Consider the following 72089-nt stretch of genomic DNA (forward strand, 5'->3'; position numbering starts at 1 on the left):
ATATTCAACAAAGTAACTGAGAAATTAATTCAACTGTAACTGTAAAATATTTTACTAAGTAAAATTGTTTTTGCGGTCAGGTTTCCCGCAGGCTTTTCCAAATCTGGACCGGGTTGCCATGTTGTCGATTTGATATAATGCACCAATGCAGGCATTCTAAGTAGACAATTTCACGGTTGACTGCATCCAATTTTTTAACGGGTGAATACCTTGCTGTTGTATAAAAGCTCAGTAGTTTTAGGAATTATATTAGTTTACGGTAATTAGATAACGGGCAGTGATCCTTCTGACCGAAACGTTATGTTAATCAAAATAAATAAAAACAATGGAAGTTCGAAATTCTTTTATTTTCATAAAACAATTTTATAACAATTTAAGCGAGACTGTCTTCCTAAAAACACCTTCCGCTTTACTAAAAAGTTCATGTTTTCAGAACACTTATAGTAGGTATCCCAGAAATAACAACATAGAGGCCCAAAATGTAACCTGTGCTGTAACTAACACATGTCATTTCATTTTTATACAGACCGGACCACCGTAGTAGTAACATAGGCAGAACCGGACGAGTTAGCGTATACCCGTCCGCCGGATAAAAAGCAGGCGAAAAAATGCGATAAAATAAAAATAGGTAGATATGTCGTGATAAGAATGTTACAGAATTTGTATTTATTTGTGTTTTAATAGCCAAAACGAATACATAGATTCTCGCTACAGCTCTCGTGTCAAATTTATTTTTTAAATAAAATAACGGATGTTTAAGAAGTTCGTGAGAAAATTCAAATTGTAAATTGTAAAACGGTATTTCCAAAATAGGTCTTATCGGGATATACAAACAATTTTTCCACAAACTTTTGTAAACAGGCCAATTCCATCTTTACCTACTATATCAAGAGTTATTAATAATTTTGAAACACACGGGTGGCGTGTCCCCAGAAAAACCCAAAACAGCATGATGTGTTGATTAATGCAGAACAGGAGTTAAAGCAAGTGTTTGGGTGGTTTTGTTGGGTGGTTTTGTAGGGAAGCCTATGATTGGTCCATTTTTTATATAGGGTAATATAACTGTTCCAAAGTATTTGGACTTGTTACAGCAGCAGATTGTCCCTATAATTTGTGAGTTATTGGGAGAAAGATTCCACAATGTCTGGTTTCAACAAGATGGTTGCCCTGCCCACAATGCCCATATTGTTCAAGAATATTTTTGAACAATACTTTTCCTTTTCCCTCTTTTTTGTTTAATTAGTGGACATGGAACTATTTTTTGGCCCGCTAGATCACCAGATCTTTCTCCCAATGATTTCTTTTTGTGGGGTTATGTAAAATCCAAAGTGTATGGTCATAATAGGGCTAATAATCTGGATGAGCTTCAAGTAAAAATACGAGAGGCTTTTCAAACTATTAACCCTAATATGTTAGCCAATGTCAGACGGGGATTTTACGACCGCCTAGGCTTCTGTCTAGCACAAGAAGGTGGTCTTTTTGAACACTTGTTATAACTTTTTTTTTATTTAGAGTAATATTTTAGTTTTTTTCGGGTTTAGAAAATTTATTTATTTTTAATTTTGGCTTGTAAACACACTCAAATAATAAATATTTAAGTATTTTTATTTTAAATGTTACCTTAAGTGAAGGTAAACACTTGCACTCCTCGCGTCGTATCCCTAGTGTCACGACCGACCCGTCCAAGCACAACTGCAACAGCGTACTGCCTGACCAGCCGACTAGCTGGCAGTGAATCTCTAGTACGAAGGCAAATCGGGTAAACGTAAATTCGTCCGGTAACTTGCTATGTTACTAGTAGCCTGGTCTTCTCTGTATATACACGGTTAGCTTTAAATAAGTGCAACTATTTTCAGGGCTGGTAGATCCCGATAAAAGAATCATTTTCTATTTATCGTTTTTCAAAAAAAAAATCAATTTAAGAAAATCTTTAAAAACATTATTTTTAAAAAAACTTGAGAGCCACCGATTTTTTTTGTTGTATTTGCATCCCTTTTAGTGCCAACCATAAAGTAATGCCGTAACCATGGTAATATCAGAATATATTCATATTAAAATATTATACTGTGGGAAAATTTGTGGTGAACCAAGAAGTTTCCCAAATATACAGGAAAATTTAAAAGAAAATGCACGATTTTTAACATTTTTTTGCAAAATAAATCTCATAGACGTGTTCCTGGGGTCGAAATATACCACTCTTAAAATACTTGTACTTATTTAAGACTCACCCTGTATATAATTAAAAGCATAGGAATAATATTTGTCTCTATCCAGTAGAATATTGCACTAAATGGTAAATTTTAGAATTAAATTTGAAGAACTTGTTAAAGTTAGTTACTATTATCAGTAATCTTGTATAATTCAAATTGATTTCTATTACCCTCCTCCCTCCCGTTTATTTACTACTAATAAATATATTTATACACTATATAAGAATTAAGCCTTAATCAAATAGCAGTATCAGAGTAAGCATCTGTAAAATTACATAAAAACGGGTATTATTTGATAAGACTATGATGAAAATGATACGTAATATAGACTAGACTACATTTTTTATTTGATAATTATTAATTAGAGTACTAGATAAAGTGCAGGGTGTCCCAAATTTGAGGTTTATCATTGGGATCTCGGAAACTAGAAGAAATACGAGTTCGGTAAATAGAGGCAAAATTGTAAAATTCGATGCTGATTATAACGCCATTTTGAAAGTTTAAAAAATCCTAGTACTTCAGAAGATTTTTGAAACAAAAAAGAATATTTGCGATTTTATTTTTTTATTTTAATAGAAATAGCATTTATATTGAACTTCTTTGCCGGTCTCTTATCGTTTTTCAGAAAAATCCAAAAATGTAACAAAATGTAATTTTTAAAAATTTCTCATATTTGTAAGGTTTTCACGTACATATTTTGTTAAATATTCAGGTTTTAGCCATTTCTGCTGCTTTTTTAACTGGGCTTTTTAAAGGCAATCAAAACGAAAAAAAAACAACCCAAGAGTGAAACTAACGCAATCAAAACAAAAAAAAACAACCCAAGAATGAAAACAACGCAACAAAAACGAATAAACAACAACCAACGAGTGAAATCAACGCAAGTGTGTTTTGATTACGGCAGTTATAACTAGACATTAACCTAATCCCACCATTTATTTTATTAAAAATTCCTAATGTAAAACAATCAAAGTACAAGACATGGCAACGTTGCAAATTTTTAGATTTATATAATTATTATATTTGTCTCCTCATTTCATAGGAGAGAGAAAGATGCATATATATGAAATGTCAAACTTCCATCTTGTCTCAATTTTCTTTGTTTATTTTGTTATGAAAAGTGTTTTTCAGTAAAATTTTGGATATTTTTCTATGCCCAATCAAGTGTAGCTTTTGGATAAAGTATAATACAGGGTCGTCCGAACTGTGTTTCGGAGACTTCGGCAGCATATTCAACAAATAAAAATATGTAAAAAAGTTCGTATAAATATATGTCCTAAAATGCTTAGTTCCGGAGATACAGGGTGTAGAAGTTTCATTTTTATTACGATTTTTTCCAAATAATTTCTGAAGTAACGTCAATATTTGGATGAAAATTGGTGTCTGGGAGTTTTTTGACATGAGAAATTTGATTTTGATCCTATTTGTAGGGGGCGCCACCTACATGTGTTTTAATTGTTTTGAAGAGTAATAACTTTTCGTCCGTACTGTATAGAACTTCTGAGTAAAAAACTGTATATTTTCGTCATTTTTTACGTAAAAAATGTTTCTTGGTAAAAATCCTAAGAGCAACCGTTCTCAAGATATTTTAAATAGAAATAGTCAATACATATCGTTATTGACAAAAATAAAAAGGTTGAGTAGATAGTTATTTGACTAAAATAATAAATTTGAAAACTTTTTAAGTTAATCATAATTTTTTCTTTGAAAAAATGATGATAAAACAGTTTCTGTTGAACTTTTGGCACAAAAACATTTCAAATTTATGATTTCAGTGTAATAACTATTTAGTGAACATGTTTAATTTATGTCAATGATGACAGGTATTGATAATTTCGATTCCAAATATCTCGAGAACCATTACTCGTAGCGGTTTTTACCAAGAGAGCTTTTTTACGTGGAAAATGTCGTAAATGTATATTTTTTACTCAGTAGTTTTATACAGGTACGGACGAAAAGTTATTACTCTTCTAATCAGTTAAAAAATATGTAGGTGGCGTCCTCTACAAGTAGGAGTCATATTAATATCAAAATCAAATTTCTCGTGTGAAAAAACTCCCAGATATCAATTTTCATCCAAATGTTGGCCTTATTTCAGAAATTTGGAAAAAATCGAAATAAAAATGATACTTATACATCCTGTATCTCCGAAATTAAGCATTTTAGGACATATATTTATAGGAACTTTTTTACTTATTTTAATCTGCAGAATATGCTACCGAAGTTTCCGGAATACAGTTCGGACCACCCTGTATATAAAAAAATATAAAATTACTACTTTATACGGCCTAAATTAAGAAAAATTCATTGTTAAAAGATTTCCAGATTTTCGATTAATTACTCAAAATAAATTTCACATTATTATTGCCTATATCTAAGCGCTTTTAGACGCTCAGCGTATATGACGTTAATTTTCGCTGAGCGCGCACTTAATTAACGATTTTGTTATTCTCGTCTGACGCGCTTAGCGTCTTCACTGATTGCGCTGAGCGCTTTGAGAACGGTTGCCTTAAAGTATCGTTTTGCTTGTCGAACTGTCAGCTCTTAGTGAAAATTACTACTTTTTCTATAAATTCCTCAATAAGTAATTGATAATTGACGACTTGGCAGCTATATAAAGCTATAAAGAGAAAGATAACGCACAAAATCACAATTTTTTCGATTTTCACTGACAGTTCGACAAGCAAAACGATCCTTTAAGGCAACCGTTTTCAAAGCGCTCAGCGCAATCCGTAAAGACGCTAAGCGTATCAGACGAGAATACCGAAATCGTTAATTAAGTGCGCGCCCAGCGAAAATTAACGTCATATACGCTGAGCGTCTAAAAGCGCTTAGCGTTTTCAAAGTTACAGAATACGGGTCCTGGTATGTTTCCTAAATTTACCCCACAGAATCTGCATTCGCCGTTGTTTCTTCCCAAGTAGCATCTATCTGACTTCGAACTAAATCTGACCTGAAGCGATGTCAGACTTTGTGCAAATTTAGGTCGGGTGCTGGTGATACGACCGGTGACTTCGCTTTCCTATTAAAAGCGACGTCGTTGGATCCGAGTCGGTAAATCCAACGATCTGTCGACGTACAAAATAACAACGTACCATTTTTATTAATTTCCCAACGTCGTTCCCACGTTGGCTTGCACGACGTACATATACTTGAACTAGCCCGACGTTTACCCGTTGTCCGAATAGGATACGTCTCACTGATAATCCCTAAAGTAACGTCCAATTATATTTTGTTGTATTTTATGTTCATATTTATAACCTGATTTACGTATCTCTATTTACGTCCGTAAATACAACCCATTAAGTAGTATTTGCGACCTAATGAACATCATGAATATAACCTAATAAAAAGTTTTTACAAAAGTAAACATACTTAATTTACGCCTAAAAAAACACTAAAAAGGCATTTAGACATTTATCTACATTTTACAGAAAGAGGTCGAGGCTTTTGCAAAATAATAATAGTAGTAGTGATGTCTGCCTCCGCCCATAAATGCTTTTTATCCGGAAGAGATGCTGCATTACACTGGTGCATCTTAATTTCATTTTTTAGCTTAGGAAATCAGCAGACCCCATCCTCCTCCCACATGTGAGGTTCGGCTTAAAAAAGTGGCTGCCCATTTTTTTTAAGGAGAAAACAAAAAACTAATATATAGTTGCACAAATCCACAAATCACTGATACGCAAAGTGAGGTTACGTGGCGTACGTTGGAATTATATACGTCATAATACGATTACCGGTCGTCCGGTTTCAGTCGTGTGAGACGACTAATGTTGGAGACCCGGTCGGAATTGGTATATTGGTACTTCATATTAAGTCGGACACAGAAATCCGCCATTCTTAACAAGTATCCGATTCACAGATCCGATTGTCAGCCATTTTAAAATCGTTTTTTGTTTTTAAAATTTATATTCACATTTCGATTTCTAGTAGAATAATATTGATAAGGTTGTGTTTGGGGTGAACCACAGTACAGTTTTATGATTAAACGAGCTAGAAAATTGAAAAAAAAATTTGCGAGTTACTTTTTTATAGATATTTTTATTTCATAAATCTACTACTACTAATTTTGAAGGCGCTCGTTGTTTTCCGGAGTATTTTAATCAGATATATAAAAAAGTGACTTCCGTTGACAAAACTGATGTCTGGATTAATGATTCAGAATTATTATAATATGAAATTAGATAGGCACTTAAGTTATATTCGAGGAGTGATTATGAATTCATTTGTAATTAGGTAGTTTGGTTAGGTTTTTATGTATTCTTGGTAGCGAATATGAAACCAAACGTAACGTAAGTGCTTAGCGACGAATTTTAAGTAACTAAAATCCAACTTAATATGACGTTGGTAATTGGTAGGATTACATTCCCTCTTAAGTCAGATACCGACGTCGAGGCGACCCGAATCTGTATTCCCCATTTAGGTGCAAATAAGGGTCGTCAGGCGGTCGAACCGACGTTGGTACCCGACGTCGGGTTTATTGAACGCGACGTATACCCGACGTTAGATAACGTCCAAATGCTACTTGGGTTAGCTTCGATCTACTGAGGTATCCATTGTGGAGACAGTGTCCTGTGAAAATCGCGGGATAATCCGATTGTTGTTTTTACTTAAATCAAGGAAAATCTTTGATTATTTTCTGTCGTAAGTCTTGAGAGTGTCTTAGACAGTTGGAAGATTTATCAGACTTCCATCCATAACCTGGAAGCTCCAAGGTCTCTTCTTTTCTAGCTAGATCGTTTGCTTTTTTATTACCTTTTATCCGTTGGTGGACTGGCATCCATAGTATGAGGCCTTTATTTTGTTTGCCTAATTTATTCAGCTTATCTCTACTTGAATACCGGATAAGATGGCTATTCCTTGTTTCCGATAGTTTCTATGTAAGATAAGTTGTACGCATCTTTGTATACCGTAGATTTCTTTCTGAAGGATGCTGGAGTAGGTGCCCATTGGTTCGGAGTATTTAGTTTTCGGCCCAAATAAAATACTCCTATCCCTGTTCCTGATTTGGTTTTGGAAACATCAGTATACCACGTTAACATAACTGCCGAGCGAACGTTTCTATCTTCCAATTCTTTTTATTGCCCAATACTACAGTGAGGTGTTTTTCAAAGTGGTACATTCTTCGTACGTCATCCACTGGGAGTTGGAGGAGTGGTTAGGAAAATTTTAATGTAATTTTCTTCATTTTAACTACTTATCTATAATCGTCTAAAGTTTGCTTGATCATATAATTTTTTTTTCGATTTATTATATTTTCTCTGTTATCTGTCTAATTGGAATTATCGTAATCATAACGTAGGGAACGAAATCACTTATCTGATTTTCTCTAAATAAATCTTTAGTTGTTTATTGTATTTGGAGATCGTTTGACTTTCTGTAATTCGTTAGTTTTTGTAAAGGCAAAATCTGTAAGTAAGTGATAAATAAATATACAAATATATGTATGTACATTTTTGTACATATATCTCTCGATCTCCTCTTTTATCATTGAACCCTGAATTACAAGCTTTGCAGAAATGTTTAAAGAATATATTGAATATTGAATTATTCTATTAGTGTGACTCTATTGAATACATAACCAGCAGTACGTCAGAAAGTAACATTATAGCATAGGTAATATTATTCTATATTATTTGTGATTATAATACTTATTTATTTTCCTCCGAAAGTCATATATAGTAGTCTAAAACATGCGATAACTATTTGTTTATTGTGTTCTTAATAGAAATACTTGAGATATAGTCCTCCTTCAGATTGTGGTATTCCTATGTTAATTATGATATACATATATTGATTGGGATAAAAAAAAAGTTCTCAAGTTTTTTGAATTAAATTTAGAAAATCATCTTGGTGGAGCGTATAATGGAATGTAAAAAATGTCAAAGCTTTTGGTTTGGCCGGATCATTTCTTAAAAAAGCTCTGTAATATGGCTGTTATGTTGGTAATATTTCCGTAGTATGGCAACATACCATTTCATGAAATAGGTATAGATAGATAGATATATAATAAATTGATAGTTTTTTAGAGTTAATAAATTAGCGAACCAACCTAAAAATCGAATCATAACCATAAAATTTACTTTAGAAGTAGAGAAGATAATCGTTTGCCATTTTTTAATGGTTGATTGTCAAGATCTCAAAATAAACTTGCAAAGAAAATTTATCACTAATAGTAATACATATCTATTGTTCTATTGTACATCCAAATGATTCATCTATCTAGTCTATAACTGTAGAAAAGATATTAGTTACAGTTATAGTTTATATCTAAGGTTTATAGTATAGTCTGTTAAACGAATAACTTTGAATTTGACAGTTCCCGCGGGCTTTTCTAGGGTTAACTTTATTAGGTTAGCAACTTACGGCCATGCTGACGCAATGCCGTCTCTAATAGAACAGCCTCGGACCGAGATTTATGACGTCACGCTAGTTAGATACTACGGATTAATAAATATGTTGTAGAATATTAAAACACTAAAACTGTCTACTATGATTGAAATTGACTATGGCTGAAATCGTACTCCATAGTCAATGTAGATAGTTTTAGTGTTAAGAATAATAATTTTAAAAAATTTGTGGTCATCTTTTGACAAGTTTGTATTAGTTTATTAATTGCAGTAAACGTTATGTAGTGTGTGGTGTGAATATTTTATATGTAATTTTCTGGATTATATTCGACACTATTTTTTCATATGACACAACACTGATGAAGGCTATAGTCTTAGCCGAAACGTTTTTTTAAACCAAATAAATGAAAAACCAAATGAAAACTTAATCAGCACTTTTCCCGAACCTAAATCCCAAGAAAATCTAAAATTTTAGAATAATTTTACATATAAAATGACAGTGATCTTTATTTCATAGCCATCGCTGACGCCTTTTTTTCTATGATATTTTATTATTTGCAAATATAATTTTTCGAACATTGATACTTGCACAATATACATAGAAATTTTGTGAATGCAAATGTTAATACATCACATTTAGTAGATATTAAATGTTTTTTGTTAAATTAGATCGATTTTCAAACTCCAAAATTTAAAATATATTTTACATTTTACCCATTAATTTATGTACCTATTCATTATTTGTATATTGTAAAACATTTGCTGCATTTGTATAGTTCATAGTTTATTTGCCAAAGTATTTATTACTATAAATAGACGTAGACATAATATATATAGAGATATATTGTATTTATTAACTGCATATTATGTATATTTCATGTATACTTTCAAACTATATCATTTTTAAAATACAAACCAAAAATACGAGGAATAATTACGTTTTCTATGTATTCTACAACATATTTATTAATGCGTAGTATCTAACTAGCGTGACGTCATAAATCTCGCTTCTGGGCTGATCTATTAGAGACGGCATTGGTCTGATATTTAGAAGCTGATGACATTTTACTTTTGACAAACATGACATTTCGTGTTGATTTTTGCAAGAAGAGGAAGAACTGTCACTTGTTTTATTATTTTCCTTTTCTATTTCACCAAAGTAAAAAGAGTTACCTATCTGATTCGTTCAGGCACTCAATTTAAAGAATATCAGTTACTTTTTTGACAGAGGGATTTTATATTTGCCATGTTGATAAAAAATAACGGTCAAAATTCAAAGTTATTCATTTTATAGACTATATGACAGGACAAAAACAATATGTTCAAACAATAATATAATTTATTAAATGAGATAGGAAACGCACATAAGAAACACTAACAAACATTATTACACGGCATCTTTATTCACAAAAAAGAATGAGAACAATGCACAATATACCAACCGGGTGCGTCTCAAAAGTGGCTTATCCCTAACCCTAACTGTTTTATTTTTTCAATTAAAAAAACGAGATTTGGTATGTTAGTATATGACATAAATTAGGATTGATTGACGTATTCAATTGTTTTCGGTCACTTCCTGTTTCACCGGAAATTACTACAACTTTTGATTTTTAAATGGCACCCTCTGTATTTTTTTACATTATTCAAAAGAAAATAACATTCTGAATAGAATGATGTATCATATGTCAACTTTTGACATTTTCGCATATGGTGTATTTGAAATTATAACTTGCGGTTCGTAACGAAAATTTGACTCGAAATACCAAGTGTGTGGTATCAAATTATTAGTAAAAAAATGCCTTTTCCAAGTATGCTAATGAGCCACCCTCCTTCTATTTGAAAAAATTTGAGATATGATTAATAATACGATTTGAGCATTTTCTAACTGGCCAAGACAAGACACTAAAAACATTAGACGATCAAATCTATTTTTAATCAAGGAACCTTGGAAAAATAGATTTGATCCTCTAATTTTATTCGTGTCTTGTCCTGGCCGGTTAAAAGATACCCAAATCGTATTTTTAATCATATTTCGATCTTTTCAAATGGACCACGAGGGTGGGCTCATTAGAATATTTGGAAAAAGCATTTTTTTTACGAATAATTTGGTACCACACACTTGGTACTTTGAGTCAAATTGTCGTTATGAATCGCATGTTGTAAGTTCAAATAAACCATGATTTGAAAAATGTCAAAAGTTGACATATGATATGTCATTCTATTCAGAGTGTCATTTTTATATTCGAATATAAGTCAATTTATTTCATTTCGATATAAATTACCGTTCTTCTTGGAGCTTTCCCGGCGTATGAGAGGCGCACCTGTATTTGTTCCATGTACACTTTAGCTATTTAAAATAGTTTTTTTTTTTTTTTTTTTTTTTTTTTTTTTTTTTTTTTTATTTTTATAGTTAAATTATGTGAAACCTTTAAAAATATTATCAAGTTTTCTTTCATCGTAACAGCGAATGTAATTTGTTGTCGCACGTAGGATTTTTATACTAATCTCTTATATGAGTCAATATGTAGTTGGAACTGTACTAAAGTTTTAGTACATATCAATATTTTTGGGATAAATTTGCGATAAATATAATCATAATAAATATAAGTTAAATTCAGGAAATGATAAATACAAATTAGTGACAACTCCATAAAACACTGAATTGCAAATAAAACGTAAACCTAAACCAATTGTATAATTAAAATAAATGTAGATAGACAACATGTATCTACAGTAGTCGCGTTCGGAGTATTGATAAATCTTTTATTATGGTTTGGTTTGAGCAAACATTTGTCTTTTTACCTTTATAACACTGATTTAATTAGTTGTGTTTGGTTTGATTTGATTTTTTTAAATCTTTTTATACGGAACTTGTAGAAAACATTACAATATTTTTCAAATTATTCAGCATAAATGGAATTGACATTCAGTTCAGACAGAGGCACTGCTCACACGGATTGGGCTCACAGCTTACTCCAAAAATCGAACGGTATATCGCCAATAAAGTGCATTGTCTCTGGGGAATAGGACAGAAACAGGAATTGAAAGATGGGAATTTCATATTTGGGGACCTCTATGATGTTTCCCCAAAAAAAAAAAAAAATGAGATCGTACTGGATAAGTAGAGTACCATTGTCGAGTTGATGAAAATGTATCGAGGAATGTTACAACATTTTTTCAGGATGGACTAACTTGGTATACAGACTGGTATATATACTGCTGACTTGGTATGTATACTGCTGACTTGGTATATATACTGCTGACGGAATAAGAGGCTGGAGTGTCTGAGGAAAGACCAAGAATCTTTCGGTAAATACTCAACCGAATTCCAGGCAGAAATTTTTGCTATTCTACAATGCGCGAGGGAAAACAATCGAAGAGCTTAAGCGGGGTTTACATTAGTCAAGTTACTTGAATCAAGTTAACTTGAGTCAAGTCAACTTGAATCAATTTTGGTGTTTACACTATATGAACGATTTTTGCAAACTTGAATTCAAGTGGAGGGATTGTTTTGGTTGTCTGCAGTGAAAATGGCCGTCACTCCTGATGATATAGCTGATGCTCTCCGTCAAGTCGTTGCACTGGTAGTACCATTTGTAAGCGATGTTACAGTAAATGCATTAGAGAAAAAATGAAAGAAAGAAGAGGAATGAGGTTATGGGTACGGAGTTGGATTAGTCGTAGATTAATTCTTGGAGCCTCAAACAGCTTACTCAGAGAATTAGCTGTAGAGGACGTGGATTCATACAGAAACCACCTAAGAATGACACCACAAAGGTTTGATGAACTTTTGACTTTGGTTGAAAAGAAGATTAAAAAAAAGGAACAATGTTCCAGGCTAGCAATACCGGCAAAAACTAAACTTGAAATAACCTTAAGGTATTTAGCTACTGGTGACAGTTTCGCTTCTTTGCAGTATCTATACAGAGTGCCAAAATGTTCAATCAGCAAATTCCTACCTGAAGTTTTGGCAGCGGTTTACGAAGTACTCGAAGAAATATATTAAGGTAGCAAAAAACACTTATATTTTATAATTATGTTTACTGTTACAAGTAGGATGTCAATTAATTTTTAAAATAATTTCATAATTAACAGATTGTTCTTGTCAACAACAATTTCTTGAAAGACCAGAAAATTGTCGGAATCATTTTGTTCTTTGTCGGTTTCTAGTAAGAAACTGGTTTGCAAAGCAGGAGAAAGTAAGTCGTTTGAATTGTCTTGGTAATGAATATCTTCCACATCAGTTCTGTCAGATCCAGATACAGAGGTAGCTATGGTTGGTGATAGTGAAGAATATCTGTGAATTTGCATGTTTCGATTCAATGATTTGATTCTTGCAGCTATAAGAATGTCTTGGATAGCTTTTTGAGCATTAAGAGAATCAATTGGGTTTAATTGCCCCAATTGTGCTGAAACGTACTCTCCAAAATGAGACAGTTCATCACTAGTGTGTCTCACAGAACCATTTTTGCCAGCTGGTTTAACGTTTTGTGATATTGCATGTAGTTTATCAACTATGTGTTCAACAGCAAGTATTTCGGTATTTTTTGGCTTTTTGGAGCGTGGAGGCTGCATTCCAGGTGTTTTTGGAGATTTAGTTGGTTTGGTTGTGGTTGAACAATTGGAGAACTTGGAGAATCCACATCCTCTATATCGTCAGTCTCAGATGCGTCAGTCAGTGTAGGCAGAATTTGGATTTCCTTATCCTGAAATGAACAGAAAACTGTACAAATAAATAGAAATATTATGAAAAATTGTGGAATACATTTTTTTTTCAGGTGCCAAGTACAAAGGAAGAGTGGGAATTGGTGCAACGCAAATTTGAAGTGCAGTGGAACTTTCCCAATTGCATAGGAGCCATTGATGGGAAACATGTCCAAATAAAGTGCCCTGCTGAGAGCGGTTCGAATTACTACAATTTACAAGGGTAATTCAGCATCATACTGTTCGCATTAGTTGATGCCGAATACAATTTCTTATACATAGATGTCGGTGCTAATGGAAAGTCAAATGAATGGATGGAGTTTTTTCAAGCATCAACATTGAACATTGCAATGGAACGTAACACACCTAAATTATACCCCAACAGATGCGTTATTGTTGCGAGATGATGCGTTTCCTCTAAGAAAGGACATACTGAAACCTTTCAGCAAACGCAACTTAACAATTTCAGAAAGAATATTCAATTATCGACTTTCTAGAGCTCGTAGAGTTTCGGAAAATGCTTTCGGCATTTTAGTTGCTAGATTTAGAGCATTCGAACGGCCTATTGCATTGATTCCTGAAACTGTAGATTTGGTTGTCAAAACTTGTTGTGCACTTCACAACTGGCTACGCAAATCATCAGGGAAATATTACCTTCATCCTTCATCTGTAGATGTGGAAGACATGGCAACATGCACAATCATACCAGGCACATGGCGCACCACTCTCAATACATCATGTCTGCTGAGGACATCGAAACTGACTTCGACAAATGCTTACAAACGTGAGCTCAAATCGTTTAGAGAGCAGTATGAAAAATTCTTCTCTTCAAAAAGGGTACTACCGTGGCAACTGAAAGTGGAATTGGTGCGTGAAATTCAACCATCGAACAGCTTTACTTTGTAACTAAATATGGGTAATAATACAGTTTAACCTGCGTAAATGCAATGTTTTTACAATTGTAATATATGTTAGCCTTTCCTGTATATTGTATGCTGAAGGTACTCAGTTAAAATACTATTACTGCAATATATTTGTATGTAAATATGTAACTTATATGTATATGAAAGCCATTTTATTAATAAATTTAATGTGTAGACATAAAGAAATGTTGTTTTTACTTACCAGATGTTGAAGTAGAAGTCTGCTGGACGAACAACAATTAAAACTTTGCTGTTGCTGCATGGAACCAACTAAGTTTAGGTTCGTAGAGTTCATCAGCAGCTGAACCTGATTTTTTGGATTTCGCAATTTTTATGCATTCTTGACTGACAATGGTTTTGATTACTTTTTATTTTGGCTTAACCACATCCAAGGTGATGTCGGGAAAATTGGTTTTCAATTTGTCTACCAAACCTTTAAATCCGGCATCTCTTAAATTCTTATTTTTATATTCACTCAAACCCGAGTTCCACAGTACAGGATAGTTTTCATACACCTCCAGGAATTCAATAATTTGACTACGCGTTGTCGCCCGCACTTAACATTATTGAACTCAATTTTTAAATAAAGATGCTTTTAACATACAACAACAACAACAAAACAACACCACTCAATGTGACACTAGATTTTTAGGTTAATCCTTGAAGCAAGTGAGCTTGAATGTGTGTTTACACTGGTCAAGAGACCTTCCTACTTGTTTCAAGTGCAGGCCAAGCCTTGAACTCCCAAAAATCAACATGTGTTCACTTTTACTTGACACTTGAATCTAGGGGTCAAGCACTACTTGAATGAGGAAAAAATCACTTGCAGAAGTGTTTACACGGTTCAAGTGACGTTCAAGTTACTTGATTCAAGTAAACTTGAATCAAGTAACTTGACCAATGTAAACCCCGCTTTACTCAAGAAAGCTCATCAATATATGCTTAGACAATTAGGCGATATTTAAAACACTCATGAAGGCACAGGTATCGTCGAGACTCATCTGGCAATGCCAGGATGAATTTGGAAATCTGCTAGAAACGAACAGAATTAAATTATTCTGGTGCCTGATCAGAGTGATATCCAAGGCAGACTTGAATTAGGCAGAAGGCTAGGATTAACGGAAATCCTATCTTGGTCCATAGCCAGTACTGGGAATACCTAAATGTATAAGCCGTAGGGCAGTAAACTCTGGATCAGAGAAAAACAGCTCGTCCACTGGAAAAAGGTTAGGAGCACAGGCATAGCAAACGACATCCAACAACCCAATTCTAAAACCACAAAGGAACTGTTAATGCTCAGCAAAGTGCTTCAAGTGCTTCAAAGGCTTTCAAGTACTATTTGAATAAGGTCAATCTGTCTTAAGGAAGTCTTTGCTGTAGAGTTTCCAAAGATCTCGAAATATATCTCTCTATGTAGGTGCAAAAAAATTGATTGCAGAAAATAAAATATTAGCTGTTGATTAAAGATGGATATAATTACACTCTACGATATTTATTTGCCGATTGTCTGACTTTCTGAATAGACTTTTGTACCAAAGCATTGAATTAAAATATACAGAGGGTTCCAAATTCCACGGTTACTATTTGGATCTCGGTAGCCAAGAGATATATGATTTGAGCATCATATTTCTTTTGGTCAATATGGCCAAGTTGCGATATTTTTGATATAAGTAAAAATGAAGTTTCCAGAAATCTAAATATAATAAGTATCCGAATATTTTCAAAAAACTCGGAAAAAATCCGAAATATTGTAAAATGATTTATTTTTTTTCTGTTAACTTTAATTAAAGCGTATGAAATAATAGTCATTATACAGTATAAATGTTCATTGACATTTTCTATCTTAAATAGGTATGTTAATTGATATTTAATATGTATATGTCAAGTTCCAAATCATTTTTTTATCAATGACATTTCTCTGATCTGTGCTTTGTATTGTTTCTTTGAACATTGTACACTTTTTGTTATTTCCTGCTCACATACAAAATACTGCTAACCATGTAAAAAATGTGTAAAATATATAACAGGCTGTTTCGTAAATAAGGTATAAACATTTCAAGAGTTTTCAAGAACTTATTGATATAAATATAGAATATGCTCAAAAAGGGGTTATTTTGAGTTACAGGATATTAGAATTTTGGAAAAGAATTGTTCAAGGAGAAATTTAAACCTGTCAATTTTCACGAAGTAAGTATATACAGGGTCAATCTTAAATAAATAAATAAATTTATATTTTTTCAAAAACGATTCAATACACACATGGCCAAATTATTGCATATATCGTTTAAAAATAACGGAAAGAAATTAAAGAATATTTTATACATAGCTTTGATAATCTGTAATAAACATTTTTTTTTGTTAAAATGATTCGAAAACAATGTTTTCGTTCAGACCCAATATTATTACAAATTTCTTGCACATTTCGATTCGTGGTCTCTTGGGTTTCAGAAGAATTTGACCATTGTTTTGGCCAAAATGCCTAGAGAAACCATTATTTACAGTTTTAATAGTCAGAATGTACCCTGTCTCAACCAGGGCTATAGCCGGCAGTGTGCAATAAGCTGAAATTTATCAGGAGATATAACCAAAAGCGATGTTTGGGGTAAATATTAAAAAATTCAGACAAAAAGAGGTTACAGACGGGCCTGGAAGAGGTAGAAAGAAAGTTACTACTGCTGTGCAAGGCCGTCAAATATCCCTAATTGCTCGACGCAATCCCCTGCTTTCCTAGTAAACCATTAGAAAAAATGAGTTAGCCCGCTTGAAGGAGTAAATTTTTCAAGAAAGATCATAGCGAGAAGGCTCTATGACAGAGGATTATATTTAATGGAGGCCTCTAAGTGTTCCGAAGCTTAATTTACAGCACAAAATTACGTGACTACAAAGGGCTGAGGAGAATGATGAAGCAAATGGACCTAATTGGAATTTTGTCATGTTTAGTGATGAAGCAAGAAAGGCCTAGTGTCAGACTCGTGACGAATTTTGGTCTGGAGAGTATCTGGAAGACGAGCACGCTTGAATGCAGTTCAACCCCGTGTCCCGTTTCGAAGGGGAAGCATTATGGGTATGGGCAGGTATAATGCACGGAGCTCGAACTCTTGGTTAACTTGTTTTTATTGATGGCAGAATGACAGGTACCTCATATCTTAGAAACGTTTCAGAGCCTATTGTGCGTCCCATTTCGAGGGGCAGTGGGTGATGAATTTGTTTACATGAACAATAATCCTCCTCCCCATTGCAATTTAGCGGTTCGCAAATTTTGTGAGGAAGGAGGGTATAAGAAAACCTGTGGTGGCCGCCGATGTCTCCAGATATGATGTAACCGAGCATGCTTGGGACATGCGTATCAAGACGCCGGAGTATTGTCAAAAGGAATGATCCCCCGTATCTTAAACGAATTGAAAATTGTTGCGCGCGAAACATGAGAAGAGATTCCTCAACATCTTCTGAACAACTTAATTGAGAGCATTCCACGTCGTCTCACAGCTTGCTTTGAGGCTCGAGGAGGCAATAAAGACTATTAGTTGTGTGGAAATAATTAAAGATTGTTTTCCAATATTTTTTGTTTAAAATGAAATTGTTTTTGTTGATTTTTCCACTCATTATGAAATAAAAGAGAGAGTTGTCACAGCCTAGTTGCACTTTAGATTGTTTAATTTTATATTATTTTATTATTATTACAATTTTGTATATAAAAAGAATCATATTAGGATCCAATAAATAAAAATAATCGTTTATAGGTGTAATATTTTTGTTGGCCAGTGTGTTGTATTTCTCGTATAGAGTATACCCATTTAAGCATATTTGAAGGAAGCCTGAAATTACTTTATTATTTTTGAAATACCCGTATATTATTTCTAAAATATTTTTTTTTTTTGTTAAAAATAAAGGGTTGTGTTTTAATAATATAGTTTATAGGAATAATTTTCGTCCTTTACAATGTAAACAAGTGACAAAGGTGTTCCGAAAGTTATACTAAATCCTATTAATGTCCGTTAGGCAAAACCGAATTATTATATAGAGAACTGCTGAGGACGATGTATTTCTTTAATTTGCTTTTTAGGACTCAACAATGTCCTCTTTTATAATTCATTTTTAACTTCTTAATATTAATGCTATTAATAATAATAATTTCGGAATACATTGCATATTAAAACATTGTATAATTCAGATATATCAAATACATAAAATGTCTGTTTTTATTCTTGGAGATTTTACGATTAAACTGCATTTTCTAAATTTTTATAGCAATCCAATATCAATATACAGGGTGGCATGTGACATACGATTCTAACGCCTCAATAAGAGCAACAATTTCAATAATAATGCATTTTAGAGCAATGTACATTACGTTGAGTTATATTTAAAACTTATTTAAAAAAAAAAAAAAAAAAACAAAAAGATATATACAGGGGTGGTCCGTGAATTCTATCCCCCCGGGAAGACTTTTGGCAGCATATTTTCAGATAAAAATATGTAAAAAGTTCGTATAAATATGTTTCTTTTTTTACTTCCCGTTTCATTTTTTATTTTCGTTTTTTTCAAATAATTTCTGAACTATAGTTGGAATTTCTGGCATACAAAAATTTCAATTTTAATTATTTCAGTTTACTAAAATGTAAAAAATAAAAAAATGTTTAAAATTTATGTCAATAACGGCGACAGGTATTGATCGCCTTGATGTTAAATATCTTAGAGAACCATGAATGTAGAATGTTTATGTGGAGGGGAGTTAACACGCAACCTTGACAGCATCTATTGTGTGTTTCCCTTCTTGAGTTATCGAGTTATAACTCATCATACAGTCTCAGGGCTTAAAAAAAAGCCAGTATCTGAGACGGCCTCCCAACAGAGGCCAGCTCTCGATCCTCGACATCAGCCGTACCAATATTCAGTACAAATGGTCGTCGTCTCGGCGCACTCGGTGAAAGGTGTTCTGGTGTTTCCCCCATTTTTCCACAGAATGCATCTGCCGTTGTTTCTCAGTTTCAGCCTTACTGGGGTGTTCGTTGAGGAGACCTTGTCCTGTTGAAAACCCCGTGATGTAAACCTAAGATTGTTTTTTACTTTGTGACAAACTTTCCAGATTTTCCTGTTAACATGGTAGTGGCCTTTATATAATTATACTAAAATAATTTATTGAGCGGTAGGCAGAACTTGGATAATGAGAACACCGACTTTACAGAGCGTAAATATAGTTTATCGTTTACACATAAAAAACAAAATATAACCAGCTAAAGATCGAAATTAAGGCATCGCACTTTTATGGTAAGGGCTCTTTCTAAATTCAGTTACTATAAACTCTATTGCCACTTACCTTATTACGTCAACATCCATCAGCAATACATCAACAACAAGAATCTGTCGAAGACTTCGTTGATCCCCTTGTAGATCTACCCATTCGATCTTGGACTCATTCTTAAGATTGAACCACTCGACCAGTTATCACAGTGTTCTTTTAAATAACTTAATATTTTAGTGATTAGGTGAAATAAAAAAATAAAATGCCGATTTTCACAACACCTAACTATATTTAATATAAAGAAATAAATAAATAAAAAATAAAGAAAAAGATTTAACAACAAAACATTTATAATTAATGAAAAGAAATTGAATCAAAATAATTAATGACAATTAGAGAATTGAAATTAAAAAACTCAGAGATAATAAAGTTAAATAAAAAAAATACAAAATATTCTTCTTATTAGTCCAATTTAAATTATCCACAATTAGCATACACTTTCAAATATCTCTTAGAATTATCATTGGCAGAAAATTAATATATTAAAAAAATATTCACTGAACAATTAAATTTAAATTAGAATTTAATAAAAAGAACAATTCCTGAAAATATCCTTATGCAATGACATCTAAAATTTACTAAAGCCTTTAGAACAAACAGAAAGTCTTAAATCATTAATAAAAGAAAAAATATTAGAGAAAATCCAAAACAACATTTAAAACTAAGCATGAAAGTTTAAAATTTCCTAACTTGAGAATTTATTTGAGAAAATCTTTAGATAGAGAACTTACTAAAACAATTAAAAAGACCACTGGATAATATAAGATCTACACGGAGTAAATTCGACCGTCTAATTTAAAAGTCAGTACCGAACTAATTTTGAAGATGAAAATACTGATGCTGGTACTATCTCGGAAAGGCGTTACTACATCTTCGGCACGCCCCTGTTTGAGGAACCTTCGAACACCCATCCAAATGCATATTTCGCACCTTTTTAATTGGCCGAAGGGCTCCTTCACCGAAAGATCCCTAGACTTCTTTCACCCTTGTTTCTGGTCCTTGTCCCGAGAGGACATCAGCATGTCCTATTTATTAATTAAATGTAATTTTTAAACCCTTCCGTGTAAATCTTACTCTTTTACCAATTTGCTGAATACATTCATAATCTACCTTAACTAATACAAATGATATCGTGACATAGGATTACCTTAAAAAAAAACCGCCTAGAAATGAAATCTTTATTTCTTCATTCGTTTAACTCATTTCTATTTAACTCTAGGAACGGAAAAAAAGATAATCCTATTTCTATTATTTTCAGACATTCATCTCGTGAACATTCGGATTCTGATTTTAAAACATATATTTAATACTTTTTTAATTTTAAATGCAAAACCTCTAGCGAGAATGTTTTAACTTTTACTTGTTTACTTAAACTTGTTTACGTGCTTTTCTGTGTTTATTTTCTGATATCCGGATGGTACACAACTGGTCCTACTTCGTCAAATAGAGTTTTGATAATAAGGGATGAATGTTTATTCTACTTTACCCTCGTTTATGTGACTTCAAATTATTTAGAAGATTGTATTATTTACTTAGTTAGTTTCTCAGGATATATGCGTAATTTTAGAGAGTTTATGTGTCTTGAATATCATTAGATTATTTGCTTAGGCCTTTTAAAATTCGTTTGCCTATGTCGACTGATAACTTCGTAAACTGAAATGGTCCCATCTTAGAATAACAAACCAAAAGATAAAATTTTACCAAGCTTGATATTATTCTATTACAACTTAAATCAAGGAAAACCTTTGATTTTTTCTGTTCTGAGGAACTTTTTCGAGTGTCTTAGACGGTTGGAGGATACCCATTCCAAGTTACGAATGGAGTCTTCCAGATTCTTCAGTTCCGCTTTCAGTTGGTTCCCGTTTGGAAAACAGAACAGTTCTGGTCCATTTAATTAGAATGTTTGCTCCTTTTCTAGCTAGATCATTTACTTTTCATTGTCTTCTATCCCTTGGTGAGCAGGCACCCAGAGTAGGGGAACTTTATTTTCTTTGCCCTAATTTGTTGAGCTTCTCTAGGCATTCTTTGATCAACTTCGAATTGATGGTTACTGAGTTGATCGCGTTTAGTGCTGCTTGACTATCGAATGGCTATTTCCTGTTTCGATAGTTTCTATCTAAGATAAATTGTACGCATCTTTCGATAGAGTAAATTTCTGCCTGAATGATACTGGGGTAGGTGCCTGTTGGTTCGGAGTATTTATTCAGTGAACCATTACCCCAGCGATTTTTACCAGAGACATTTTTGACGTAAAAAACATCAGTAGTTTTATATACAAGTACGGACGAAAATTATTAAGTACTCTTTCAACCCGTTAAAAATATGTAGGTGGCGCTCTTTACAAGTAGGAGTCATATGAAAAAATCCAAATAAAATGAAACTTCTATACCCTGTATCCCCGAAACTAAGCATCGTAGAATACACATTTATACGAACTTTTTTACTTATTTTATCTGCAGAATATGCTGCCCAAATAATGTTTCTCGAATACCATTCGGTCCACCCTGTATAATAATTATAAGTTAATTTTTTAAACAAAACACCTACATATGTCGGTTTTTGGTTTCTTTAAAGAAAATAGGTCAGTTATATTAATGATGTTTATATAAGCATTTTTTCAAAAAGCGAGGGACAAATTTTAACTTGAATAGGATAACTAAATTTATAGCTCGAGAACCAATTAATATATACGTTGTTCCAATAATAATAAATAATAACTTTGATTCCCTATTTATTTTTTGATTTGTTTTCAGTTTGTGATTATCCTTGATGAGTTTGTATCGTATATAAGTTATATTTTGCGTCACCCTATACTATAATTGATTTGCAATTTGATTTTGTTTAAGTATTTTTTTGTATAATAACACACGAAAAATTGCTAACAATGTACTTTAATGTTCATTTACTGTTTGTTGCACCTCTGACAATATTAAAGTTAGTTTGGTAATAACAATTATTTTGTGATAGAGTAAAAGATTTGCTAAGAGCAATGCAGTTTTATGTGTTTTTTTTGATAAAAATACTAATAAATTTATTTTAGTAAAGTAGGATTTTTAATTATTTAGAATATTTTAATAATTTCAACAAATGCAGTTTAAAAAATAATATCTCGGTTAAATTTTTTTACTAGTATATATACATATAACTAAAAAATAAATATTTTTTTTGTAGGAAATCAGTTGTGATAACACTGCTTTTTAAAATACTCAGAACATGCTACCAACCACAGAAGAGACAACAGGTAGATTGTAGATAATTAAAATTTCTTCAAACCATTTCATCATGATCATTAGCAATAACGTGAAAAGGCAGATTCTATGGGGAAAATAGGGAAACACCAGAACACCTTATTACTGAGTACGCCGAGACCGTTCGTGCCATAATCTTTGGGCCAGCTGATCATCGGAGATGGAGAGGTGGCCTTTGTGGAGCCGTCTCAGATACTGGATTTTGTCAGAAACCCTGAGACTGCCCATGATGGAATTACATAGCTTGATATATCTGAGAAAGGTAAACACACCCACAATAGATCTGTAAGGTCACTTGGTAACTCCAAACCCCTAAACATTCATTCTAGCAGATAATGAGAGAATTTAATGTTTTATCATGAGGGTATGACCAAATAGTTTTGAAACAAAAAAAAAAAAAAAAAAAAAATTATTTTCTTTTTTAAGTACAAGTTTCGCTCAGAGAAACTAGTTGCTGGACAGAGAAACCCTATGATTGTGCCATCACAGGAAGTCAAATATCTGGAATAACCCTGGACAGTAAGCTCCTGTGGAACAGGCATATTTAGAACATTACCAGCAAAACCTCTCATGATATTATGCAGAAGACTGGCCGGAGATAGATGGGGCTGCTCCCTAACATTTTGCGCTTTCCCTGGTACACAAAACTAGAGCAACGGTCGGCAAGGCTAAACCTGTGCAAGTCAGAAACTATGCGTTTTTGCATCTAAACTATCAGAGCCATGAGAACCTGTCAACAGCAGCAATGGAGGTCATTCTAGATCTAACACCACTGAACATTGTCATCGGTAGATATGCCAATGCGACAATGATTACAAATAAGTCACTAACAGAATACTGGGAAAATTATCGAATCCAAGGGCTTGGAACATATATAAAGGAAATACCATACCTGGCACCAGAGTGGATGATATGCCAAGAATGTATAATTTTGAGAAACATCTCAATGTAGTATTGAGTAATAAAAAGATTGGAAGAGAGAAACGTCTGCTCAGCAGTTAGAAGATCATACTATAGATACCATACTATCGAAAGATGCGTACAACATCTTAGATGAACTATCGGAAACAAGAAATAAGCCATCTATCAAATAGTCAAGCAGCATTAAGCGATTGGTTAATTGTAATCAATTCGGAGTTGGCGAAAGAATGCATAGAGAAGCTGAATAAATTGAAGAAAACAAAGTCCTCCCACTCTGAGTGCCTGCTCACAAAGGGATAGAAGGCAATGAAAGCAGTAATCTAGCTTCGAAACTCAGACGAACACTCCAAGAATATTGGAATGTTTAGGAGGGAATTGAACACTCCACTGGACCAGAACCGTTCTATTTCCCAAGTGGTAACCAACTAAAACAGAACTCAAGAACTTGGAAGACTCCATACGCAACCTAGAATGGGAACCTTGGTCTAACGGTCTAAGACACTTCACTCAGAAGGGTTCTGACGACACGACCAAGAAAAACCAAAGATCTTTCACCAGATTATAGATAAAAGAACAATCTTCGGATTGTCACGGTATTTTTAACAAGTCATTGTCTCCTCAATGAAGACCTCTGTAGTTTGAAGCTAAGAAATAAAGGGGAATGGAAATTCTGTGGGGAAAATGGGGAGATACCGTCGGTACACCTCATCGCACTGGGTGCGCCGGGGCAGCAACTATTGTGCCACGAACTTTGGTACGACTGATATTGGAGATGGAGAACTCACCTCTATAAGACCGTCTCAGCTTGCTGGCTTTTGTCAAAGTCCTTTCGGGACTGTATGATGGTTATAACTCCAGAAGGGGGGACACAATAACGATGTAAGGTCAAAGTGATTAACCCCCCTCCCTCCCACTCATTCAACATTCTACATTCTAAATTCTAACCTATGATTACATCAGTGTTCTTGTAAGATTACCGAAGGACATTATTACAGATTATCTGACACCTAGGTTGGAATCTAATTAAACACAACAATAACGCATCTTTATGATTCTTATGTTAGCCCAAATAGCAGAAATGAACCATTATAAAGATAATTCATTACTTAAGATACCTATTCTTGATCACTCTATATTTGTCGTTAATTTATACAGAGTGAGTCTATGGGTATCTCGGACACTACTGGAGCTAGAGAGTGGGCCATTAAATTTTAATCATCTGCTGATGATGCTGAGTTCAGTGCACGCGTTCAGCGTAAAAGTAAAAGTGTTTTGGGGTATTGTGGTGATTTAGTGTTTTATTTTGCTAAAACATATTATAATGGAATTAGGGAGCATTTGTAGAATAGCCTAAATTCGTTTTTTTAAATATCTAGTAAGCCATAATTTTTTTCAAAAATCCGAAAAGCGCATATACAGGGTGTTTCAAAAAACCTGTGCCATCTCTCGTGGGGAGATTCCTCACGTAAAAATAAGATTTATTTTTCATATCAACATAGGTCCGATTCTGCTTTGTTTCGTAGCTACAGGGTGTTAAAGTCTTAATATTTTTTCGATTTATTATAGTTTTCTTCTTTTAGTGATTCGAATGAAATTTTGAGGTTAAAAGTTACTATAAGTGCTACAAATTTTAATGCTAAAAAAGTGTTGATAAATTTTATGTTGGAATATTTTTCAAAAAAAAAACATGTGCGCCACTGACTTTTATTCTTTTGATATCAAAATTGGGTGTGCCGTTTAATGCCAATTAAAAGTTATCTCTTGATATTTTGTCGAATTTGGCCTCCTTGATGAGATAAACACAATTTTATCAATCACAATTAATAAAATTAAAATAAAAATAAAAATAATAAATTATATATTTTACCTAATTTATTATTAAATATCATTACTATTAGTTATTATTGCTATTACTCCAACCTACAGTAATTTCAAATAAAAAAATAATGGTATTTAAGATAATTACAAAAAAACTAATTTTAAGAAGTTTTAACATCCTGTAACTTTAAAACTATACATTTCCATACCCATGTTTATAGGAACTTTTTTTCATATTTTTTGATGAGGAATCAATTGTGCTTATTTAAAACTTTCGCAAGTTATTGATATTAAAATTTTTTAAAGGTTGCTATTAGACCTGGATCAAGCAAGGCAAATTAATAAAATTTCGTTTATCTCATTCGTAGTTATTATCATATTCTATCTTATCTATATAAATATCAAGATGCAACTTTTAATCGGCATTAAACTGCTTACACTATTATTACTAAGTGAAAAAAAGTCAGTGGCGTACATACTTTTTTAGAAAAATATTCCAGTGATAACCCATATGCACGTCCCTGGTGAATATGTCGACACTTGTTTAACTTTAAAATATGTCTCATTTATAGTAACTTTTACCCTCAAAATTTCATTCAAAACGCTAAAAGCACTTGGAAGAAAATTATAATAAATCGAAAAAAATATTAAGATTTTAACACTCTGTAACAACGCAGAATCGGGCCTATATATGAAAACTAAATCTTATTTTTACATGAGGAATCTCCTCATGTAAGCCTCTCCTGCGGGAGATGGCACATGTTTTTTGAGACACCCTGTATTTGACTTCACAAAACTGCAATTCTTTCCTTTGACCGATACTCTAGCTCCAGTAGTTTCCGAGATAACCATAGAGAACCTCGTAGAAAAGTCACCCTCTATAATATGGTATTTTATCTCACTAAAATGACTAATTCTGATATTTATTTTTAGATATTGTTAAAGACTCAATTCAAGATTCAATTATGAACTTGCCCAGTAAAGTAAAGCATTCACTGCACTGCGCCGTACTACTCGCTATACTGATTTATTTCGAATATTTCGCTGCTTTCCCTAAAAAGGATGCGAACAACGAAACGCCGGACTGGAAACAATATGGCGTGGCTGCCGTTGTCGTCCTCTACATTTTTAAACTTTTAATACTTTTAAGTTTTCCACAAACGATATTTAACTTCTGCGGATTAATGTGGGTACAACGCTTTTCCAGGTAAGTAAACACGTTTAAATTTTGATAATTTTACAGGCCGTGTATATTAGACAGGTAATCATTTTGATATACAAGGTATAAATGAGGATAGTATGAAAAAAAAAATTGTGTGTGCACTATGTGCACATATTTGAAAGTGAAACTTCTTCTTACTTCCGTCTGTCTGTCTGTCTGTCTGTCCGTCTGAGGACTTCATTCGGGTACCTCTATCCACCTACCGAGTTTGGTGCCTATCGACCCATAATTAAGAAAAAGCCTGATGATTTCGTCCATTTAGAGGCATCGGTTCCGAAACGTCGAGGGCGTCATCCTGTAGCCCGTCCCCAATTATGCCGATCCAATTAACCCACATTTTTCTTCTATATCAAATCGTTAGTCCCACCCTGATGAAGATGTAAACGAAACGTCGCACAGTTTTTTCAATTTTTTTTTAGGAATTAATAAATCGAAAAAAATAAAGTATCAAAAAACCTACCATTGACGTGGTATTTCATTGTTAATAAACCAGAGACATGCTTAAACAACAATATTTTTTTTATCTCAACATAGGTAGCTTGGGCGCAATGTCAAAGTTAATTTTGGCTTACGTTGTTTGGCTTACGTTACTTTATTGATTTTGTGACGCTTATCTTTTAATTTTTAAAGTTGTTATTTGTTTAATTAGGCAGCGATTTTCGAGAAGTTGGTGTTTTTAAGGATTTTGGAGTAAGTTTATAATATATTTACGTCCCGTTTAAAAATAGAAAAAAAGGATTTCTTTTAAACGTTTCGTAAAAGTATTTTTCTTTTCGTAAAACCTGGATTTTGCAACTTAAAAATTGCACAAATACAGGATTTATTCATATTTATTTTCTTTAAAGACCGTTTTTATTATGAAGTAATCCATTTATCTACAAGTTTATTTCTGGCTGGATTATTTCAGTCCGGTCGAAGTTGTTCGTCACTTTATTTCTGACAGTATAGGTATATACCTCGTGCCTACCTTTATCGCTATATTGGTGGTTGAAGCTGAACCCGATAGAATTATCGGCGTTTTTTTGGCATTTTGAAATTTGTGTGGGAAAACCCTCTGAGCGGAGGTTTTTTAACTTTATAATTTTTGCATTTCTGGTGCCATTTTGTTTATTGTATCTGACATTTGGGCCACGTTTGTCCCTACAATATACACGTTGAATAACGGAAGAATCTCCTGAATATACAGCATTTTCCGATCCTGTCTGTGTGGAGACGTTATAATAACGATCCAGTTCCAGCAGTTCACCACAACCAGCTTGTGACCAGAACGGATATAAAAGGCCAGATCATTTCTTATTATATAATTTAAGTTCACTTTAATGCTTTAAGCCCTTCAGGCATATTAGATATTTTATTACTTTAGAGTCACTTGAAATATTTTATTCATGTTATGCATATTTCTGATATCTACATAGTACGGTTTTTTTTAATATAAAGAGTCCTTATATTTTGGTACCAAGATCGCCAGACTTTTTGCGGAATAATTAATAAAATATTAATATTCAGAAGCGTGCAGATTTAACTACCATCTTCAGTGATCTATTTTAATACATACTATTTACCAACAAACATTTTCAAACGTCAAATTATTCATAGTCTTATTTTATTCTAATTAACATTTAATTATTAATTATACTTAGTTGTTAGTTTATCTCAGCGTTTCATTTGTGTAATTCCTAAAATAAATAATACCTATATTCTGAGTTGATTTCTCAGTTCTCCAGCAAAGTTTTTGAAAGTAAATGGAAAACTGAGTGGCGCCCAGTATATTATAGAGACGTAATTATCACAATTTAATTTTCACTAGCTTACGACCCATTGCTCACCGGCGAACAGCTCCGTCGCATAGTATTAGTTGTTTTAATATTTTTTCTAAAAGAAAATTCTTATAAAAAAACATTCCATCATTTTTTTTATAACTTCTAATGCTACAACCTGGATTTTGTAACTTGTCAAATACAGGATTTATTCATATTTATTTTCGAAAGACGTTTTTATTATGAGTAATCCATTTATCTAAAGAGTCATTCCAAAACTGGCTGCCAGCAAGTGCCAAGAACTTCAAAAATGATTTTTTTAGAGACAATGTCAATCAAAAAAATGTTTTCTATTTGGTACGAAGGCAGTCCCTTTGAAGAGAAAAATACACATGTCTTGACATATGTTTGGAACACAATCTATGTGGTAAAATGCGAGAACGAGCTAAAATATATTTTTTTATTTAATTTTTATATTCTTTTCGGAAAAGTACCCTGTATCTTAAAATTATGACATTTAAGACATTCATATGAAGTTTTTTTCTTAAAATGGGTTTAACAGCGCTTTCAGATGGAGCGGACCGTACGCGCGGAGCGTCCGCGCGGATGTTTTTTTCAAGATAGCTCATCCGAACGGAGCATACGCGACCCATGTGAAATTGTTCAATTAAAGTCATGGAACTGGCGGATGGTGCGCGCGGACGGTTCGCTCCATCTGAAAACGCTTTAAGAATCGCCTCCTAAATACTTGCATATCATTTAGGAACATCTAATAACGCTATAAGTGGTAGTAACAAGTAAGAGGGCGCTCTTAATACACAAACTAATAATCACAGAATTTAATAAAAACTATGTTTGAAAGTGGTATAACGTGGTTATCAATCAAACTTACTTCTCTGACTGCAGTCAAGGGTAATAAAAGACCTTTTATTGTCACGTTCTCGTTCAAATTGTTTATCAGGGAAGCTACAAGCTTTTTGCTCCGACTGTTTAGATGCTTCGGCATATTTTCAACACACAATTTCAAGAAATGCAATACAAAAATTCGAGAATTTAGTTCTTAAAAGAACTGTTTGTGCTTAAAAGTGCAATTTTTTAAAAAATAAACTACGAAAATAGGCAAAAAAAACGAGAATTGCTCACCAAGATTCAACAAAACACGAAATTATACGACGAAATAGCAACTGACATTAGAATAATTGTCAAATAATAAAGGACACATTTCTGAACACGGCACAATGTGACCAACATACTTAGCGATAATAAAATTCGGCTTAAACTAATTTTTGCAGCTTTAATCTAAATAAAATATCTGTTATAATCATTTGCTCTATACAGTAAAATGAAGAGCTGCTCGGTATCTTAAATTATACAATAAATTTAAATATTTTTGTCAAAATTTCATTTAGTCAGGTTTATAGAATTTAATGTCAATGTCGATATGATTAATGACATGCATCGGAAAATGTTTTGCGATTACAATATTTATTTCGGTGATGATTAAAGACTGAGTCCAAGTTACTGTCCCAGTCGACATATGCGTACAAAACCGATGTAAGGGATCCCAATTAAGCCTGTTTCAAAAGCTGGTACAGCAGTTTAAAACCGGTGTTAGGCCGACACCAGTTACCAAAAAAAAATCTAAAAACTTATTGGTTTCGTGTCTAATACCCTTTTCGATAACAAAAAAATTAGTGAGCCCTTTACAATAATATATTAATCACGACGAGAAAATAGAATCAATGCAAAGTCCGCAAAAAAGTTGTAGGTCGATTAAATTGAAGAGTATTAAAGAAAACTGTTAGCTAATTGCTTTTGGGAGCGCTTAATATTGAAACAGGATTGGGGATTTTATAAATTTCAAAGGTGTTTTTTCAGTTGGTGTCGTGTAAGTTATGATACTTTATAAATAAAAAGGTTTTATTTAGAAAGACATTAATTAGTTTTTTTCCGGCTTTTAGAGTTTTTTATTTAAATAACGAATCGTTGTCCATTAATTTTAATATACCGTGATAATAAAATTGTTGCACAGGCCGCCATTTTATTGTATTTTTCGTATTAATTTAAAATTTCAATACGGCTTCATTCTTTCTTATAGTCCAAGAGCCAGGTGCAAAAACATGTAAGTGTTTTCTGAAGACTCACATTTTCAAAATCGATTGCATTTTAGTGTTAAAATACAAAGGTGCAGTCAGCAGTTCCAGTTCCGGGATAGCTGGCCCTATAAGGGCTGAACATTTGTAGATGACATTCGAATGTAATGTAAAACAAAAATATAAGAGTCAGACAGAGCAGTATGGGGACTCAAAGCGTTAGCGGGACCTCAAACGCGCTGCAAAAAAAAATGTTGTCATTTAAAGTGATTTCTGAAGGCTTAAACTTTGCAAGGTAATTGCATTGTATTGTATTGAATAAGACTCCACTGCGGCCGCGAGGGCCTATGCAAGGTTATTCGTGTAGAAAATATACCGTACAATCGAATAAAAACGGCGTCAGCGATGGATATGAAATGAATCGCTGTTATTTATATATGTAAAATTATATGGGAAATGTCATCGATCGTCATTTCATAGCCATCGCTGACGCCGTTTTTATTCGATCATACGGTATTTATTAATAAAAACAGTCATACTCGTCGATAATAGAACCCTGTCAGTCAGCAGCTGATGGAAGTGAGAATAGTGAGAACGCGCATATATGCGGGTCTCTACTCAATCAATATACAAGGTGGTCTGAATTGTATTCCGAAAACTTCGACAGCATATTCTGCAGATAAAAATAAGTAGGGAAGTTCGTATAAATGTTAGTCCCAAAATACCTACCGGAGATATAGTGTGTAATAGCTTTGGTAATAGGGTGTAGAAGTTTAATTTTTATTTGGATTTTTTTCCAAATAATTTCTGAAGTAACTTCACTATTTGGATGAAAATTGGTGTCTGTGTGAGAGAGAGAGAGGGAGAGAGAGAGAGGGGGGAGAGAGGGGGGGGGAGAGAGAGAGGGAGAGAGAGAGATGAGAAATTTGATTTCGAGGTCAATATAACTCCTACTTGTAGAGGGCGCCACCTACATATTTTAAACTGGTTTAAAGAGTAATAGCTTTTCGTCCGTACCTGTATAAACTACTGAGGAAATAAATATACATTTATGACGTTTTTTTACTTTTGCTTTTAGCTCCTCTACGGTTACATAGATGAAACAAGCTTGTGGATAATATTATTTAAATTTATGTTTGCTTTTTTTTCAGATAAAGTGGTGTTGAAGAACGCACCCTTATTGGCACCAGCGATATGCATTAGAATAGTAACGCGGGGAGATTTTCCTGATTTGGTAAAAGAGAACGTCAGTCGCAACCTGAAAACATGTTCCGATGTTGGGCTAGAGAGTTTTATTATAGGTAAGAAATTAAGATGCTAAGTTTTGTACTGGTATTTTGTAAAACATCACTGTGTGAAGTATACTGGCTTGTGATATTTTACTGATATTAACAGCCGTATCCGTCGACCGCGTGGAAGGAACCATACCTTTTAGTTAGTTTTATAATCTTCCTTTGGTATGCAATTTTTGTCTCTTATGTAGAATGTAGAATGAGTGGGAGGGGATTAATCACCGCGATCTTACAGATCTATTATGTCCCCAGTAGATATACAATAATGCTCCTATGACAACTTACTGGCTTCAAAAAGACGTTAAAGATGGATAATCCAGGATTATCTTCTTAGAGGTCCTTGCACTCCGAATCTGGATAGGCCAGGAAATGGCCACCATCTTTAACATCTTTTTGAAGCCAGTAAGTTATCATAGGAGCATCATTGTAATACTACTGTCCTCTTTCTTGAGGGGTAGCTCTCCATCTCCGATATCAGTAGTATCAAAGTTTATAGCACGAATGGTTGTCGTCTTGGCAGACTGAATGATGAGGTGTTCTGGTGTTTCCCAATTTTCACCACAGAATATGCATTCGCCGTTTTTCTTAGCTTCAATCTACTGAAGTGTTTATCGAGGAGACAGTGTCCTGTTAAAAACCCCGTGACACTCCGAAGATTGTTCTTGCTTAAATTAAGGAAAATCTTTGATTGGTCTCGGTTTGTCGAGGTTTTGAGAAATTTCTTTGAGTGTCTCAGGCAGTTGGATGATTTTTATTCCAGGTTATGATGGTTATTCCAGGATGAAGTTCTTGAGTCCCACTTTCTTGCTTCCGATAGTTCCCATCTAAGATAAGTTGTACGCATCTTTTGATAGAGTATATATTTCTGGCTGTAGGATGCTGGAGTAGGTGCCCATTGGTTCAGAATATTTAGTGATCGGCCCAAATATTCCGATCCCTGTTCCAGATTTGGTTTTGGAAGCATTAGTATACCAAGTTATGGTAATATGGCGTTTTTTTAACTGCTGAACAAACCTTTCTCTCTTCCAATTAATTTCCTGTTCAATACTATATTGAGGTGTTTCTGAAAGTTGTACATTCTGGGTATGTTATCCACTGCAGTTAGTGGAGTGGTAGTTCCTTTTAGAGGGTATTCCAAGCACCTGAGCTGACAATTCTCCCAGTACTGATTCCTCCAATGACCATTCTAATCATTTGCATATGCATTGGCATATCTACCGTCTTTTGTTTTGTTTCGAATAGTAGTCTTATGACACGGAGACCGTAATAATGACGGCAACTGTTTTTGTAGGAGCGTTGATGGGTCAAGATGTGCTTCTGGAAAAAACCTGACCAAATTTATTAAATCTAAATATTTTTTAGAAGTGGTATCGGATAAACCAATCGGTCTCAATCCACATCCCAGAGTGCGAGAAGTAGTTGTCTTTCCCGAATATCAAACAAAGACTGGTGCTTTGTTTAAGGTGAGTTTTAATTAATTTGCTTATCATAAAATAAATGTAGGTAAATTACTTTTTAGGCGAGAGCTTTGCAATATTGTTTGGAAGAAAAAATCAATATGCTTGATAATAGTGACTGGATCGTACATTTGGACGAAGAAACTCTCTTAACAGAAAATTGTGTCAAAGGTATGTTTTGATTCTATATAGCAGAGCTTGCTTAAATGTTAATATGCTATTTTTGCTAAATTTAGTTGAAATAAATCTCGAACTACAGGTTTTTAATTTTAATTATAAAGAATAAATTAGAGAGATCCTGCATTAACAAAAGTTTAAATGTACCGTTTAATAGACTGCTTAATTGAGAGTAAATCCCAACAAAAACATAAAATGTAAAAAATGCATCGCAGTCCTTCCACTTATCTAATCAATTACCTACCAACATTTATAGTGATCGTATCAATATTAGATATCTTTATTTCGGTAATAATTTTAATCTCATAAAAAACATAGAATGTAAAAAAATGTCTCACAACGCAATTCTTCCATTACAAAAAAATTGTGTGTGCACTATGTGCGCATATTTGAAGTGAAACTGTTTATTAACAGCTATTAAATTGATTGATTTGAAAGACATGTTTGAAAAAGTATAGTTAAAAATGTTGAAAAAGTAATAAATTAAAAATTAATAAATAATTTCATTCACTTGCACAAAATTTGTACTGAAATGATCGTCTGTTCGTCTGTCCATCTGCGGACTCCATTCGGGTGCCTCTATCCACGCGCCGAGTTTGGTTTCAATCGACTCATAATGAAGAAAAATACTGACGATTTCGTCCATTTAGAGGCAAGCATCGCGGTTTGAAACGTTGAGGGCGACATCCTCTAGCCCGTTCCCAATTATGCCGAAATCGACCCACATTTTTCCTCAAGATCAAATCCTTAGAACCAACCTGATGAAGGTGTAAACAAAACGTACTTATCCAACCTTACAGGGTGGGACCCAGTGTACCGTTGCTCACAAAACCTACCAATTACTACTAAGGTCGAGATCAAACGACGCCAACTTTTGACGTTTCTTACGTCAAAACTGTTACAGTGACACGCGTTGTACACGGTCAAGGTAGCCTTGGTCCATTCATATACCAAATCTCATTTAAATCTCATTACACCAAACACATACCAAATCTCATTTAAATTGGACGATTTTTTCGGCATTGATGATGGAGTTTCATAGTGCACGAAACGTCGTCAAAATATCATGAAAAGATGGGGCTCTTCGAAAATTCGTATACGTATACCAGGTGCCAGATGACATCAAGATTGCCGCCTCATTTTCCAGTTTTAAAAGAACGTTAAATCTTTGAAAAAATAAGTCTTATGAGAAGTTAGTAAATTTGAACTTGTGTTTAATATTCTGAGATGCTTGGTTATTATTATTATTATTATGCATACTCTGTTATAAATTAATTCTTTATACATTTTGTAAATTTATTTTTTTTTAACAGAAACTATGTTACATTTACGATTTACTTTATTGTCGACGGTTAGGTAGAATAGCATATGTTAGAACATGCCATATTATTGTTAATAAAAGACCTACATATCTATTTATTTATTTATATTACGACACAGCCGATCGATACGGTTAATTCAATTTTAGCATCAAGACATTCAAAGCAGTCCGAGTTAAAATAAAAAACAGAGAATCACTAAAAAAAGTTGAAACCAAAACAATGAAAACTCATTCGTGCAACTTCGGTGTCGACCGGATAGTCAGTTATCGGTAGTTGTTAGACGCTATTTTTAATTAAAAAAAAAATTGGGATTTTTTTCCCTTCCTTTGTAGTCTAACTCAAATTTAAAATTTGAAGATAGTCAGACTTCTATACCTTTGATGATGAGTGAATGAGTTACTGTCGGAAATAAAGAACAAACTTTGACTAGCTATAATTCATAAACTATAAGGTATATTTATTAGATACACAGGGTGAGTCTTAAATAAGTGCAAATATTTTCAGGGCTGGTAGATCTCGATAAAAGAAATATATTTTCTCTTTACCGTTTGACCAGTCCAAAATAACTAAGTTATTTTACTTTGCAAATTTCCTCCCTTCCTTGTAAATTCAATCCACTGTCTATGTTGGTATATTATCAAGAAATTACGTTTTTAACTAAAAGCTAAAAAAATTTTTTTTTTTCTAAAAAATTCCAAATTTAAAAAAAAAATCACCCTGTATATTCGTAATATAGCCATTTGTAATATGTCATCTTACTATCACTAATAATTAAGATTCCAGCTTCATCAACAAGTTACAGGGTATCTTTGAAATATATAATAAAATAAATACTTACAATACAATAAAACAATTGTTGTTTTAGGAATTCTTAACTTCATAATCGAAGGAAAACACCACATAGGCCAGGGATTAATAACATATGCCAACGAAGAAATTGTCAACTGGTTAACAACGTTAATAGACTGCATGAGAGTAGCGGATGACATGGGAAAACTAAGGTTCCAGTTTAAAGTTTTCCATAAGCCTCTTTTCAGTTTTAAAGGATCTTACGTTGTGTGTCAGGTAAGTGTTGTAGCAAAAGTTATAAATTGTAATTTCATCATATTATATTTCTTCTAAATATACCAGGTGCGTCTAAAAAGTGGCTCACCGCTGTAACTTTTTTATTTTTTCACATAAGAAAACGAGATTTGGTTTATGACATAAATTAGGATCGGTTAACGTGTTCAATTGTTTTTGGTCACTTCCTGTTTCACCGGAAATGACTACAACTTTTAATTTTTAAATAACACCCTCGGTTTTTTGACACCCTCGACTACTTTATTCGACAGAAAATGACACTCTGAATAGAATGACATATAATATGTCAACTTTTGACGTTTTATCATATGGTTTATTTGAAATTGTAATATACGGTTCATAACGACAATTTGATTCGAAATACGAAGTGTGTGGTACCAAATTATTAATAAAAAATGCCTTTTCCAAACATGCTAATGAAAAAAATGGAACGAGGGTGTTTTATTTGAAAAAATTGACATATTAGTAAAAATACGATTTGGGACACGAAAAACATTAGACGATCAAATTTATTTTTTTCCAAGGCTTCTTGATTAAAAATTAGTATTTTTAACACGACACTCTAGATTGAAATTTAAAATACGATCTTTCTTGGAAATAGATTTCTGTGTCTGGAAAGGTTCTGTCATTTTTTAACTTTTCTAAATGCACATATGTTCTCCCTAGCATTTGACTAGGAGATTCCCCACCAACGACAAGGTCTCGCATCTCCTCGAGGAAGTAATTTTTAGTAAATGACATCTAAAAATAACCTCGCCAAAGTTATTATCGCTTATTATTTCCCAGCCGTTTTTTTTTCTATCATACGGTACAAATCACATATATGCGTTCATATGTGTTATCCCCACGTATGACACTTGTTCATCCCAAATGCAAGAGGACTTAGATATGACGCAGCATAATTTATCAATACATTACAAATTAAATTAATAATTAATCTATAACCAAAATAGTGTAAAGCAAAACATTTTTTATGTACCTCAAATTATCTAAAAATTAGTATTAGTTTTTTTTTATAATAAATTAGTTGTTAATACCTTGTACCCTTTTTATATTGGAACATTCTAAATTCCCAGGTGACAGAGACAAATTAGAAAAGCTTAATTTTCTTTTCCGCGTTGTTTTTACCATTTGGAAGACTTTAATTTCAACTTGGATGTATTACCTTTTCGATAACGATCTAAATGAGCAATTCGGTCCAGCTTAAATTCTTAACTATCGTTAAATTAGATTTGTTGCATATACAGGATGTCCGCCGATAGCGGGGTAGAATATCGATACTTTGCGATACTAGTATTTATTCAATTATTCTAGTATTCCTTACCTCGTATTTGTTACTGAGTACTCAATTGCTTAAGATTCAAAATTGACTATTTGTAGGAAGTATACTATTACAACACTACCTCTAACCACTATGTAAAACAGGCAAAATTATATAATCTATAATATAAAAGAAGTAAATCAAATATCGAAAAACAAAACTATACAATAGCAATTTTAATTGGTATTGGTTAGTGGATACTTTATGGTATCGGATACTCAAGTATCGAATAAATAGATAGATTTTGCCACATCAGTATCCGGCAAATTTTTTTACTTACCTTAATACATAAGTTATTAGTTTTTAATTATGGGTAGAAACATGATACGTTATCTGAAACTTAAATATGGTTAAAGATGTTGTAAGCAAAAATGTAACACTTCTGAAAAATATATATTGGCATCAAACACACCCATTAAAGTTGAAAATGACAATTCCATTTCAGTCAACATACAGAGAGTAAGACAGGGATGTGCTGTATCCTTCGTTATTATAAAATATAATATTAACATATTAATTATTTAATTATATACGTAAATGCTTATTCTGAGTCGATTTTTCAGGAAGCTTTCTCTACAGCAGATTGCGGTATTAAATCTAACGGCGAAGTCATTAACAACATTAGATTTGCCAGTGACACCATTCTTATTGCAGACTCTGATGTTAGACTCAAGAGTTTAGTGGAGCGACTACAATACTCCTGTAAGAAGTACGGGATGAAGATCGATTCCTCTAAAACCAAAATCATGGTATTTGGAAAGAACCAAAATGTACCAATTCGCATTAAAATAGAGGGCAATATCTTAGAACAGGTCTAGGTATACAAGTTCAAATATTTGGGGTCCTGGATCGTTAACACCTTGAATAATGACGTGGAAATAAAAACGAGGATAGAACAGGCCAGAAATGCATTTTTAAAAATGAGGAACGTTTTCCAGAACTATTTCCAGATTGTACTTTGGGTTGAGAATTAGGCTCGTCAGGTGTTACGTTTGGAGGTGCCCAGTGGCGTAGAGGTACAGGCTCTCGTCTACCAATCTCAAGGTAGTGGGTACGAATCCTACACCAGGCATTTCATCAGCCGACGGAGCCTTAAATGAGTACTTGGGGTTCACAATACTGAGGTAATAATAGGGGGTTGAAGCGTAGTGTTAGCGACATTACCTCCCTTGTATACCGAACGGCTTCTTGGCAAGCTGTACCTTGCTACTCCCAAGGCGTTAAACGCTATATACGGGAGCTATTATTATATACTGGGAATTATTAGTCACTGGGAAACACAAACCTCGAACATGTATCAGAATCGTGGACGGTGAGAATAAACCAATCCTAACCGAACAAAAACTAGAGGGGGTATGGACCAATTACATAAGGGAACTGTTCGATGACGGTGGCCCCTCTTTTCACTCCCAAATAGAAACTGAAAATGGTCCAGATATAATGATCTCAGAAATCGAGAGAGCTTTAAAGAACACCAAAAACGGGAAAGCAGCTGGACCGGACAACATCTACCCAGAATTGATAAAACTAATAAACGGAGACAATTTAAAGTTATTTGTAAACCTCTTCAATTCTGTATACAATACCGGAAACATACCGCAGGACTGGCTTAGGTCGACATTTATACCTATTCCTAAAAAAACTGGTGCAAAAAGATGTGATGAGTTTCGTTTAATAAGTCTGATGAGTCAAGTCCTAAAGCTGTTTTTAAAGGTTCTGCATAATCGAATCCGAAGAAAATGTGAGCTAGACATAAGTGAACAGCAAATGGGATTTCGCGAGGGACTGGGGACGAGAGAAGCCCTGTTTGCGCTATCGGTGCTTTTGCAGAAGTGCAGAGATCAACGAAAGGAGGTACACCTATGCTTCATAGACTACACGAAGGCATTCGACTGCGTCAACCACAGGGAATTGCTGAGCATCCTTGAAAGAAGAGGCCTGGATACCCAAGACCTGAAAATTATCCAAAAGCTATACGAACAACAAGTAGCGACAGTAAAACTACAGGACACTGAAACAACAGCAATACCTATCAAGCGTGGAGTTAGGCAAGGATGCGTATTGAGCCCTATGCTCTTCAATATGTACTCCGAACTAATATTTCGAAATGCGCTTGAGGGATCAGAAGACGGCATAAAAGTGAATGGCAGGCTGATTAACAACATGAGATATGCTGATGATACCGTCGTTATTGCAGACACCACTGAGGGCCTGCAAAGACTTCTTGATAGACTGTCCTCGGTGGGCGACTCAATGGGTCTCAGGATAAATACAAACAAAACAAAAGTCATGGTGATAAATAGAGATGCAAGACAGGCAACGGAGGTAGTCGTAGGTGGGACACCAATAGCAAGAGTCTCAAAGTTTAGATATTTGGGCAGTTGGATTAGTGAAGACCTAAACCCAGACATTGAGATCAGAGCTCGAATTGAGATGGCTAGATCAAACTTCCTAAAATTGCGGAACCTACTGTGCGATAAACGTCTCAACATCCATATAAAAGACAACTTCGTCAAGTGCTACGTACTTTCCACACTTCTCTACGGGGTTGAGTCGTGGACACTCAAAGTAAGCGCAATGAATAAGTTGGAAGCATTTGAGATGTGGGTATATCGCAGAATGCTGAGAATACCATGGACTGACCGTGTCTCGAATGAACGAGTTCTAAACCAAATGAACAAGGACCGAGAACTCCTCGACATAATAAAAAAGAGGAAAGCAGCCTATTTGGGCCATATCATGAGACATAGCAAGTATGAATTCCTTCAGCTCATCATCGAGGGTAAAATTGAGGGAAAGCGCGGACCCGGACGACGGCAATGCTCCTGGCTGAAGAACATCAGAGATTGGACAGGCCTGGACTCACATACTTTGCTGAGAAGAGCGAAAAATAGAGAGGAATTTGCCATAGTTGTTGCCGATCTTCACTGAATAGAGAAGGCACTTTAAGAAGAAGAAGAAGATTATTATATAGGTGTTACGTTTGGTCAATCATATTATACGGAGCAGAAACATGGACACTGAAAGTTCAAGAGATGAATGGCCTCGAATCGTTTGAAACATGGATATATCGAAGAATACTTAAAATTCTATGGACAGTCCAGTCCAAATACCGAAGTTTACAACAGAATAGGTTGGGAAAGAGAACTGCTCAATATAATAAAAACAAGAAAAACATCGTATTTAGAACATATATTGAGAAATGAAAAATATCACGTCCTACAATTAATAGTTAAGGGAAAAATTGAAGGAAATTTTTTTATTTCATTGATTTCTTTGTATCTTTAGTGATAAGCAAATACAAGACCAAGAGTAACACTTTCTTGGTCTTGATCTTGGTCTTGCAGTCTAATAAGTAGTCTTGGTCTTAGTCTTGCTGCAACACTCTACAGTATGTCCCCGGATTCTCTTTACAAGACGAAAAACTTTTTTATTAATGACATTTTGGGAAAAATGCATTCTCCATAATTTGCTTATTCTGAAATGGTTAATCCCATTTGTACTTTTTGAAATTTCCATACCGCCTTAGAGAAAATTAAAAAAAAACATGAAAAATAGTTGAATTTTTTCCAAGTCCTAAAAATCAAAACGCGATTCTTGGTAACATAATTTTGTTTTCATCCTTTGATAGATTGTTGTTGATTAAAAAAGCACAAAATTTATTTGGTTCAGTGCCAGTAGCGTAGCGTAGGCCCCGCTGCACCCGCTGGGGGGGCCTCGTGATTTTGAGGGCCCCGCATTATTTGTTCCTTTTTTACATTTTATTTGTTCCTGTTAATTTATTTTAATTTGAATCATATTTTTATTAGAAAAATTCAATTTTTGTTTATTTATTTTTATTATTTAGTTTTCTTTTAGTACCTAAGTTTTGTTTTATGTTGACTTATTTTGTAATGTTTTATTTTTTATGTTCCTTTATTATTATTTTTTCTTATGTGGAATAAGTTAAATTTTTGTTTTTATATATTAAATGACTTGATATACCCACATAAAGCTATATTATGTTTTTTTAATGTTTTTTTAATTTTAATATAAGGGCCCCAAAAAAATCTTACGGGGGGCCTCACATTTGAAGTTACGCTACTGTTCAGTGCTACAGAAAAGGTGATTATAAATTTTATGCTTTTTTAAATAAAATAGCATTAACTAAAAATACCAATGACGTTAATTAAAATGAATACTAACCATAGACAAAATACTACTTATAATATAAATACTATCAAAGAACAAAAACTAAATGATATTACCATAGAAACGCTTTTTGGGATATAGAACTTACAAAAAATTCAACCATATTTTTCTCCATGATTTTTTTCAATTTTCTCTAAAACGGTATGGAAATTTGGAAAAGTATAAACAGGATTAAACATTTTAGATTACATTAGAAGAATACATTTTCTCAAAATATCAATAATAGAAAAGCTTTTTTTTTTCCTCTTGTAAAGTAAAAGTCTTTCAGTGTAAAAGTAAAAGTGTTTTGGTGTATTGTGGTGATTTAGTGTTTTTATTTTGTTGTTTAACACCAAAGGTTCCAACCCTCAACTGTAATCTTGTAAAGACAATCCGGGAACATACTGTATAGTCTTGCACTTTTATAATAGATTTTTACTACAGTCACTTTCTACATAGGACATCTTTAAATAAATAGCATTTTACGTAAATTAATGCAAATTAATCTTTAAAGAAAGAAACAATATTTGTCTGATATTTTTTTAAATTTTTTTCAATACCTACATCAGCATTGGTCGAATTTTTATGTTTATGTAAAATATTGAAACCCGAAACAATATTTAAAATCTATCCGAACAATAACACAGTTCTTGCAGAATATGGACTTTAATTGAAAAGTTTATATTTTTCTTGTGTAAAGAAACTTTGTTTTAAACCAACTTAAAGCAACTCCTTGTAGTAAGTACTTTGAAACTTACAAAAGTGTTCAAACTATTTCATAATATAGAGTTACAGTATTTCCAAAGGCGTATAGAACATTACCGATAAAGAGAAGATAATATAAAGAGAAAGAGTATACGAAAGAAACTAAATTGAATTTTTAATTTAGTTCAATTATATAATAGCAGAAATCTTTTCAAGACAACCCCCTTTAATTCAGTTATTTAATATTCAACTCTTTTGCTATAATTTTTAACCATTTTTATTATCATGAAGTTGTACTGATGCTAAAAAATACCAAGAAATCCGGCAAAAAAATCTTACTTTGCAACTATTAAAGTAGATTCAGGTCCTTGAAATGTTTTAAGGCCCACATAGATGTCCAGCTTTATCGTTCAGGCCGCCTTTGCAGTACATTGCCTGGCCCAAAGACATTATAAAGATAGACCGAACATCTCATTCATAAATACTCGTTGGAAGTGTATCAAACATAGACTTAAAATAAAATATAGACTGAGCATCTCATTCATAAATAGCTGGAACATGCGGTCAGACACTGTCTTGTTATTGTTGTGTTATTGTTTTAGGTTATAACGAGTGCGACACGAGCGATAGATAGGTTGTCTCTGTCGTAACGGTCGTTCCCTGACGACTCTGCCGAGAAACACAACACTGTCTTTGTTTCTCAAGTACACCTGAACTCTCCGTATCATAGCCGGGTAATTTTTTTATTTTAATGAAGCTATAATTAAATTAAAAATATATCGTATTTAAACTTTTTTATATTTTATTAAGATTTAGGACAGGTTTTTTAAATATAAGTTTAGAAAAAACAATTTAGAGTCCAAAAAGGATAAAAATAATAAAATACACGTTATAGAAGAAATTTTATAATTGAAATTAGGTAATTTTTGAAATTAATAATAAATTATTAATTTAGTCAAACATTTACAACCCCTAATATTAATGAAAACAGGATCTATTCCACAGATATAATAGAATCGGCGACAGAGAGAGAAAAAAAAATATGATTGTTGTAATTTTTTTTCTGGTTAAGTGATGTCTTATTATGTAAAATAGAGAAAACATAAATCTGTTCCATTAAAGCAAGGAAGGTGATAGGAAGGGGATAAAATGAAAACTACATTTATTTAACTCGGTACTGTCTTTATTATACCGGGTGCGTCCCAAAAGTGGCTCAACCCCATAATTTTTTTATATTTTCAAATAAAAAAACAAGATTTAGTATGTTAGTATATGACATAAATTAGGATTGATTGACGCATTCAATTGTTTTTGGTCACTTTCTGTTTCACCGGAAATGACTATAACTTTTAATTTTTAAACGGCACCCTCGGTATATTTCTACTTTATTTGATAGAAAATGACACTCTGAATAGAATGACATATCATATGTCAACTTTTGACACTTTCGCATATGGTTTAATTGTAATTGTAACACGTGGTTCATAACGACAATTTGACTCGAAATACCAAGTGTGTGGTATCAATATATTCATAAAAAAATGCTTTTTCCAAATATGCTAACGAGTCACCCTTGTTCCATTTGAAAAAATTGACATATGTATGATTAAAAATATGATTTGTACATCTTTTAATCGGCCTAGACAAGACACGAAACCCATTAGACGATCAAAACTATTTTTCCAAGGCTCCTTGATTAAAACTTAGTGTTTTTAACAACACCATGGCACCCTGGATTGAAATTTATAATACGATTTGTTTTTAAGCGACAATGTCAAAAGTTGACATATGATATGTCATTCTATTCAGAATTCTATTATCATTTTCTATCGAATAAAGTAGAAATATACCGAGGGTGCCTTTAAAAATCAAAAGATGTAATCATTTCGGTGAAACAGAAAGAGACCAAAAACAATTGAATACGTCAATAAATCCTAATTTATGTCATATACCTACTAACATACAAATCTGTTTTTTTATCTGAAAAAATAAAAAAGTTATAGCGGTGAACCACTTTTGAGACGACCCGGTATATTAAAAAATATTGTCTCATAATGTAATATCATATTAAAATTCTTGTATGTTATTTTAGATTCTGAAGATAATTTTAGAATAAACCGGAATATATTTTTAATAAAAACATTATTAATTATTAACAGGGTTATAATTATGATTTTGTTACAATGTAAGTAAGTAAATAATGTAATATAAGAGAAAAAATTCAGATTTTACATTTTACTAAAATATTATCTAAATAAGCGCCTTTCTACAACAACGCCACTGACTCCCAATGGGTAAATTGAGAGTTGCCTACCGGTCAAAAGTCGTTTCAAGACTTAAATGGATTATTTAAGTCAAATTTCTTGCAAATTTGGCACTGGCGAACCATATTTTATAGTTTTTGAACAGAAAAAGTCAATAAAATAAACTCTTAAGGACTACAAGCTAAGAAAATGCGGTAATACAGCCGGGGAGATAGCGGCAACAAAGCTTTACCGCACACGTGCGACACGTACTACAAGGTAATAAATGAATGAATAGGCTCCCTCGCCTCTAATCGGTGTTGCCATATTGTAAAGAACTTATCCTTTTTAAATAGTATCCGACTTATAATTTAGTAGTATAAGAACTATTTAATACATCTATGGAATATTAAAACCTACTTTATTAAACTGTAGTATTAATATCTCAATATATGTGTATAACAAGAAAAAAAATATTGATAATATTAAAGACGTGACAACATAGGCTGGATGAGGAAGGCACGGTCGACTGTACCCAGAAGTAAACATGTGTACAAAAAAGGTTGTTTGTCCGCGTTGAGATGTAAATATTGTAGTCTATATTTTATTTTAAGTCTATGGTATCAAACATTCCAATGTGTCAAACAAGGACAGAAGAGACATAGAAGTCTAAAATTTCCGACCCCGGCAACTAGGCGCATTTGGATTGTTCTAATGGCCAGTGGCGTATCGTTTTTTGGAAGGAATTTAATTAGTAAAGTAAAAGTAAAGTAATTAGTAAAATTTTTACTCCATATTAATATACTACATTAACACTTTTTCGTCAGGTGAGTTTTGTTATAAGGTCTAATATAATAATATAATTAATATCCCATATATACTTATGTTGAAACGTTAGTAGGTAGTTTTCGAAAATCGCTCCAACGTCGATTTTTAATTTAAACTTTCAGTTACTTCTATATAAACTTTCAGTTACTTTTGAATATTTACAGGGTGACTCAAGTTTCTGAAACAGTTCTATATTAGGTTTGTGTTTGGTGACTTTTCTTTCAATTTTTTTTTTCAGAATATGGAGGCAATGGTAAAGCACATTTTAGACACTTTTGTAAACATAGGTGGCAGGAACATATTTTCAAACTAAAGTTGTAGATTTGCCATTAAATTTCCATTCCAGAAATACCTCGGGTTGCCACCTGTCGACTTTTTTTGACTTAAAAGGTAATTTTTATTTACGTATTTTGCCTGAGAAAATTACCTACAGCAAACAGAAATATTTTTCTTACTTTTCGTAGATTAGAGATGTTATAAAACTTATAAATAATTTTTTCTTGTTTAGAATAGGCAACATTATTTAGAACTTCCCGTTTAATCTCAAATGATAGTTTAGGTTTTAGTTTTACCTTTTTTGATCTTAAAAAGAACTTTTCAAAATTAGTAATTAGTAACGGTTTAGTTAGTTCGCAATCGATAGCTTCCTGTGAAGTACTGTGTAATAGTTGTTTAATCTTGTATTATTAATAACTTCCTATACCTAAAATGAATATTTAATGAGAAAATTGTGTTTTTTTGAAAATATAAGACAAAATTTGACTTTCGGTCTTCTTCTTGTATTACGATGGCTCTGATACGAGGCAATTACCTTTTAGTCTCTTAATAGAAGGCATTTGTCATTAAAAGTATCAAATCTGTGTGCTACCAGTATGGGATTTCTGTCGCATAATATTGAATATTACGTTTATTTACAAACCCATTACTTGTAACGGTAGCTTCATTAGACAATCAAATTTTAGTTAAATGTCTGAATCTTCATGAACTGTATTAAGCATATGTATTGCGGTTTGAATCACTCTGTATGTTGACAAAAATATTTTGAAAATGTGCGTTACAATGGCCCCCATCTTATGTAAAAAATTGAAATAAAAATCACAAACCAAAAACGTAATAGGTAAAAAGCTTTTGTGGAGGCCTGGGTCAGTCTGTATATAGGTATGTATAAAACTAGTAGCCTAAAAATTATTTAGAGTTCGTTCCATTCTAAAAAAAAGGTAAACACACCGTACAAATAACTCTAGGAAGAGGTATTTGTACGGTGGTAAAAAATTGTCTAAACAAGGCCGAAGGGGCAGATATAATAAAGCAGTAAAATGTAAAAAAGGGCGGGTAAACACCTTTGTTTATTTGTTGAGCAAAATTCCTTTAGAATATCGTATATAATGACCAAAATATGACGCAATTTTAAGAAAAAAAAATGTCAATTTCTGGCTTAAAATAAAGTTTCAAATGCAACGTTTATATTCAAATTTGTTATGATCTACAACAGTTAGTAATTGAGACGAATTATAATTCAATTACCGACTACTACGTTCTTGTTTTAATAGATCAAAATTCAACAAATATAATTAGAAATTATTTAAATTGTAAGGGGCTCCCTTGTAGGACGCCTATGTACAATTACTGCGGAAATTTGTACCTACCTGGAAAAGACAAATTCGGGTAATTTGAGCTTATTTTTCCACACACCTGACACTGTCGTACCATATTGAAAATTCCCAGATCGAAAGTACGTTAAACAAAAGCAAAAACTACTGAAAACACTGAAAAGTTCACTTCGGACTTGATTCCGACTTCAAACACACCGTAAGCTAAACTTAGTACGCTATAACGGACCAATGGCCGTCGCGAGGGGTGGTGGGACGGACGGCTCATTTTCATTCTGGAAGACTAGCAGCGACGTTGCCAATAGTTCTAGACGTTTCAGCACATTAAACAGTAAACATGTCCTTTAATAGTAACGCATATATCCTCTGGTTATGCATGCTTCTTTAAAAATAAACTATTAATTTAATTAAGAAATTGAGATTTATTGATATCCGGTGAAGGTTTTAACGTCACCTTTTCTGCAAATCAAACTAAGTAGATAGGCGCAAATTTGAGATGTGGCAATGTCGCCTTCTCTATCTCAGTTGTGAGATAGAGAAGACGACATTGCCACACTATAAATTGGTTCATGCGGTTCATCGGTACACTCTTCTTCGTCATTAAGGGATTTGTTGACTTAACATTGTGTATTAATAGTGTTTTCTTCGATTTTTATAAAAATTATGGTATATAGGCTGGATAAAGGGAAGACGATCTTTCATGTGCTGCCTATTAGAGTGTGTTACGTTATGTCTATATGAAATGATCAGATTTTTCTTCCTCTTGCAGTTTTACTCAGATCAACAACATGTCAGATATCTAACTATTTGTAAGAAAAACAGCTTAACTTATTGATGTAGTAATAATGAAAATAAAATGATAAATCAAACTATACTTTCAGAATCGATAGAATCAGACCTTTCAGATGGCTGATAATCTGATTCACTTGGTGCAATGATTCAGACACTGTTTTATTGTCATCCATTTTATCAAAACAAAACATTTTTGAGCTCTAAACTTTGGCACGTGTGTTAAAACGCGCACAGCGTTAAATTTTATGGACTTGATTCAGTTCACTTATGAAAGGAATCAACAGAATATTCAGAAACCAAACAGAATCAGGCTGCTTAAAAGTCCATTTTAGTCAGGGGTTTGGTTAATGTGTAATCCGCTTGCAAAAAAGTGAGGCAAGTATGAATCATGCACAAAATTTTTAGAAAAATAAGTGGATTTGATTTTTTTTTGGTACCAAGCCTTCATGTATGTCAGAAGGGAGAAACAACCCCTATTAGGGATTAAGGGGTGGAAAATAAGTATTACCATTTTACATTAACGAATTGTTTTTTTTACATACGATAATTTACATAATATTTACAAAATAGTTTTCAACTATGTTAAACCTGATTTTTGGGATTGTTTGACGCCATATTTATTTTAAAGGGATGATTTTTAACTTTTTTATTATATATTTTTTGTATACAATATGGGGGTGTCGATTTTATATATCTTTGGGATGACTAACTTAATGGTATAAAGGGTGAGTTTTCTATGATGTTCTCTATGGGTATCTCGGAAACTACTGAAGATAGAGAGTCGGTTAAATGGGGAAAGAATTGCAGTTTTGTGGGGTCATACTTATGCGCCTTTCAGATTTTTGAAAAAGTTCATGGCTTACTAGATATTTCGAAAAAAACAAATTTCGGCTATTTTAAAAATTGTTTTCAGATAAAAGTTGTAGATAATCACATCCTTAATGAGATTGTGTCCTCCGTTTTTTTCTAAAGCCTGTAATTTTTTATATATGACACAAACATAGTTTTTTTTAAATGGAAACCATAATTGGCCATGACTTCATAAAAAGCGCCATTTTTTAAGCTTTTCAGCGATATAAGCTATAATATGTTTTCTTCGAAAAATTACTGAGTTATAGCCAATTCTTATCATTTTCAAACAATTTCACTTAGTTTGTCATGGAAACAAGTTTAATCGCCTTTGCTCTCAGAAATGTGAAGCTGTCACATCCAAACTTTGTAAATTAAAATAAGCAAAAATTGTAAATATAAATTTTTCAAATGAAGAAAAGCGTGTAGGATTATTGGTTCAACTTTTTTTGACCATACATTTTCGAGGATACGTTGACCGGTGAATGTTACTTTTCTTAGAGAACGGTTTTAAAGACATTATCAAAAGTTAAATTTAGTTATTGCCAATTCTTATCTTTCTTGACTAATTTCAATTAAATTGCATGGTATTCTTATTCTGTTATGATTTATAACTTAAAAAAAGTCAGATTACTAAACGGTTCCTTACAATTTACACTACACAAACTAAAACTTAAAAAAATAATATCACTGCATACACTTTAAGTTAGTTTAGAAAGTGTTCAAAAAATCCGCATTGTTTTGAGTTGCATCTTTTTAAAACTGAATTACTACCTATTCTCACAGAAGGACCGGTCGACTTAATTAAACTTCTCTCGTACCGCCAATTCGAGTGCCTCTCTTAATTCATAAATTCTTTTGTAAACTTGATTGTTAACCATACCGCATAAAAAATTCTAAAATGGATAGGTCAGATGATCAAGGAGGCCCATGCAATTGGTCCACCTCTTCCTATCCCTAAGTTTGCATAATTATGATATAAATAATTTTTAACATTTCTTTCATTATGGGGGGAGTCATAATGAAAGTGATGCAAGAACCACTCTATTGATGCGCGAGTATCTACACGCTTTTCTTCATTTGAAAAATTCATATTTACAATTTTTGTTTATTTACAAAGTTTGGATGTGACAGCTTCACATTTCTGAGAGCAACGGCGATTGAAGTTGTTTCCATGGCTAACTAAGTGAAATTGTTTAAAAATGATAAGAATTGGCTATAACTCAGTAATTTTTCGAAGAAAACATATTATAGTTTGTATCGCTGAAAAGCTTAAAAAATGGCGCTTTTTATGAAGTCATTGCCAACTATGGTTTCCATTAAAAAAAATACTTTTGTGTTATATGTCAAAAATGACAGGCTTTAGAAAAAAACGAAGGACACAATCTCATTAAGGATGTGATTATCTACAGGTTAGGTTAGGTTAGGTTGCTGGGGTTTGGGATCATATTTGATCCCTCACTCGGAGGCCTTGGGCCCATTGCGATACCCCTGTATTGTTTTACCAAACCTTCCTCTCATTCTTTCTTTGCGTTAAAGCACTTCCAGCTCTTTGCAAAGTTCCCGATGTCGCTGATGTTGGCTTCTGCTGCTTCCTCTAGTCCCTCCAAAAAACCTTGCCCTAAAGTTTTAATGCGTCGGTATTCCAGTGCCGGACAGTGGCACAGCAGGTGCTCTATGGTTTCTTCTTCCTCTCCGCATTCTCTGCAGTAGTCGTCGTCGGAAACTTTCCATCTTACGAGGTTTACCCCCGTGGAACAGTTTCCAGTGACGACACCTACAATTATGCGTACTAGGTCCTTTTTATGCTCTAGTAGCTGTTTTGTCTTTTTGCTATCTACCACTGGCCATAGTCTTCGAGCTGTAGCACAGTCCTCACGGTGTTGCCACGTCTCTTGCTGCTTGGCCTTGATGGCAGTTCCTATAGCCTCCTTCAGTGTGTTGATCGTCAAAAGTGGTGGGTCATCTGCCACGGCCTCTCCCCTGGCCCCGTCTTTGGCGAGTCTGTCTGCTTCCTGATTGCCCACCACATTGCTGTGGCCTGGCACCCAGCACAGAGTAGCCCCACCCCGACGCAGCCAGGACAGTGCTTCTCGGCATTCCATCACAGTTTTCGATCTCACTGATTGCATGGTGATGCTTCTTAATGCGGGCAAGCTGTCAGAGTATATCACTATATCCCCTATTGGTCTATCAGCAATTTTCTCTCGTATACAACTAGCCGCTTCCTTTATGGCGTAAACCTCTGCTTGTAGAACATTACAGCCATCCGATAGCCTCAAAGATCGTCGGATGTCTAGTTTCTCTGAGAAGATGCCCACACCTGTGCCCCCTGAATTTGCGGAAGCATCTGTGTAGACTGCTATCTCTTGAGTGTTCATTACTCGGTTGCTTTCCCATTCTTCTCTTGTCGGAATGCGAATTCTTATCTTTTCTCCAAAATCATGTTTGGTGAGCATATAGTCCGTTTTCTGGTCTAGCAGATGTGGACTCGGTTCACCATGATTTTCCTATCACTGGCAATATCACTCCAGTGACCGTAGTTGGTCTGGTTCCACAGATTGGATTCCCTTAATCTTAGGGCACCCTTAGCGGCCAGATCCTTTACGAGCCAGTCGATTGATTGCAAGTCCAAGAATTGCTTCTAGCGCAGCTTGCAGGCTGTGTTGTTCCTTGCTCCAGTTGTACTCTAGAGCTGCTAATCGGCTGTACTTTTGTGAGGCTTTTCTATTAGTCTCTTTAAGTACCGCTTCCCACCATACTAGTGCTCCATAAGTGATGATTGGTCGAACCATAGCAGTGTACATCCAGTGTATAATGTACGGTTGCAGACCCCATCTCTTTCCAAATAGTTTTTTACATGCATAGAATGCATTTATTCCCTTTATCATCCTTTCCTCCGTGCTTTTCCAGGAAAGCTTCGAGTCCAGAATGATTCCTAAATATTTTGTCTCCTTAGCAAGTACAAGTGTCTTCCTTTCCAGCTTTGGTAGCGTGAACTTGAGTATCTTGTATTTTCATGTAAACAGAATGAGTTTGGTTTTGTCTCGGTTGATGCCCAAACCATTCCTTTTTGCCCATTCCGTTAGCTTCTTCAGAGCAGATTCCATGATGTCACTGATCGTCTGCAAGTCTTTACCAACGATCATTATTAACGGCGTCTGCATATGTCGTTATCCTAATTCCCTTCATTGTCAAAGAGGTCAGGATCGGGTTCATTACAATTAGCCACAGCAGAGGTGATAATACCCCTCCTTGTGTGGCGTGCCTCTTGTTGCGTGCTTTCTGACTGGGCTGTTTCTCGTCTCCGATGTGATAGTCCTGTTCTCTAGCATTTCTAACACCCAGTTGACGGTTAACTGCTCTACCTTTAGTTCCTCCATGGCTTTTTTGATTGTCTCTGTCTTTACATTATTGAAAGCACCCTCTATGTCTAAGAGAGCCACTAAATTCGACCGAATTCAGAGCACTTTCGACTGACTTACCTTTAAAGTATGCGTGTTGCGCAGCACATTGCTGCTCAATATCTGTAGTCTCCTTAATATGTAGATCTATCAGCCTCTCCAGTGTTTTCAGTAGAAACGATGATAGTTATAGGTCTGAAGTCCTTATAGGTAAAGAGTGGCTTGGTTTACATGTCTTGAGTATGAAGACCACTTTTACCTCTGTCCATTTCTTTGGAATATGCCGGTTAGTAAGGTATTGATGCTCCTTGAAGCTTTCTGAAGCATGATTGATGTTACTTCGTCCACTCCTGGCGACTTGTATGGGCTAAATGAACAAATTGACCATGCCACCCTCTCCTCTGTGATGGTCCCGATCTCCGCTGATCTTCTCCCTCTTCTCTGTTTCGTCCCATGATCCATTGTCGTTTCTCGACTCTTGCCGATTGATTTCGTTTGGTTCAGGGTCCTTGCAGCTCAGGGAAGTGGGTCTCCATTAGAAGATTGAGGGTCTCGGCGTTGGATTCAGTCCACGAATCGTCTGGTCTCCTGATGTTGCTTTGGTACCATCGGTTCTTTGGACAGTACCTTCCTCAGTCTGGCCGCCTCGTTGGTGTCCCTGATGGACTCACTGAATTCCTTTACCGATACCCATTTAGCCTCTCTTATTTTCTTTTTATATTCGTTGAAACACTTTCTATAAACGTCCCAACTTTCTTCCGTTTTCTCCTTTTGTGCTTTATTGTATAGCTTCTTTATTCCTGTCCTAGTCTGCCGTAACTCCGCGTTCCACCACGGTTTGGTGTTTTTACGGGGTCGGCTAACAGGGCATGAATTATCATGAATTGATTATCTACAACTTTTATCTGAAATATTTTTGTCTAAAATAGCTTATAATGGAATTAGAGACAATTTTTAAAATAGCCAAAATTTGTTTTTTTCGAAATATCTAGTTAGCCATGAACTTTTTCAAAAATCTGAAAGGCGCATATTTATGACCCCACAAAACTGCAATTCTTTCCTCATTTAACCGACTCTCTCTCCCCAGTAGTTTCCGAGATACCTATAGAGAACATCGTAGGAAACTCACCCTGTATATTATATCGCTATAAGGTTATTTGCAAAGCCCTTTAATCCTTTTGTTTATATTTATACATACATATACATGCATATACATACCTCTATCAACTAGTTTTTTAGAGAGATACTCGGTAAGCTTATCTTTTGTAGTTGTATGCGATGATATTTTTTTTTATGCTAAGGTTTTTTACACTAGTTTTGTCATGGACATTGTATTTTACTGGATCTATACCCTTTTGTTTTCTAGTCCGTTTAAAAGACTTTAACGAATTTTCATTGTAGGAATTAAAAACTACATGACTCGAGGATGATAAGAAGTTTCAACTGCATTCTGTCCTTCACTATCTGGATCCATTTTTCTTGGATGCACTATATTTAAATTGTTAATTTATTAATGTCACTTTCAATCACTATAATAGTTTTTTTTGTCTTCTAATGAATTTCACTTTACTATCTGAAATAAAAAACAATGATTATCAAAAAAACTACTACTACCTAGTCGGTTACTACTACTTAGTCGGTTAACTCGTGAAACATACATATCAAGATTTTAAAAAAAGACATATTATTACTGTTTAGTTTTTGGTAACGGTCAAACTTTTGATTTATATGAAGAAAATCCTGAAAAAAAGTCCTGGGAAAAAACCTATATAACGTAACACTAAACCTTAAAAAGCAAAAACAAGTTGATATTCAACAATACAATCATACCTATAAGTAAATTAAAAAAAAACATTACTTTTTAGTATTAAAAGTGTCTAAAAAACAAACATATTTAAACCTGCAATAATTAAATAGCGCAATAATAGACTGCGCTTCTTTTAAAGTGGATATTCGGATTTATCGCATAAAACATAACACCACTGACAATTTGGTTCGAAATAACAATTATCCAATTTAATTTGTCATATGGTATTTTGTTTTGTGCAATAAATCGAAATACCCACTTCAAAAGACGCGCAGTGTATGTTCTCATCCAGGGTTTTTTTAAAAATTGATCTCATATTCAAATTTGCCGGCCTGAAGTTATACGAAAACGCCAGCAATATCAATATTTTGCGTCTATAACAACTTTTCAAAATTTGTACCCCGCCTAACTAGGGGAGGGGGGTATTTCTTCGCTCTCACGCGGATGCGGGGCTGGTACCAAAAAAAAATCGTATTCTAGATGATACTCTGAAAATTTTAAGGTATCTCACAACATTGCCTCACGAAATTGCACGCGAACTATGTATTTTGACAAATTGGCCCTTGACTATTTCACTATCCAGAAAAGTAGCAAAATAAGGGTTCGGCATTTAACATTTTATGTAAAACTGGCTAGGTATTTTTACACATATGAAGAAGGAAATTGAAGATAAAGGATTATACTATATGCGTATTGTCGCCAGGGGCGGCTTGTCCTATGAGGCAGATGAGGCAGTGCCTCACCAATACATATGAAGAATTACACGTATTAATCGATACATCTTTAATCACAATTTTATATTTTTTTCCCTATTTGCATCAATAATAATTGTATTTTTTATCCGTCATTCTACAATAAATTACGTCGATGGTATTCCTTTAAACGGCCTTCCTTTCCCATATGCGACAAACTCGACGATATATATATACATCTCATTTGTTCTTTAAGAAGTATATGTGCAGAGGTTTGCCTCTCGCCTTTCCTTGTCTAACGTATTGTGGTATATCGCATTGACGGAGCGACAGCGTTCACTGGAATCTTAAATCTATAGAATGAAAAGGAAAAGCATAGGTAAAACCTTTAGTTGAAGAGAGATAAAATGTATGGAGTAGTAGCGCGTAAAAAGACCGTATTGAGGCGAGCCTCAAATGTAAATTTAAACCTTAAAAGCCGTTCGTTAAAAATATGTATCACTTCCCGATCAGCCCGAGAGATTTTAGGCGACAGGCTGAAAATGCAGAATTGCATTATTTGGGAATTTGTATTAGTTTGAATTAACTCTGCCGGTTATTGCACTGTTTTGTCTCTAATTGATTTATATATACGTTTTTTAATGTGAATTGCATGTTTAATTACTCGTCTTACTGATTACAACGTATTAAGTAAATACTTAAAAAGTGGGCAGTGACTTGTTGATTGATATGATGATTTAGAGGGACCATGCATCATCAGAGGACTTCCTCAGGTAAAGTTTTTCGAATTCGAATTATTTCTAGATAAATTGTGTACTCGTATAGTCAAAAAGTAAAGCAACCTGTTACAGAGATTGCATTTTGTTTTATTTTATAGGATGGGTAGAAAAACAAAATTTTACCATACAGAGTAAAATATAAGACAAAATATCCTGAGGTCGCTTTGATAAAAAATTTACTGTTGCAATAGCCCTATGTAATAGGTACCGTATGATCGAAAAAAAACGGCGTCCAGTTGCTTTGAAAATGACGATCGATGACATTTCCCATATAATTTTACATATAAAATGACAGCGATCTTCATTTCATAGCCACCGCTGACGCCGTTTTTATTCGATCATACGGTATAATACTGCGAATTATATTACATAAGGCTTAAGGCAACTGCTAAAAATTTGGAAATATTTTAAATACAAAAATGTGCGCTTTTTAAGTCTGTAGCTATCTAAAATTCTAAAAAAATATACAGTGTGTATTGCATTTAAAAAAATTGAGATATAGCATTATAATATTGCAATGTTGGCCGTGCCATAAAAAAATCCCTGTATAAAATAATGTGAATTTTTCTCGGATTTCTTCTTTTGTCCTACATACCTCGCTATATACATACTTAAGCAATAATATATCAATAAGTTAAATTCACTCCAGGTTTTTACCACTTTTCACAACCAAACCAAACCACTTTTTATAAAATGGAATTATCATGGAAATCCCGCATATAAGGTGCTTCAAATAAATCAATAGTGTGATGTATGCTGAATTTTATGCTGAACCCAATTCTGTACAGAAAAATGGTAATTGCAATTTTAAAGAAAATATTTTTTTTAGGATATGCTCTTTTTTACATAGAACTTTTTTTTCATATATTTGTCAACTACGAAGATATTGGACTTCCTCGTACTAATGGTCACCCTATATACATACTAATAAAAATTCTCTTCTAATGTGCCTCACCATCTTCCAGGGCTACGAGCCGCCCCTGTTTGTCGCACATTTTTAGACAACTTCTTTATTTCTAATGAAGATTGATATTGATATATAATTTTGATGGTCAAACATCAACAAAATATTCCTTATGTTTGGACTAAATTTTCTCAAAAATAAAGACTAATTATCTAAAATTCTGTTATAATGCGGAAATAGATTGTTAGAAGTTTTGTAATTATAGTTATATATAATTCATATGGTTTTGTGACAAATTGCTCGCTATTTTATGGCAAATGCTGAAACTCTGCAAACCTTCTTCTTCTTACAGTGCCATACTCTATACAGAGCGTCGGCTACCTCTCGCATGTACTTGTGATGTGTGTAATCCAGTGTCTCACAAGTACACGGGACCTACAGTTTATTACCGAATCCGAACGGCACTATTTGAGATTTTAATCTGCATAAAAAGCTGAATGAGACTGCTGGCATCTTTGAATAAGAAGGCTGGCATATATAAAAAAATTAAATCAACTGTGACAGTCAATAATAACAACCAGATTGTCCTCGAAAGCATAGAAAAGAACAATGTTTGGGAAAAGTATATAGAAGAACTTTTTGACGATAAAAGACCCTCAGCTGATATCAATAACTCACTAACCGGCCCATCGATCACTAAAGATGAAATTGAAAAAGCCATACTTAATTCGAAAAATAACATAGCGGCTGGGCCAGATAAAATTCCTGCAGAAATACTTAAGCTGTTATATGAAAGAGGCATTACAGCATTACATAAAGTACTCAATATTTTATTGAGACAGGTCACTACCCCAAACAGTGGTTGCGTTCTACTTTTATACCCCTGCCTAAGAAGACCAATGCCAGAAAGTGTGAAGATCACAGACTTATCAGACTGATGCGCCATACCCTAAAAATATTTCTGAAAATAATACACCAGAGAATTTACAAAAAATGTGAAAGGGACATAGGCGATTCGCAAATGGGGTTCAGACAAGGGTTAAAAAGGCACCAGGGAAGCGATAGTTGCAACACAGGTGCTTGTCCAGAACTGCTACGATCAGAGAAAGGATGTGTGCCTGTGTTTCATAGACTACGAAAAGGCATTCGATAACTAATTAATGCAGCTCCTGAAAAGACTTGATATAGATCATAAAGACGTCCAATGCATTGAGAAGTTATACTGGAACCAAACAGCACAAATAAAATTGTCCAATATCATGTCCAATCCCATACAAGTTAGAAGGGGGGTGCGACAGGGTTGTGTGTTGTGTCCGCTCCTATTTAATTTATACTCAGAAGCTATTTTCCAAGAGACTCTGGAGGACGTGGAAATGGGGGTCAAAGTTAATGGAGTGTGGATTAATAATATCCGCTATGCCCACGATACGGTCTTAATTGCAGACAATATACACGACCTACAACAACTGGTCAACAAGGTAGGAGAACAGAGCAAAACAATGGGTTTAAACATCAACATCAAGAAAACCAAATTTATGATTATATCCAGAAACCCAGATATGTTTATAAACTCCATCCTAACATTTAACTCAAGGCCCATGAAAGAGTAGATAAATTTAAGTACTTGGGCATCTGGCTCTCCGAAGATTGGACATCAGACAAGGAAATTAAATGTCGCATCGAACAAGCTCGGCAGGCATTCTTGAGGTTTCGAAAAGTACTTGTCTGTTCTGATTTTGACCTTAGTCTTAGATTAAGATTCGTAAAGTGTTATGTGTGGTCGGTGCTCCTTTATGATATGGACATTGAAAGTGAACATGGTTGGACATTGAAAGCAGCTACCATCAACAAATTGGAGACTTTTGAGATGTGGCTATATCGCAGAATCCTGAAGATACCTTGGACGGCTAGATTGACAAATGAGGAAGTTCTCAGGCGCGTTGACAAAGAGCGTGAATTATTTGAATTAATTAAAAAGAAAAAGACCGCATACCTGGGGCACAAAATGCGAAACCCCAAATGTCAATTCTTGCATTTGTTGATAGAAGGCAAGATCGATGGCCGGAGGGGTATCGGAAGGAAGAAAATGTCTTGGATGAGGAATATTAGACAGTGGACAGGGCTACTCGATGTTCAGTCGTTAATACACACCGCCCGGAACAGAGAAGCAATGTTATCGCAAACATCCATTAATGGATCTGCACTAGAAGAAGAAGAAGACAAGGCAAATATACTCAAGGTGGTTTGCCATTGCCTTCCTTGAGGTGGCGGCTCGCTGGTCGCTCTATTTAGATAAATCAATATTTTTATTTAAATAAATAAAGCGACCGTACTGGCTGAGGATCGAACCCAGTACCATTGAATCTCTCGCACCGCAGATCGACACACTAACTGCTTGCGCAACGGCCTGCAAACCTTAATCAAGCCTTAATCAAAGCACGTGTGTTTGGAATTTTGGATGTGGCTTAACACGGCAGGATCGGGCAGATTTTTGAAATATAATATATATTTCCTTCGGCCACACACCCGCTTTACGCGATCCCTGAGAGCGACCCGAACAGTACAGCGTAATAGAATCATTATTAAGCGTGAAGCATTAAGCGTGAAGTATGACTTGATTAGTATCATTTCTCTACTGGAAAAAACAATATTTTATAAACGTATAAAGGCGATTATCTTAAAATAGTAGGAAACTGGACTTGATCCATTTTAATTATGACCACTCCAATTGCCTTCTACCTATTTATTGGATTTTAATAAAGTGCTTCTGTTTCAGGTGGGAACCGAAAAAGACGTTACCTTCGACAACGGCCCCGAGGGCTCCGTAGCTGAAGACTGTTATTTTGCTATCAAAGCCTTCAGCAAGGGCTACACTTTCGGCTTCATCGAAGGCGAAATGTGCGAGAAATCGCCGTTCACCGTCAAGGATTTCATCCAGCAAAGAAAACGATGGTTGCAGGGCATCATGCTGGTGGTACACTCGAAAAATATTCCTATTAAATACAAACTATTACTCTCCTGCTCGTGTTACGCTTGGATAACTCTACCTTTACAACTGACCAATATAATTATCCCGTTTTTGTTTCCACTACAATACTCTAGTTTATTAAACGTAATCGTAAGTTTTGTGGGAGCAGTTAATCTGTACATGTTTATATTCGGTTTTATTAAATCCTTTAATGCACGTAGATTGGGGAGAGTGAAATATGTAATTTATTTGGTGTCTTTAATATTAGTAATACCGTCAAATATGATTTTAGAAAGCGTAGCTGTTCTGTGGGGTTATTTTGGGAACAAACACAAGTTTTATGTTGTTCAAAAAAGTTGATACTATCAAAATTAATTGTTCTCTTAATGTAATTCACTGTTTACAGAGTGTTTCAAAAAGAACTCCCGATTGATATAGCAAAAGTTTAATTTTTTTACCTCACCATTAGTTCAACATTTTTCAACAATCACCATTATTTTTTTTTGGTTACAAGTCCTTAACTTAGAAACGCCTTGACAGCATAAACTACCTAATGCGTTGATTGAAAGAATTGGGAAGATACGCATCCTAATGGGCGAATTGGTGACAAGGCTGATTTGATTTCCCCTTACGTCTCAAGTGATGTACGGTGGACACACCAATCGTTCTGCGATCAACGCATAAAACACGTATTTCCTCTAATTCGGCCAGCGAAGGCATATCGAAGACGGTGTGGATCTGAAAGCGACCGTGTTGCCATATTAAAATGTAGTAATATCTGTAATACGTTTGACGAAAATATCTTTGGATGAAAAATCCGCGTTTATGTATTAAAAATTTATTCGTGTTACACATAGAATAAACAACAAAAATAAACATTCTTTTATAGGTACTGAATATGTCGTATGATCGAAAAAATTCGTTTAGTTGGCTTAGAGATGACGATTATTGACATTTACCATAATATTTCATATATGAAATAACAGCGATCTTCGTTTCCAAGCCAACTCTGACGCCGTTCTTTGTTTAATCATATAATAATTAAATTGTTTATGATAGAAAATCCGTATTATTAATGTACTGTACCCAAAATCCGTAAATTTACGGATTAATCAGTAGTTCTAGCAACACTGTCCTCGGAAATCACTCACTCTGTCAACTGAAAGCAGAACTACGGTACAGTATTCTTTATCCGCTGCGCTGTAAACGACTATCTGCGCGCAGCGGTGCAGAGCTAAACTAAATCTCGGAATTTTCGGACAGGCTGAAGGTAACGCCAATTACATCGGGGACAGATTTGGTGCCACGAAATCGCCCATTAGGTTGCGCATCTTCGTATTTCTTCAATCAACTCTATTAGTATGCTAATTAATACCATTTGTATTAAAAAATCTCGAAAAATATTGAAATAATGATGATATAAAATGTAAAATTTTCTATGCACTATTGGCATTAGTATACAATAATGCTCATCGTGTGAAAAATATTCTTGATTCCTAGTGCCAAAGTCAATTTGTATATTTCTCGTCTTACTAAAGGTTTTTGTGCATAAATAACAATCAATAGAAGTTTGAGAATTTATGATACTATCGCTTAGTTGTGCTAATAACAGGTAAACTTATTAAGTAAATTTTTGCACAAAATTCTAAATATTCTTTAGGAATATTTTCAGTTTTATAGTGAAAATAATAATGCAGATTCAAACATCACTATACTGATGAATTTCAAATTTTCAAACTTCTCTTCATTGCACATTTTGCTATATTAAAATCAGTTGTTCCTATGGAGATAAAAGTCTAAATCTAAAAGAACTGCCGTCTATATGTCTCTTGTTTGTTACTTTTAATTTCCGTCCTTGACCTTTTATAATTATTTATAATATAAAGGGCACACATATAAAGGGCGAGTCTTAAATAAGTGCAAATATTTTTTGCCCCCATTAGTTCGACCCCAGAAACACGTCTATTGTTCACATCAAATATACCTTTAGTCACGGCACAGCGTTGCCCACTTTTACATATTTTTTTTAATCGAAATCTTTTAGGAAACAAAAATAAATTAATTTTAAATATATAATCAGTTATTATTTACATCAACAAAACTCACCTCCTTAGTAACATTAATGGACATAAAGGGTCATTACTACCGCTCTCCCGTTCAAAATATTCTAATAAAGTTTGGATAATTTTTTTACGGCTATTAAGCTATCTTGTACACTTCGCACTAAAAGAGGTTCTAAAAAGAACAACGCAAGGTTTGCTAGTAAATTTTTTTAAGCTTAAAGTATATATATACATTTGGGTCAGAACGTCCTCCGACGTTGTCCGATGCCTAACTTCCACCTTGTGCGATTTTCCCATTGATCTTCGGTCAGATTTTTCTCGCTCATTGATCTTCTGATTCCTTCCATCCATGTTTTCTTGGGACTTCCTCTCTTTCATTTACCAGGTGGTATCCAATGACATACTTGTTTTGGAATTCTCTCGTTTTGCACTCTCTGAACGTGGCCGTACCATATTAATTGTTTTTGTTCTATATCACTCATTATTGTTCCTTCTATTCCCATCTGTAGTCTAATGTCTTCATTTCTGATTCTATTCTTTCGTGAAATTCTCATTGCTCTTCTAATGGCGTCCATTTCTGTTGTCTCTAATTTCCTTTTATTCCTTTCAGTGAGTCGTCATGTTTCACATCCATAGAGTAATATGCTTTTAACTAGTGTCTCGTATATATTAAATTTCCTGTCCTTTGTAATTTCAGTGCTCCATAGAATCCCATTTATGCATCTGATAACTCTTCGTGCCTGTATTACTCTGTTGTTTATTTCTCTATCGTCCGTTCCATCTCCTGTAAATATAGAACCCAGTATTCTCCACATACATTAATTTCCATATTATTGTCCAAAATAAGATTTTCTGTATTTGCTTTTTAAAGGTATTTCGTTTTTCCGGTATTTACTGTGAGACCCCATTTAGAATATTCTTCAATTATTTTTCGCACCATATATTCTATGTCACCTTTGTCATTTGCAATTATGGCCTGGTCGTCTGCAAATTGCAAGGTGTATAAGCATATGTCATTTAGTTCTATACCCATTCCGTGACATTTTTTTTCCATAAATGTAAGGCCTTAGTAATGTAGATTTTAAATAATGTTGGGGATATACAGCAACCCTGTCGGAGTCCTTTAGTGATAGCAATTTCCTCTGAGAGACCGTTTGCCGTTTTTATTTGTGATTTTCATCCATGGTAAAGATTTTGTACAGCTTTTATCAGAGCTGCGTTAATTCTGGATTCGTGCAATACTTCCCATAACTTTATTAAGTTAGTGACCGAAATTCCCCGATAGTTATTGGGATCCTTTCCTGAACCCTTTTTATATATAGAGGAGATATATGCTTTTTTCCATTGTTCGGGCACTGGATGACCATATAAACATTGATTCACTATGTTTGTTAACATTCTAAATAGTTTTTCGCTTCCAGATTTAATGAGTTCCGCATATACTCCCTCTGGGCCACATGCTCTTCCATTCTTTAAGGACATTATAGCGATTGTTATTTTGTTGGTATCTACGTAGATTTCCTCTCCTTCAATATTTATTTCTAGCTGTGGTGGTTCTTGATACTCAGGTCTGTTTTCTGACAACAAGTTGGAATCATATTTCACCCATTCTTTGTTGGTTATTATTTCTATAGAGGCTGACTCTTGTTTTTCAGTTGTTGTTGTTTTTATAAATCTCCATACTTCCGTATTCCTTTTAACCATTTCTTTATTTATAATTAACCATTTCAAATATAGTATCTTTTTTTCCTCTACAAGTTTTTCAAGTTCATCAGTCCACCAGAGCTTTCTGCTCTTTCGTCTCGCTTTGACCCCTAATGCTTCCTCTGCGGCTCTATGAATACTGTCAATTATATTATTGTATGTTACGCAAAAAGGCCTTTCCGAATCCTCTATAAGTTTTTTATCAAGCCTGTTCTGATACAGATGTTTGACACTGTCATGCATTAAACTTTCTAAATTATATTTTACTGTGGTAACTGGTTTCGTTCTTTCTGTTTCCTCTTGATGATTTTTTTGTTTAATCTGATATGGTGGAAAGAGAACTTTTTTATCTTCTTGATCTTAAAAGGTAGTGATCTGAGTGGTGTCCGGTGCCTCTTAGGATTCTTACATCATTGATTTTTATGTTGTTACTTTGTCTTGTAATTATATAATCTATTATTGATTTTAGGTCACGTGTTGGTTGAATCCAAGTGTATTTATGAATTTGTTTATGTTTAAAGAAACCATTCTTTATCGTTAAATTGTTATACTTCGCAAATATCAATAAGCCTATTTCCGTTGTCATTGATGTTTTCTTCTCCGAAAGGGCCTACAATTTTATTATTTTCTTTTCTTCCTGTTCGACTATTAAAGTCACCCAGCAAAACTAAATCCCTTGTATTTCCAATGTTACTAATTATCTCATGGAGCTTAGTGAAAAATTGGTCCTTAATTACTATAGTCTCGTCGTCGGATGGGGCATATACACCTAATATTGTTTAAGCTTAAAGTATCACAACACAATTCATTTAAACCAAAAACTCGTAATACAAAACTAAAGTGACAAACCAAATGACAATGTCAGGAAATAAATAAGTAAATGTGGCAACTTGACATTTTTTACAGCAGTGCTACCACCTGAATCCCCAGCAGCAAATTTAAATTCCACTTAGTCAGCCCGGCACCGAATATGTCTTTGGTTGGCAACAATGAATTTAAAAATCGGGCCCTCGATTACGTAACTGAAAGTTTAATTGGTATCGAATATATGTTTTTTCCGCCGAAAAAATTTTGGGATTTTTTTTTAGTTAAAAAACGTAATATCTTGATAATATGGCAACATTAGGTGGTAGATTAATTAGAAAGAAAACCGAGGAAAGATCCAAAGGTTCTCAAAATTTAAGCAAAAATTTTTTTTTTTAATTTTCAAAATAAAATATCTCGGTTTTTTTTTTGGTTGCTTAATTAAAAAAAAACTGGAAAGAAAATATAATACGTTTCGTTTATAGAGCCATTTCGTTTATCTACCAGCCCTGTATGAACCTATTTGCACTTATTTAAAACACACCCTGTATAACTATTTAATATACGGTGTACAGACAATCATGTAGGACATGTGAGAAAAAAAAACATTTTTGTAAAAGGTATTTATTTTAGTTTTTTAATTTTTTTAACGATAATTTGCTATCATTTTTAATGTCAAATAAATATATTGTTTGTCAGAGAGATGCCTGTTATTTGTTTGAAAGTGTATATGCATTGTTACAAAAGCCATGTTAGTATATAAGAACCTAAAAATATATGAGTGAAGAGAAAATCTAAAATAAAAATTAAATAAAAAAAATTAATAAAAAATAAGAAATCTAAATTTATTCCTCTTCCCGTTTTGTGCGAAATTTTGTTAAAAATTAATGTAAAAACCATGTATTTCGTACTGACTGTTTTCTCGAGTAATTTCTAATACAGTTTTGAACATTATTTCGTACAAATTGTGAAGTGTATCCTGTGCATATAAATAAGTAGATGAGAAGCAAATAATTTATTTATTATCATTTATTTCCGCACTAAACAAAACCAGTCTATTATTGAAAAAAATATATTCTGTAAGTTGTATTGTTTTGAAGACTGACTGAACTTTTGTAGTAGTCGAAACACAATATTAAATTTGGTTTTATTGTTCCATTTTTCCCAGCCTATCTACTGGGACAGTGAAAATTTACTGGATATTTGGAAATATGCATAAAAAGAAAAAGACGATCATTAATATTTTTTTATATCTAAGACTGTAACATAATCTTGTACAAATCTATAATATTTTTTCTTTTTATATTCTCTTTTTATACGAGCCCTAACAACTATATGTTGGGACAAGGTCTTTTTTTGCAATAAATATAGTAATTTGTTAAAACGACTCAATTTATTTTGTTTATTATTCTAAATTCAAACATTACAATATGATCTAGACAATTTTACTATATTTTTAAACTTTGCAGACAAATCACTTTTGATAATAGCTTATTTTGCCAAAATCAAGCCAAATTTGCTGACACTATATATTGGGACAGTAACACAAGAAATTTGTTTAATACGGAGTTACATCACCTTTCGCCTTAACAACTGCCTGAACTCTTAATTGCATTGTATTTACCAAAGATTGGCACATTTGAGGAGAAAAATTATCCCAAATTTCCTGCAGTTTTGTCCGCAAATCAAAAATTGTTCGTTGAGGGTGGTTTCTTAAATATTGCTTCATTTTATGCCACGCAATATCTATAACATTGAGGTCCGGACTACTTGCAGGATGGGATAGAACTTTTATATTATTATTACCGAACCAATTTTTAGTCAATTTTGCTGAATGGCACGATGTTCCATCTTGTTGGAAAATATAGTCTTCGTTTGGAAACAATCCTTGAGCACTAGGCAAACGTGAGGTCTCAAGTATATGTTGATATTTTTGGGCGTTAACAGTGCCATCTATAAAATTCAATTTGCCCAAACCTCTTGCTGACATGCAACCCCAAACCATAATCCCCTTAGGAAATTTAACAATCCTCTTTAAGCAATCTTTATGAAAGGCTTCTGCTTTATTTCGTATTATTCGTTTTCGATTATCTCCAACGCAAACATCAAATTTAGACTCATCGCTAAATATGACCTTATTCCAATCATTTTGTGTCCACGATAATTTAGATTTTGCCCAATTGTAGCGATTTTTCTTTTGAATTTCTGTCAGTAGCGGTTTTTCTTTGGCCTAATTAAGAATTTGTATCTATAATCCTCAGGTAATTGATTATCCACACAAAATAAAGTTTACCTTGTAAAACCCCAGACCGCATTTGTGGATATATTTTCGGCAACATTCTCTTGATATATTTAAACCAGTTACAGTATTCCATTTAACTGTTACTTCGCGAAGAGTACTTCTTCTCGCAGACTTGCAATTTTTTACTAAATTTCGTAAATCTCTTTGAGATTCAACTTTTAGCCTTCACGAACTTTTACCTCTAACGTCTACATTGGCAGATTCACCGTATTTTTTTATTATATTAAAGACAGTGGTTTTTGGAATACTTAAATCATCAGAAAGTTTTCGAATTGTTTTTCCCGTACTGTATTGACGAATGATAATTTCGCGTAGTTTTTGATTTGTAGCTTTTCCACGGACCATTACTTTGAATTAAATAATTAACAAAATTGAAAATTAAAAAAATTAAAATTACTTACAGTAAACCTCAATACTTACAGTATCGAGTCACTTGCAAGCTGTCAATGCTGAAGTAAACAGTTTGCGACATTTGTGACGTTTATAGCAAAGCCGCCTATGATGATATTAATTATTTAAAAATACTTGTCCCAACATTTAGTTGTCAGCAAATTTGTCCTTTTATGAACAAAATCTGCTACTGTAAATATGGATTGATTTACAAATTCATAAAAATATTGTCAAGTTGTTTAGGATATATGGCTATGTCTATATTTAAAAAATTAAACATATATTTTTCAGTCATTTTGAAAAACCAGGGCAATAATTCCAAAATATGACCTTGTTCCAAGATATAGTTGTTAGGGCTCGTATAACGTATTAATTATCAATGTGTTCTTATCATCTCCTTCTTGCATATATTTCGAACATTTTTTTATGTATAAACTTGCCCAGTTGTGATAAATTTTTGAAGGTGCCATTCTTGGTAAAAATATAGAGCTATTATAAAACATTATGTACTGAAAAATAAAACTTCCAAATAGTTTAATGTACTGTTTTATTTGTATTTAGTAATGTTTTATATTCTATTATTTTATTATTTATTTATTTATTATTTATATAGTTCTATTTTCTATTTAGCCAGAGGATACATCAGAGTGACGGTTCTGTCTCTGATTTTAATTTACATATACATTGTATTTTCTGTCATTTTTTGGATACCGTTGCCGAAATCTTCCCTGACCCATTGGACAGAGTATATATTCGATAGTAATTCTACAGTAAATCTGTTATTTTTGAACTCTATGATTGAAACTGAGGAGAATTGGTAAACAAATGTTCTTAATGATTAGAACTGGTTAAAATTTGTTTAGTAGACAAAACTGCCACTGGTAAATATATTTAATTATCATATTGTATAAAACCAGCTTTGGAAAAATGTTGTTCGTTAAAAAATCTTATAAGTTTTATAAGTTTTTAAAAATATAAAAAAATGTGATATATATATCAAGAAAAATGTGTAAGTAGTTGAAACATATTTAAATGTTAGAATCAAATCATCTTAAAAAAATCTTACCAGGTTTCTCTAGTAGTTTAGTAACTTTTTTTACTTAATATAAGACTTCCTTTAAAAGTTTTCTTTCCTCATTATATAAAAAGTATACATATGAAGTTATTTTCTTCGAAAATATTTAATTTTACTTAGATGTTGGTATTTCTCTCTAAAAATCTCCCACTTAAGGGTTAAGTTATATGTCTCTTAACAATAAGAAGTGTTTTATATACTCATATTTATTAATAAAGTGGATGAAAATATAGTGACAAACAATTTATAATTAAAAGAAAGACTATATTATACAAAATATGTTTATTAATAACATTTTCCATCTTCTACAATTCTGTGTTTATATTTTTATTGATAATTTCATGGCATCAAATAATATGTTGAGGATATCATTCTTCCGAATATTTTGTACATATAATGAATTAAATACTATTCTCAATTTACAATAATTTTGTTTTCATTCATCAATTTACCTCAGAACAAGAAAAAACTCCTTTCACTCACTTGCCCTCCCAACAAACATTTTTTTATTTTTTTTTAAGTCATACAAGAGTCCTCACTTGAAAAAGAAATAATTATTACGATTTAGTTCTTTCGTTTCACTTTTCGATTTCATAAACCTTTTCAACTTATTCAACCAACTTTGCGACCTCTTCAAATCAGTCTTCATATCAGTCTTATCCACTGGAGCAGCCTTGGTTCTATTAGTAGTGCTGTACGAGCTAGTTCTAACCGTCAAATTCGCTGCTGGCTGCTGATGACATCCTATCCGGTACAGAGTGGTATTTAGGGAACGCCCGTTGTCCATTCGAAGGCCCTGAACAATCCGACCTGCATTCCGATATGTTTCTTGACCGAGCTGACGCTGTGGAAGCTACCGAACTAGACTCCGAGATTTTCCTCGACTTGTTAGACTTGTAGATGTTCATGTCGTTTTTCACTAGCGGGATCATAAACGCCATGACATAGTTATCTAGGGAACGGTTCAGTAAGGAGCGAGAACATTTATCTAGCGCACTATAAACTGAAACTGAGGCAAAGTGGAAAAAAATCTTGTTAATGAATAGACTAGTTTAAATTTGTTTAGTATACAAAACTGATAAAGGTATAATTAGTATAGAATTATTTCTTATTCAGATGTAATTCAAATTCACACCAGCTTTAATAAACATTTCATTTATTAAAATTATCTGAATTATAAATATTTGCAACCTAAATTAAATAAAATTATCTATATTATATTTTTGTAAAACCAGTATTGGCATAAATTTTGTTTGTTGAAAAATCTTTGTTAATAGTGTCATTTGTTGATATTTATTTAAGAAATCATTGATATATTATTGGATAAAACATTATTATGTCGTAAGAAATTTGACATTGCTTTTCAATAATTTAACCTTATATGTTTTTAAAAGAATAACAAATGTGACAGATGTAACAAGAAAAATGTGTAAGAAGTTGAAACATATTTAAATGTTAGAATAAAATCATTTAAAAAAATCTTACTAGGTTTCTCTAATAGTTTAGTAGCTTCTTTACTTAATATAACACCTCCTTTAAAGGTTTTCTTTTAATCATTATACATATAAAAAGTATACATTTGAAATTATTTTGTTCGAAAATATTTAATTTTACTTAAGATGTTGGTATTCTCTTTAAAAATCTGGCACTTAAGGGTTAAATTATATGTCTCTTAAAATAGGAAGTTGTTTTATATATGTGTATATATTTATCAAAAAAGTGGACGAAAGTATAATGCCAAATAATTTAAAATTAAAAGAAAGACTATTCTATACAAAATATGTTTATTAATAACATTTTCCATCTTCTACAATTCTGTGTTTATATTTTTATTGATAATTTCATGGCATCAAATAATATGTTGAGGATATCATTCTTCCGAATATTTTGTACATATAATGAATTAAATACTATTCTCAATTTACAATAATTTTGTTTTCATTCATCAATTTACCTCAGAACAAGATAAAACTCCTTTGACTCACTTGCCCTCTCAACAAAAATTTTTTTATTTTTTTTTAAGTCGTACAAGAGTCCTCACTTGAAAAAGAAATAATTATTACGATTTAGTTCTTTCGTTTCACTTTTCGATTTCATAAACCTTTTCAACTTATTCAACCAACTTTGCGACCTCTTCAAATCAGTCTTCATATCAGTCTTATCCACTGGAGCAGCCTTGGTTCTATTAGTAGTGCTGTACGAGCTAGTTCTAACCGTCAAATTCGCTGCTGGCTGCTGATGACATCCTATCCGGCACAGAGTGGTATTTAGGGAACGCCCGTTGTCCATTCGAAGGTCCTGAACAATCCGACCTGCATTCCGATATTTTCTTTGACCGAGCTGATGCTGTGGAAGCTACCGAACTAGACTCCGAGATTTTCCTCGACTTGTTAGACTTGTAGATACCCATGTCATTTTTCACTACTGGGATCATAAACGCCATGACTTCAGTAAGGAGCCATGACTTCAGTGAGGAGCGATTTGGAAAAAAATAATTATTAAGATTTACTTCTTTCGTCGTCACTTTTCGATTTTATAAACCTTTTCAACTTATTCAGCCAACTTTGCGACCTCTTCAAATCAGTCTTCATATCAGCCTTATCCGCTGGGGCAGCCTTGGGTCTATTAGTAGTGCTGTACGAGCTAGTTCTAACCCTGAAGTTGGCTGCTGATGACATCCTATCCGGCACAGAGTGGTATTTAGGGAACGCCCGTTGTCCATTCGAAGGCCCTGAACAATCCGACCTGCATTCCGATATGTTTCTTCACCGAGCTGACGCTGTGGAAGCTACCGAACTAGACTCCGAGATTTTCCTCGACTTGTTAGACTTGTAGATGTCCATGTCGTTTTTCACTAGCGGGATCACAAACGCCATGACTTAGTTATCTAGGGAACGGTTCAGTAAGGAGCGAGAACATTTATCTAGCGCACTATAAACTGAAACTGAGGCAAAGTGGAAAAAAATCTTGTTAATGAATAGACTAGTTTAAATTTGTTTAGTATACAAAACTGATAAAGGTATAATTAGTATAGAATTATTTCTTATTCAGATGTAATTCAAATTCACACTAGCTTTAATAAACATTTCATTTATTAAAATTATATGAATTATAAATATTTGCAACCTAAATTAAATAAAATTATCTATATTATATTTTTGTAAAACCAGAATTGGCATAAATTTTGTTTGTTGAAAAATCTTTGTTAATAGTGTCATTTGTTGATATTTATTTAAGAAATTATTAATATATTATTGGATAAAACATTATTATGTCGTAAGAAATTTGACATTGCTTTTCAGTAATTTAACCTTATATGTTTTTAAAAGGATAACAAATGTGACAGATGTAACAAGAAAAATGTGTAAGAAGTTGAAACATATTTAAATGTTAGAATAAAATCATTTAAAAAAATCTTACTAGGTTTCTCTAATAGTTTAGTAGCTTCTTTACTTAATATAACACTTCCTTTAAAGGTTTTCTTTTAATCATTATACATATAAAAAGTATACATTTGAAATTATTTTGTTTGAAAATATTTAATTTTACTTAAGATGTTGGTATTCTCTTTAAAAATCTGGCACTTAAGGGTTAAATTATATGTCTCTTAAAATAGGAAGTTGTTTTATATATGTGTATATATTTATCAAAAAAGTGGACGAAAGTATAATGCCAAATAATTTATAATTAAAAGAAAGACTATTCTATACAAAATATGTTTATTGATAACATTTTCCCTCTTCTACAATTCTGTGTTTATATCTTTATTGATAATTTCATGGCACCAAATAATAGGTTGAGGATATCATTCTTCCGAATATTTTGTACATATAATAAATTAAATACTATTCTAAATTTACAATAATTTTGTTTTCATTCACCAGTTTATCTCATAACAAGAAAAAACTCACTTCACTCACTTGACCTCCCAACAAACATTTTTAAGTTACACATAACAGTCCTCCACACTTGGAAAAAAGAAATGATTATTAAGATTTAGTTCTTTCGTCGTCACTTTTCGATTTCATAAACCTTTTCAACTTATTCAGCCAACTTTGCGACCTCTTCAAATCAGTCTTCATATCAGTCTTATCCACTGGAGCAGCCTTGGTTCTATTATTAGTGCTGTACGAGCTAGTTCTAACCCTGAAGTTCGCTGCTGATGACATCCTATCCGGCACAGAGTGATATTTAGGGAACGCCCGTTGTCCATTCGAGGGCCCTGAACAATCCGACCTGCATTCCGATATTTTCCTTGACCGTGCTGACGCTGTGGAAGCTACCGAACTAGACTCCGAGATTTTTCTTGACTTGTTAGACTTGTAGATGTCCATGTCATTTTTCACTAGCGGGATCACAAACGCCATGACTTAGTAATTATTACTTATTTTCAGTAATTTTTTTTTCAGTTTTTCCAAACCTTATATGTTTTTAAAAGGATAACAAATGTGACAGATGTAACAAGAAAGATGTGTAAGAAGTTGAAACATATTTAAATGTTAGAATAAAATCATTTAAAAAAATCTTACTAGGTTTCTCTAATAGTTTAGTAGCTTCTTTACTTAATATAACACTTCCTTTAAAGGTTTTCTTTTAATCATTATACATATAAAAAGTATACATTTGAAATTATTTTGTTTGAAAATATTTAATTTTACTTAAGATGTTGGTATTCTCTTTAAAAATCTGGCACTTAAGGGTTAAATTATATGTCTCTTAAATAGGAAGTTTTATATATGTGTATATATTTATCAAAAAGTGACGAAAGTATAATGCCAACATTTATAATTAAAAGAA

The 72089-nt window shown here is 33.4% G+C and overlaps 1 protein-coding gene, 1 long non-coding RNA gene and 1 pseudogene across 2 annotated transcripts; 1 reads left to right on the top strand and 2 right to left on the bottom strand.

Moving 5' to 3' along the window:
• Positions 1–7570: 7570 nt before the first annotated feature.
• On the top strand, positions 7571–59604 carry LOC115874907 (annotated as a pseudogene).
• Positions 13166–14091, bottom strand: LOC115874908. Its single transcript, XR_004048921.1, has 2 exons — positions 13922–14091; positions 13166–13269 (listed from the first exon to the last, which is right to left on the bottom strand). It is a non-coding gene; the product is annotated as an uncharacterized LOC115874908 (long non-coding RNA).
• An 11677-nt stretch (positions 59605–71281) lies between the features above and the next one.
• On the bottom strand, positions 71282–71659 carry LOC115874873. Its single transcript, XM_030890171.1, has one exon. The coding sequence runs from the start codon at positions 71657–71659 to the stop codon at positions 71282–71284; it is 378 nt and encodes a 125-aa protein (XP_030746031.1).
• Between the last annotated feature and the right edge of the window lie 430 nt (positions 71660–72089).

Source organism: Sitophilus oryzae, unplaced genomic scaffold (genome assembly GCF_002938485.1).
Source record: "Sitophilus oryzae breed Bouriz unplaced genomic scaffold, Soryzae_2.0 scaffold_1307_pilon_pilon, whole genome shotgun sequence".
NCBI classification, from domain to species: Eukaryota; Metazoa; Arthropoda; class Insecta; order Coleoptera; family Curculionidae; genus Sitophilus; species Sitophilus oryzae.

Coding starts and splice junctions, on each gene's coding strand:
- LOC115874873 (XM_030890171.1), bottom strand. CDS start 71,659: ATGGCGTTTGTGATCCCGCTAGTGAAAAATGACATGGACATCTACAAG.